The 72,089-nt window shown below is 37.8% G+C and overlaps 2 protein-coding genes across 2 annotated transcripts; one reads left to right on the top strand and one right to left on the bottom strand.

The window, feature by feature from the left end:
* Positions 1-18,076: 18,076 nt before the first annotated feature.
* TDO2 (tryptophan 2,3-dioxygenase) lies at positions 18,077-32,727 on the top strand (the record flags this gene model as incomplete). Its single annotated transcript, XM_084246175.1, has 12 exons — positions 18,077-18,111; positions 18,244-18,349; positions 19,521-19,611; positions 21,433-21,503; positions 22,654-22,781; positions 25,139-25,325; positions 26,463-26,570; positions 27,496-27,607; positions 29,238-29,295; positions 30,369-30,448; positions 31,356-31,446; positions 32,574-32,727. The coding sequence occupies 12 exons, from the start codon at positions 18,077-18,079 to the stop codon at positions 32,725-32,727; spliced, it is 1,221 nt and encodes a 406-aa protein (XP_084102301.1).
* A 4,614-nt stretch (positions 32,728-37,341) lies between these two features.
* Positions 37,342-52,720, bottom strand: CTSO (cathepsin O; the record flags this gene model as incomplete). The annotated part of the gene is made up of 8 exons (XM_084245150.1): positions 52,260-52,720; positions 47,669-47,777; positions 46,935-47,074; positions 44,226-44,393; positions 42,886-43,007; positions 40,004-40,167; positions 39,049-39,141; positions 37,342-37,376 (listed from the first exon to the last, which is right to left on the bottom strand). Exons 1-8 carry the CDS (start codon positions 52,536-52,538, stop codon positions 37,342-37,344), a joined length of 1,110 nt encoding a protein of 369 aa, XP_084101276.1. The 5' UTR covers positions 52,539-52,720.
* Between the last annotated feature and the right edge of the window lie 19,369 nt (positions 52,721-72,089).

Genomic DNA, 72,089 nt, shown 5'->3' with positions numbered 1-72,089 from the left:
AGCACACAGCCCCGGCCGCCCGGTAAGCTTACGCGAAAGCGGCGCTCGGATTGCAGCTGCCCAGGGCCCTGCGCCTGCGACCTAGGCTTGCGGGGAGAGGGTGGAGGCCCTCCCTGAGTGAGCAGGAACAAGGTGCCCAGGCAGGGGAGCGGGATTCAAAAGGCGCCATTCCCGCGCCACTGATCTGGGCTACAGCCCGCGTCCTGGAACTGAGGGCTTTGGAACTGAGACCCGGGGCACGAAATTAGGGGCGTGGGTTCCCCACGACGGTGGGGCACAAGGCAGACACAGCACCCCAAAGCCGTTGAGGTGTACCCTACCATCCCCGCTCTGCTCCCTGTCCCACGGGGTGGAAAATCAGCTCCCCAAGGGCTCTAGGAGAGATCTCTGGCGCCACCTAGCGACTTGACCCCAGCACAGGCTACTGAAGGAGCTAGTGGCCAGCTGGAGAGTTAGCCCACACCGGGCCCCTTCCGAACAAGTAGTCTGAGCCCACAGGGAGAGCGAGCACCCACAGCCGGGGCAGACCAGGCGCGCAGAAGAGTGTGTCTGAGACCAGACACGCAGGGAGTGTGTCCCACATCACCATTTTAGAACAGGGACATTTCTTCAGTAAAGACTACCTGCAGAAGGCTTCCTCAGGAGCCAGAGGTGAGCGGGGGAAGTTCGCCCACGCCAGACCCCCTCTGGCCTGCAGTCCAAGCCCAGAGGGGGAGCAGGAACCCACCGCCGGGGCAGACCAGACGCACAGGGGAGTGTGTCCCCACATCGGCATTTTAGAACAGGGACCTTTATCCAGTAAAGACTGCTTGAAACTGACAGATGACTCCTGGAGGAACCAGAGGGGAGCAGAGAAGCCCACCCAAGATGCCGGCCAGTCCCAACAACACAGTGTCCCAACGCATACGGCAAATTAGAAAACAGACAGTAGGGAGGAGAAGAACCACACGCAACCTAGCAACTCTCCAGAGAAAAAGCACACCACAAAAAGAAAACCAGCCCCCAGATTGCAACGACAATAACTTGGAAGAATTTCTGAGCCTTCCAGAAAAAGAATTTAAAATTGCCGTGATTAAAAAACTGACAGAAGTCATAAAGGAAAACAATGATAAGGGAAAAATAATCAACGATCAGAAGAATGCAATTGAGTCCCTAGAGAGGGAAAACAATGGTCAGAAGAAAGAAATTGAGTCCCTAAAGAGGGAAGTAAAAGAAATGCAGGAGATCAAAGAATTAATGGAAGAACTAAAGAATTCTGGGAAAAGCAATGAAAGCAGAATAGATGAAATGGAAGAACGAATAAGTAATCTTGAAGACACAGAAATAAAAAGAACCAAAACAGAAAAGGAAAGAGAAGTACGAAGGAAAAAGAACGAGGAAAGACTTCGGGAACTATCTGACTCCATGAGGAAAGGAAATATAAGAGTTATAGGAATACCAGAAGGAGAGGAGAGAGATGTAGGAACAGAGAAAATATTCAAAGAGATAATTGAAGAGAACTTCCCAAATGTGAAGAAGGAGCTGAAAATTGATATACAAGAAGCAAGAAGAACACCAAACTTCCACGACGAAAGGAAAAATACAGCAAGACACATAATAGTAAAGCTCCCAAGAATCCAGGACAAGGAAAAAATAATGAAGCTGGCAAGAGGGAAGAAACAGATAACATTCAAAGGAAAACCAATAAGGCTGACATCAGACTTCTCCGAAGAAACACTACGGGCAAGGAGAGAGTGGAGGGACATAGTCAACAGACTCCAAGAAAACAGATGCCAACCAAGAATACTCTATCCCGCAAAGCTCTCCTTCCTCTTTGAAGAAAGAATATGGACCTTCCCAGACAAACAGAAACTCCGGAATTTCATTGCAACTAAACCCCCACTCCAAAAAATACTACAAGGAGTCCTAAAGCCAGAACCTCAGAGGGACGAATAACAATGAAAGAAGGCCAAAAAAAAAAAAAAAGTTATTAAAAGAATAAATAAATAAAATCAAAGGAAAGACAAACACAATGGCAAATACAGATGTTAACATATCAATATTAACTCTAAATGTAAATGGACTAAACTCTTCAATAAAAAGACACAGAGTTGCAGCCTGGATTAAGAAACAAAACCCAACCTTTTGCTGTCTCCAGGAAACACATTTAGCTACAAAAGATAAAAATAGGCTCAAAGTTAAAGGATGGAAAACAATCCTACAAGCAAATGGACCAAAAAAGAAAGCAGGAACAGCTATACTTATATCAGATAAAACAGACTTCAAACTCAAAAAAATAAAAAGAGACCCCAATGGTCACTACATTATGATCAAGGGGACAATACTTCAAGAAGAAATAACACTCATTAACATATACTCACCAAACGAAGGAGCACCAAAATATATCAGACAACTGTTGTCCTCTCTGAAAACAGACATCAGAGAAAACACATACGTAGTGGGAGACTTCAACACACCACTATCAACAATGGATAGATCAACAAGACAAAAAATAAGAAACCAAAGCTCCAAATAAGGACCTAGAGCAATTGGGCTTAACAGACATCTATAGAACACTAAACCCCAAAAAAACGGAGTACACATTTTTCTCAAGCGCACACGGATCATTCTCCAGGATCGATCACATACTGGGGCACAAGACAAACATCAACAGATACACCAAGATTGAAATCATATCAACCATCTTTTCTGACCATGAAGGCATCAAACTAGAAATAAACCATAAAAAGAAGGCAAGGAACTTTCCTACCTCATGGAGATTAAAAGCACACTACTGGAAGACCATTGGACTAATGAGGAGATCAAAGAAGAAATTAAAAAATTTTTTGAATTGAACGACAAGGAGGACACCAATATCCTAAATGTATGGGATGCAGCAAAAGCAGTAATAAGAGGAAAATATATAGCAATAGAAGCTCACATCAAGAAACAAGAAAGAACGCAAAGAAACAACCTAATCTCAAAGCTCAAAGATCTAGAAAAAGAACAACAAAAAAACCCCAAAACCAGTAGAAGAAAAGAAATAATAAAAATCAAAGCAGAAATAAATGAAATTGAAACTAAAAAAACAATCCAAAAGATCAATGAAACCAAGAGCTGGTTCTTTGAAAAAATCAATAAAATAGACAAACCCCTAGCCAGGCTCACAAAGGAAAAAAGGGAGAAAGCACAAATAAACAGGATCATCAATGAAAGAGGAGAAATCACAACGGACACAGCAGAAATCAAAAGAATAATCAGTAACTACTATGAACAGTTATATGGAAACAAGTTTAACAATCTAGAGGAGATGGACAAATTCCTACAACTCTACAATCACCCAAAGCTAGATAAAGAAGAAATAGAACACCTAAACAGACCAATTACAATTAGCGAAATTGAAATGGTAATCAAAAACCTCCCCAAAAACAAAAGCCCAGGACCTGATGGATTTACAAATGAATTCTACCAAACATTCAGAGACGAATTAGTGCCTATCCTTCACAAACTCTTCCAAAAAATTGAGAAGGAAGGGACAATACCAAACACATTTTATGAAGCCAACATTACACTAATACCAAAACCGAACAAGGACAACACAAAAAAGGAAAACTACAGGCCAATCTCCTTAATGAACACTGATGCAAAAATCCTCAATAAAATTTTAGCTATCAGAATCCAACAATGTATCCATAAGATAATTCACCACGACCAAGTAGGAATCATTCCAGGGACACAAGGATGGTTTAACATCCGAAAATCAATCAACCTTATCCAACACATCAACAAAAAGAAATATAAAAACCATATGATAATATCAATAGATGCTGAGAAAGCTTTCGACAAAGTGCAACACCCATTCATGATAAAAGCCCTTGAAATTCTTGGGATACAAGGAACATACCTCAACATCATAAAGGCCATCTATGACAAGCCAACAGCCAGTATCATTCTCAATGGTGAAAAGCTGAAAGCAATTCCATTAAGATCTGGAACAAGACAAGGATGTCCACTCTCACCACTGCTTTTCAATATAATACTGGAAGTCCTAGCCAGGGCAATAAGACAAGAGAAAGACATCCAAGGAATCCAAATAGGAAAAGAAGAAGTTAAACTATCACTATTTGCAGACGATATGATATTATACATAGAGAACCCCAAAAACTCCACAGAAAAGCTAATTCAACTCATCAATCAGTTCAGTAAAGTGGCAGGATACAAAATCAACACGCAAAAGTCAGTAGCCTTCCTATACACAAACAATAAATCTGAAGAAGAAGAAATCAAAAAAAACCATCCCTTTTGTTATTGAAAAAAAAAAAATCAAATATTTGGGAATAAATCTAACAAAAGAGGTAAAGGACCTATACAAAGAAAACTATAAAACACTGTTAAAAGAAATAGAAGAAGACACAAAGAAATGGAGAGACATCCCCTGCTCATGGATTGGAAGAATAAACATTATTAAAATGGCCATCCTTCCAAAAGCAATATACAGATTCTATGCTATTCCAATCAAAATTTCAATGTCATTCTTCAAAGAAATAGAACAATTATTGATGAAATTCATATGGAATCACAAAAATCCCCGAATAGCCAAAGATCTCCTGAAAAAAAAAGAAGGGAATGGAGGCATCACACTCCCAGACTTCAAACTATACTACAAAGCCAGAATCATCAAAACTGCATGGTATTGGAACAAGAACAGACATACAGACCAATGGAATTGAATAGAAAATCCAGAAATAAACCCACAGATTTATGGTCAACTAATCTTTGACAAAGGAGCAAAGAATATGCATTGGAGCAAAGAAAGTTTGTTCAATAAATGGTGCTGGGAAAACTGGGTCGCTACATGCAAAAGAATGAAGCTTGACCACTACCTCACACCATACACAAAAATCAACTCAAAATGGATTAAAGAACTAGACATAAGACCTGAAACCATAAAATATATAGAAGGAAATATAGGCAAAACACTACGTGATTTGCACATCAAAGACATCTTTACAGACACATCACCCAAAGCAGTGATAGTGAAGGCAAAGATAAACAGCTGGGACTACATCAAATTAAAGAGCTTTTGCACAGCAAAAGAGACAATAACAAAAACAAAGAGAAACCCCACCAACTGGGAGAACATTTTTGCACCCAACACTAATGATAAAGGACTGATCACAAAAATCTGCAAAGAGCTGATGAGACTCAACAACAACAAAGAAAATAATCCAGTCAAAAAATGGGCAGAAGAGCTAAAAAGAAACTTCTCTGAAGAGGAAATGCGAATGGCCAACAGGCATATGAAAAAATGTTCAACATCACTTGCAATTAGGGAAATGCAAATCAAAACTACCGTGAGATACCATCTTACACCAGTGAGAATGGCACATATTAAAAAAACTAGCAACAACAAATGTTGGCGAGGGTGTGGAGAAAAAGGAACTCTTCTGCACTGTTGGTGGGAGTGCAAACTGGTCCAACCACTGTGGAAAGCTGTGTGGAGATTTCTGGACCTACTAAACATAGAGCTTCCATATGATCCAGCAATTCCACTCCTAGGTATTTACCCAAAGGACACAGAAACATCAATTCCAAAGAACACCTGCACCCCTATGTTTATAGCAGCACTGTTTACAATAGCTAAGCTTTGGAAACAACCCAAATGCCCAAAAATAGATGACTGGATCAAGAAGATGTGGTACATATATACCATGGAATATTACTCAGCATTCAAAAAAGATAAACACATGCAATTTGCAGCAACATGGATGGCGCTGGAAGGGATCATGCTCAGCGAAATAAGCCAAAAAGAAAAAGAAAAATACCGGATGGTCTCACTCATAGCAGGAATCTAGAAAACTTAAATAAGGGACCAGGAAAATGAATATAAGAAAGTGAAAATCAAAATCAACAAAAAACTATGAACCAGAGACTCTTTTAGGGGGGCGGGGGCGGGAGGGGAGGGACTGGGGTCAGAATGGGGGGTCTGCAATTTTATGGGGAATATAACAATAAAATTTATTAAAAAAATAATGAAGGAAGCGAGAATAAGTCTTGCCCAAATACAAATTATTTTGAAAAAAAATATTTTGAGCTGAAGGCAATTAAAAGTTGTAAGTACAGAATTATTTTGTTGTTCTTTTCTGCAGGAGGCAGGAAATAAACTCTTTTACTGGAGACAGGCTCTAAGCACAGAGGCAACACCAGAAGAATCTGCAAACAAACTTTGTTGAACTAACACTTACCTTCTCAGTTACTTCTTTACCATCTAATTACCATCAACTGCCTTTCTCTGGTCAACTTTTCACAAATTGATTGTTTCTTTATCTAAAAAGTACAGAATACAGCTAAATAAAACTAGGCAGATTGCCTTCATTCTCTTGTGAATGCTCTCGTGAACACGTAAAATTCAATAAAATGTTTACGCTCATCTCCTGTTAATTTGCATTTGCCAATTTAATTTTCAAACATATCCAGCAACCAGAAAAGGGTTGAGAAAAACTTTTTCTTTCTGCTACTATAGCCAGACTAAACATTTGCTGTATACCAAATAAACATCCAGTGCCAGCAAGACAAACATGTTTTTTCAGACCAAGGCAGATGGCAAAATGAAAGTCACAATGTATTGGTAAAAGTGTATTTGCTGAGAAGTTGCTGCTGATGTATGAAATGGATTTAGCAACCAATGAGAGAACAAGGTTCTGTCTTTCCTGTAAAATGAAATCTGTTCCTTGGTTGGTGGCAGGAGTTACAGCTTACAGGCCTGCGGTGTTTTTGTTTTTGTTTTGTTTTTAAAGATTTATTTAGTTATGCAGACCAGAGGTGCTGGGAGTGGGTGGGGGGGTGGGTTAGAGGATTCACCAGAGAGAGTGGGGAGCAGAACTGACAGATCTACCGAAATACAGTGCTGTGTGGAGCAGCAGGTGAGAAAGAAGAGGTCTGCTGCACCATGTAGGTTGCTCCATGGCCAGCGGGGGACCCAACTGGTGCTGCTGCCATGGCTGGCAATAGCGCTGTCTTTAACCCCTGCACAACCAGTGAGGTCCGGAGACCTTAGGATAAAGGAAGAATTTCAACAAATCTTGAAGAACCAGGGCATGTTGGGATATTTTGCATGTTATTTTGCACCGTATGGAGATATCTTTTGAAGTTGGGCTTCTTATCTATGTGGCAAAGGTGGTCACACACAATGAATCAATGAATGCAAATGCACTTTTCACTCTTTGGCTAGTATGAGAGATTCCTACTTCTCTAATGAAAACTCCAGCTCCACTTTTGCCCCATAGATAAAAATTGCAGTACTCAACTAGTAATCACCAACTGCTTAATCACAGTGCTTTTCTTTGCATTTCATTTATTTTATCATATTTAAAACCAGAAAAATTAAATTTTCCCAGTGAGACATAAAGATTCTGATGAGAGGAAGGAGATATTGGACTCTTAGTACACAGGATTGCTCAAATTTTGTTCAATATGAGTTCTTTGATCAATTTCTGTGGATTTTTAAACACAAATCATCTAAATTGGGGATGCACCATGCACTTTGACAGTTTTAAAGGTTTTAAGAGGCCTTGCAATATCTAAGCTTGCTTGTAGTCAGCATTTGATTACATCAAATTTTATTTCTATTGCTCCTATTAAATCAATGAGCGAAGTTCTGACACAGACGCCATCTAAAATGATGAATTAAAACTGCGGGGTATTAATCAAGCAGCTGAGGCAATTTAGACACTGTCTAGGTTCTTACTGTATGCATTATAATAATCTCATTCCTGGCTTAATTAGATTTTCACACAATTCACTTTCCTGTTACTGGTTCTCTTTAACTGCCTAAGACTATTTAGCTGCATTTTTTTCCCATATTCATTGTATGTACATTATAAAATTATAAATTCCCTGAAATTTTTCTTTTCCTCTTTGGAACAAAAAATATATAAACAAGCAATAAATAACTATTTTGCCAAACTAACAGCATGTATTTTGTGTAATCAATGCTGTCTCCTTTTAGTGAAGCAGAGTTAGATAATATTCTGGTAGCCAGAAGACTTTTAGATGGCTTTGTCTTAATTCCATTTCTAACTAGATGTGCACTAAGGCAATATTTTTAAGTTATGTGGCCCTTCATTTCCCCAAATTGTGGTTAGAAATAAACAGTATAGATTAGAGTGCAGGCCAAGCAGTTGTGACTGTGAGGCATAATTAAACCTTTACTGCCAAATGGAGAAAATAGTATAATGAGAAGGGCTATCTGCTCTCAGATGTGGGGTAGAAACCTGGTCCTTCTGGGATGCACGGCAGCTAGAGTTAGTTAACTTGTTGGTGGCCATTTAAATATATGTCTCTTATAGATATTATATTTTGTTATTGCTCGTTTGCTTGGAGGGGGAAATTTTTTTAATTTAATCAAAAATATTCCTAAAAACAGATTCAAACTACAACTCACTTCTAATATCTGAAGTGGAATGGGCAGTTAGAAATAATTCAAAAATGGCATCTTCATTATTCTTCTGAGTAGCATTTCAAAGGGTTGAAAAAAACATTTTGAAAATAAATGATTTATTCCTGTTAAACACAATCTTTTCGTATTATTTAACTTCAGAGTTTTAGGTGGCTGAATTGCACATGTTTATGGCAACAATGTTCAGCTTCGACACAAGCGTGGCTGATGTGGAGTCTTCTGTCCCCGACTTGAGGATACATTTTTATAGGCAGAGGAAAACTCTGGTTGTACTTTCCTGGCATCATGGAGAACCCTGTGTTTGAGTTTATATTCATGTCATCTTTAGGTACTTCTGTAATTGTCTCAGGCAAATGAGACAGGAATATTGGCATGCAAGTAGGCATGGGACTGTTTACACCAAGCAAAGTCCAGATGTTATCTCGGTGTTATGTTGGCATAGATGTTACACAATTGTATGACTAGACAAATGTGTTGGCAGAATTGATGCCTCACATGGCCTGTTGTTGTAGACGAGCAAAATTCAGAACAGTGCTGAAACAAATATACAGTCACCCTCTGTCTTTGAACACACAATTTCAACAGAGTTTTAAAAAAGATTCCTGAATTGACGTTTTTACATAGATGGTTTTGTTTGTATGTTTTTGCAAATTTGCTTTGGAAATAAAATTCTATAGAGGGGACAAGTATTCTTATATCTGATAATCTAGACAGCCAGATCTGGACCTGGCTGACTTCTTGCCACCATTTGACCTTAGGTAGTGACCTGTTCTTAGAGGGGTCTTCCTTGCAAGTTTTCCCATTCCCTATTCTTCCTTTTCTCATTATCCTGCTTTAGTTTATTCATAGCCCTTACTGTGATCTAAAATCATCATCGTTATTTGTTTTCATTTTTGTTATCATTTCCCTCGCATGATGGTTATTAGCTTCATGAAAAAAAAGAATCTTCTTCATCCTGCTAATCATTTAACCATATGGCCTAGAATATTGCTATCATAAGTATTGACATTGTAATGATCCTGACTTCGGGAGAGGTGGGGAAATTAAGATACATTGACATCATTAGAAAAGCAAGCACTTGTTTAAGTATATATTGATAAACAGAGATGCAAAAGGCTGGGGCAGATAAAAACCTGGTTAGGCCGAGAAGTTCAGTCTCCATTAACATTTTCAGGCATGTATTCCTGATGATATGCCTTAGAAAAGTAGTACAAATACAGGCAATACATTTAAGTGAGTGCATATGCTCAACGGATGCCATGCACACCGCCTTGGCGTCTTCTCTGGAGTTTGGCAAGAGCCACAGGGACTGGATCTGAGAGAGGGCAACTCCCCTCCTTGCAGACAGAGGGCTAGTAGTTCTCCAGACCTGGTGTACCCCTCCACATCCCTGGCCTCCTGAGATTTCCTCTTCTCCCCCCTTTTGCTCCAATTGAATTGTATTCATATATTTTGCAAGATGAATTCCCACTCATTAAATGCATACTGTGGTTGTGCCATTTACTTGAGTTGTAAATGAAGGCTTCCTCCTCACAGGGGTGAGTACTCTAAAGATGCCAAACCCTAAAATAACTGCTCAAAGTATTGTTGTCATGCTCAAGATTCTGAATGAATGAATTATTTAGTATACATTTAAAAAAACCTTATAATAAATGTAAATTAAATAAACACTTTTGGTTACTTATATCTTGGTAATACACTATTTTAAAGTATTCTCCTGCTGGATACATGGTGGAACTCATTGACTTTTAACTTCTATAAGTTAAGCTATATTTAAAATATTTAAGATGCCATGAAATAAGGAAAATATTATGTAGAAAGTACTAAGTACTTGCTTTGTGTGTCTTTGGATGTTACTACTGATATTTGATCTTATTCATTTCAAATACATTTCTTATAATTTGACTGTTTAAACAAACCCAAACCTTGGAATAAAGTTAGATGTACTGAGATTTGTTCTTTCTCAAATGCCTGGTTTTCTGAATATGCTAGTAAATTTACAGTACAGGTCAGATTCTGGTTATTGCATTTTGTCATGTAATAAAATAAAAGTTAAAGATTCAAAGTCAAATTAACAACTTATTATTATACAAGTTGCTAAATTGATTCTTTATTGCAAAAAGAAAATTTCAGGGATTCCTAGATTTATAGATTTGCAAAATGTGGGATGTAATCTTTGTTAAAGAGAAGAAGCAGTCAAGGAATCGTAATAAAATCTGACAGTTGAGAATCACAAAGCAGCCTGTGTAGGGGGAAGAACAGGGACCTCAGAATGAGAGAACACATGGTTCACATCCTGGTTGTGTCTGTTGCCAGCAACGACAAACTCAGTCTTCAGAGGACTAACTCCATGAACATCTTCAGAGTCCAACATTCAGCAGGCATTACAAACCACAGTTTTTTCTCCCACTTACTGAATTTTCTCTACCCATTTCACAAATAATTTCACAAATATTGGCCAATTATTTGGGTATCATCAATTTAATCTAGGACTTACTAAAATTTAAAATGTACTTTAGAGAGTTAATTGCACCTGAACATCTTCTGCTGGGAAGGTAGTCAGGAAGTTGTTGGTTTACTGTCCTGTCGGTGTGCAAAGTTTTGGTACAAATATACAATCCATAGTAACTGACACTCCAATATTTTTAGAGCAAAGCTATTGATCTTCATAGGTTATCCATATTTATTCCTTCCCACATTTCTAAATATTATCAATACGCTATTACTTTGCTAGAACCTGAACTTTGATTCACCTAGTAAAGGGTAATACAAAGATGAGATTCACTTTTGCTGAGAAACTTTGCTGCCTGTTTACTTACCTGACTCAATGTTGCATGTAGAAAGTTAAAGACTTGCCCAGAGGAGATATGACTTAATGAACACGTGAGGCATGGCACCAATGATAACAATTAAGTACTAACAAATTAAATACAAAGACTTATTAAATCACTGAGGAGTTAGAAAATTACATTCCATACCAGAGGAAGTATTTCTTTGAAATGTGTTTTAAAAAATGAGTAAGAGTTTAGTAGGTGGAGGGCCAGGGAGGTCTTTCTGAGCATAAAGAATTTATAAGATTCAAGAACTTAGTCTCTAATCCTCTGGATTTACTATGAGGTATTTGTTGAGGAGTAATAAGAAATGAAATCTGAAAATTATATAATATGCTATGAGAGTGTGAAGTCTTGAATTTTGTTGAATATTTAGATGTATAACTTTATACTGCGAGCATCAGAATTTGCTTCCCTCTTTCTTTTCAAAGAACAGTTTTCTCTTTGTACAATTTACTAATTTCCTGGATTTGAAAGACCCATCAAAAACATTTTTATGTTTGTTATAAAATGTCATTTAAAAATATCAGATAAACTGCATGAAATTGTTGATAATCATTCAGATTTTCAAAATTTGCAATTTTATACGATTCAGGTTTTGTATATTATGGCAAAAGAATCTAAGATTTTTCTTCATTTTGTTGGTTTCCTGTGGTTGACTGTAACATAGTGAAACCAGCCTGCAAAAGCTGAAACCCATCCGCAAACTATCCCTGATTCTTTCTCCCTATAGCTTACCTACTAACCAAGGGCTAACTGCTTTCTATTTTCCAGTCTGGTCAGTTAAATCAGTTAATATATGATATCAAGACCAACCTCTTCTTCCTAAGGAATTCTGATCCTGCATGTAACATGTAGTACCTCAGTTTTCACCCTTTGTCCATGAACCGTCCATGCATCACATCCAGCCATACATGGACCCTAATACCACTAACTAGCCCACTAACACCAATGGCCTCAGCCAACTCTGAATTCCTCTGTCCCTCGGTTGGCTTTACCCAATCATCTCTTGCCAAACCTCCATTTTTGTGTCCCTCAGTTACTCCCCAAGTCCCACTTTCTAAAACATGATATAAGTCCACTTTCCCCAGGTACAGCTACCTACTTACGTAGATATGAGTCTTGAGGTTCCTACCTCCTGCTGACCTGGCTCCATATTAATGTTCTTCTCTTTGCCCAGTCCCCTGGATGCATATCTTTGGCATTTATGTGCATTAATTAGATTAACCCCTAAATAATCACATTGGTACCTAATGAGGAGTCTCTCACCTGAAGCACTAGGGCCCTAAACAAGACATTGGCTCTGCTCTGGCCATGGAATGACCACCCAGACAAGTTTGTCTGGAGGCTTGACTGCTGGTTCCTATTACCCACCTTGTCGCATGTAGGACCCACTTGGCATTTTTTGTTTTGTTTTGTTTTGTTTTGGAAAAGAAACAGGTCTGAAAACATGGGTGCTACTCAGTCATGTTGGGTCTTTTACATGTATAATAAAGGTATACATTATATAATTAAGGTTCTTTTTGGATTTGTTTTTCGTTTTTATCAATCTGTCTGATGCTTTTTTGGATATTTGGCAGCCTAGAAGAAAAGAGGGGTACGAAAAATTTCCTTTGCACCCAGACGATTTGAGAGCCAGCAGGAGACCCAACAAATGTCGTGGTTTGTATCCTGAGAGATTCACAGACTCCCATCATGGGAATGAATCAAAATGTTATGGGATTAGCCTCCTCAGAAATGGTTGGATGGACTTTTTTTTCAGGGTGTCCAGAGTGGGTTTTATCCAATATGTGTCACCTTACTATGCAGAATTAAGGACACCCCAGGGCTGGTGGGCCTTGGGATAAGTAACCTTAAAGAATGAAGATTAGCTAGATTAAGGGTCACCTCCAGAAATGACCTTTTTATCAGAGAAACCTGTCTTAAGGCAGAGGAAAGAATTTGTCCTATGACATCATCCTTTCCTTGCTGCCTCTCTCCTTGACATCTCAGGCTCCCATCCCCAGCACAGAATAGAGTCCCCAGATTTGTCCCATTTACTTTAGAATTTACGACCATGTAAATTCTCCATAGATGTTTAATCGAATCTGGCTTTTTCTCTTTCTAATCTGTCTAACAATAATTTCTTTGCTTATCCAGCTGGAGAAGTCAGGACTGGGGGACATTTTCCCAGTGCCCAGCAGCATGAACAAAACAGGAATGAAAAAAACTACTTCATACAACAAATGGTAATTCACCATGTCAACTAACGTTTATTGAACAGTTGCTATGAATACATAAAGGTGTTTTTTTTGGAAAAGAAAAATATTTTAAAATAAAAAGAACTATTTAGTGCCTAAATGAATTGAGTTTCATGATAATTAAGAGATAACTAGTTTGGATTCTCCAAAGCAGAGCCTGAGACAAGGACTGGAGGGTTGGGAACTTACCTGGGAGTTATTCTTTGAAAGAAGTACTAAAAGGGGAGGGAGTGTGAGGCAAGAAAGAAAAAATAAAAAGTCAAAGTGAGTATAGCTTGTTAAAGTTATTGCTCTGAAATACTGGGGATATTCCTTTAGGTATTTGGAGAAGATTGCTATGTGTTTTCAGAATTAAATCCTGAAAAATAGGATGCTGGAGTAATTTATCCAGGAAACGTTCCTCTTGGTTTAGTTTTTAAGTGTCTGTCGCAATCTTCATCTTTTTGTTGCATAAAAATATGAACAATTGGGTTGCAATGTAGGGGTGGGTGGGGCTCAAAGCTTTAAGGGTGATGTAACAGTCCATAATGCATAGCTTGTGGTTCTTTGTTAGAAATTAATACTATGCTGAAGGAACAAAGTAACTTCCTATTCATTTTCTAAATTTAGCCCAACAGTAGTTCCTGCTAATTCTTCTCTTTTTTTATGCATACAAGAATGAGTTCTAGGCCAGAGGTGTGGGTATGAGAGATTCACCAGAGACAGAGTGGGGAGCAGAACAGGCAGATCTACTGAAATACACTGCTGTGGGGAGCAGCAGCAGGCAAGACTGGAGAGGTCAATTGTGCCATGTGGGTCAGCTCCCTGGGGGGGATGGAACTGGTGCCACAGTTGCTGGCAATAGCTTGATAGCACTGAGACTTTAACCCCTGTGCCACCAGGGAGGTCCTCTGCTCTTTGCTTTATTTCACGGACAGTTCTTGCACTTGAAACTTGGCAGTCACAAGGAAAGAACCAGAAACAAAGGTTTTGGTTTTAATAGTCTGCTAGTTTTCTTTATTACTTTAATATTACTTTTGTAATATTGCATATGACTAACCTGAGATAAAGGGTTAATTTTGTCTCTCCTATTTTCAGGATTTTTCACTTTCAAAGCAGATTAGATTGATTTCCATGGTTTCTTTTTGGCCTGGAACTAGTCATGTCTTCTAAGCATGTTCATCAGCCAGCCTTTCTTGGGGTGAGAGATATAATTGACCTCTAACATTACATTGCTTTCAGATATACAAAATAATAATTGATAGTTTTATATATTGAGAAATGAGTACAATAAATAAATCTAATTATGTATTTAGCCATACACAATTACAAATATTTTTTATTGTGATGAGAACTTCAAAAAACTCTTTTATCAACTTCAAATGAGCCATACAGTATTATTGCCAGGCTGTGCATTACGTCCCCATGACATTTATTTCATAACTGGGATTTGACCCTTGACCACCTTCACCCATTTCACCTCTCTCTGACCTTTCAACCTTATCCTTTGCAGACACCAATGTGTTCTCTGTATCTGTTAGCTTGATTGTCTTTTTGTTTTATTTTACATCCCATGTGTCGGTGAAGTCATGTCCTACTTGTCTTGTTTTGTCTGACTTTTTTCACTTGACATAATACCTTCAAGATCTATCCATGTTGTTACAAATGACAGGGCTTCCTTCTTTTTTATTATGTTGAATGACATTGCATGGCATCTATCCATCCATCCATCTATCTATCTATCTATATCACTATACATATACATATATATATATACTAAATATACATATAAATGTGTATATATATCAATAAATACATATACCAAAATTTATCCATTATCCCTATAATAACATAAATATAAACAATGCCTATAGTAAATAATGATGCAAGAATATGGGGGTACCTTTATGTTTTTGAGGTAGTATTTTCATTTTCTTTGGATAATGAATGACTCAAAGAATTGCTGGATCACATGGTGGTTCTATTTTTAATTTTTCAGTACTTTCCTTACTGTTTTCCTTGGTGGCTGCCAATTTGCATTCCCACCAATAATGTACAAACATTCCCTTTTCTCTATACACTCGCCAACATTTGTTATTGTTTGACTGCTTTTCTTCCCAATATTGGTTATGCTAACAGGTATGAGGTGAAAGCTCGTTGTGGTTTCGATTTGAATTTTCCTGGATTTTCTGTGATATTGAACATATTTTCCTGTAACTGTTTGTCAGCTGTATGTTTTCTTTGAAAAAAAAAAGTCTTTTGAGATACTGTGCCCATTTTTGCATTATATTTATTTTTGTTATTGAGTTGTATGTGTTCTTTATATATGTTGAATATTAGCTCCTTATCAATATATAATGTGCAGATATTTTCTCCCATTCAGTAGGTAGCCTTTTCATTTTGTTGATGATTTCATTTGCTGTACAGATTTATCAGCCAAATTTCCTTTAAATATATTCCTTCTGTAAACCCTATGTACACAGTTATTTACACATACACTTGTAATGTATTTAGAAAGCTACCACAAATTGCTGACTATACCCACATATTCTGCTTTTTTGATTTATAATACCTGAACTGCTCACTGTTAGATATTATTTAAATTCAAGCATATTTCTAGACTGTCCATATAAAACATCAAATACATAAAATATATTGGGAGCGGTAAATACTGTATTAGTTATGGAAATTTTCAATATAATCATGAAAATAAAGTCTCAATGTGAGGCAAACATCAGATTGACAAATTTGTTTTCACACAGCAAAATTAAGTATTGCCAACATATTGACCAGAGTACAAGCAGTGATAAATTTTGTAATACTTTCTATTGCAAACTTAAAAAAAAAACTGGTGATATATGTATTTGAGGGGTTGCCATTGTAGATGCTGTCTTGGTTAAAGGAAACAAGATTTTCTTAGATTAGTTTACAGTTTTTTGGATGTACTAAATTCAGAACTTTGAATAATTAGGTTATTATGTAGTAAGGCAGACTACAAGTTGACACTACTTAGAGGATCCAAGTGGAGTGCTAATTTTTAAAAAAGAAAACTATTTGCTTCTAAAATATCTAATTGTTCTTATTTGTGATGAAAAAATATTTTCTTCATTTTTTTCATTAGTATGTTGACTAGTAAGTGAAGAACATGCTTCAGCACAAAAGCTTACCAGCAGAGAATGAATAATTTTGCTGTATTCTTTGTAAACACAAACTTTGTGGAACAGCCCAGTGAATTAAGAGTGTGCTACTAATCATTCTTTGGTGCAAGTTTACCAAGGCAGTCAGGGATTCTTCTTCTCCTACAGATACTCCCCTTACCCAGTGTGTAAACAATGACCAGACTCAGCCATAAAAATCCCAGGGAGAGTGAATTGTATAAAATGTGGTTTTATTGATTTCTCAGTGCTCTTATAACCTTTTCATATTATTTATCTTCCCACAAAACTGTATTAAACATTATAATTGATTATAAAGTAATAAAACAGATTTTAGTGTGGATCAGGAACTTCAAAATTACAATTTTGAACACCTTCATTTCTTTGAGAATGGAAGTTGAGATATTCAGAAGTTAAATCAATTTTTCCCCTGTCACCTAATTAGCCAGTGGCAGATTCAGGACTATAAATGATATTCTGATTTCTAATTACTTCCATAAATTATTAAAATTCACCACTGTAGGGAGCGAAATGAAAGGAAATGTCGTTTCAATGCATAATTCCTAGTTAGCAGCTGTAGCAGGCTAAGGACAGGGTGACAGAACTTCTGCCCTGGCTCCATAGTCCTCGGTGCAACTGTTTAGAACTTAAACCAATAAATAATATTTTCTAGAAAGAATAATTTATCACTGATATTGTTTGGAATTGTGGGTTCATGATTCATACTGCTTTTAAATTCTCTGCACACAGAATACTTGCTGTGAACGATTCTCACTGCCCTGAGCTTGCTATATCACCGGGGAATAGTAAATACTTATATCCATTTAAGTCCCAGTACAGTGTTGGTAGCTTAATGGCTGCTAATTAGTAGATGAGTTTGTAACTAGAAGAGATGCGAAGACAGGATGGACTTGGGGGTCAAATATGTATTTTGCCTCAGTGATAAAATGAATTTCTATCCTAGAGATATATGAGTTAAATTTTTGATTTAGGAGTTGCAAGACAATCCAAATCTGAGAGTGAGAACACACACACATGTAGGTAAGCTTATCATACTTTGTATCCTAACTCTATGCCAAATGTGTTCTTGGCATAGAATAGTTAAATGTCATTAAAAAGAAAAACTTGGCCTCTATTGACTATTTAACATTTTTAATGTAAAAGCAGAACTTGGCAAGTTAGCTGTTGTAGTTTGGCAGGAGGCTCACTTTTAGTAAACACACTATTCCCAACATAGATCACTCTAGAGTGTACAGAGGTTCAGTTTCTGAACCAGTTGAAATAAAAGCCAAGCTCAGAGTGCACAGGGGTGACTGATTGGCTGGTGCTGGGCAAGCAAGACCCATAAAAGGCAGCTGGGGAACCTCTGAGCAGATTCACGAAATCAACCAAGAAGCCTCAAACCTCAGTGCTTCTCAGATAGTTCTTTCCATCATGAGTGGGTGCCCATTTTTGGGAAATAATTTAGGGTGAGTATTTATTCACTTGTTTAATAATCTCTTCTTAAGAAAATTAGCAGTAAGATAATTTATCATTTATATTATTAGGGAACTGTGTGTTCTCAAGATCTATATCTTTCTCCTCAATTATTTAATCTGCAGATATGCTTTTAAAAAAGTATCTACAGAAGGAAGTGAAGAGGACAATGCACAAACCGGAGTGAACAAAGCCAGCAAAGGAGGACTTATCTATGGGAACTATCTGCATGTAAGTGGCAGGGTCTTATGGTGTTTAAATTCCCTGGTTAGGTGCTAAATTTTGCTGAGTGATATTTGCATGCTTTTGCTTCTTTCTTTCTTTCTTTCTTTTTTTTCTGTCACCAAATAGTTTTCTAGGTTTAAGGACATTGTTATTTATGCAAATGTGTATTTTTTAGAATTTTGTTAGAAAAACTTGAGACTCCTGTGAAAAATCACCTCTGGCAGAGGGACAATAGAAGCAGAGTCTAGAACGTAGGCAGAAGAGTGGAGATGGTAAGACAAAGTGTAGATAATTGGACAGCATTGCACAACTTATATAAATAAGAATAGTCAATAAATCCCAGCTAGATGATGCAAGGGGAGTCAGGAAAATGGCTTTTAAATTTTTTGTTATGAAGTAGAAATGTTGAAGGCACATGCTGCTATGAAGTCATCAGCAAATAAAAGTTGGATATTAAAAATGAAGTAGCTAGAGATTATTCTGGGGTGAGGTTCAGCCTGTTTGTCTTCTATATTTCTTAAGCAGTGAAATGATGGCTTCATCAATGTGTTCCTGATGTGTTCAAATCAAAGATGAGCTGCTTAAAATCTTATTAGAATGGGCTTTGGGGGAGAAAAAAAGAACAAAAGATATACAGTTGAGCAGATAATCAAGTTTGTATCTACTCATTTCAAGAGATGGAGGGTTATGACTTTTCAAAGAGTACAATAACATTCATTATGATAGAAATCTACCAAACATAATTTCTTCTTAAAAGAACAAATATCATAAATTCAACTTACTCTTTATGACAAGTCTCATTAATTGTTTAAAAGAAAATTGAGAATTTGGGGATTTGCAGGACTTTTTTAGTACTGTATCCTACTTATTAAAGTTCAAAAAAAAAACCAAGTATTGTAATCTCTAATCAAGTCTTTTTTTTTTAGATCTTTGTAGTTTCATTGAGATGGACTTGACATAGAACGCATATATTATAAATAAATTGATTACCATGATAACATTGGCTAATAACTTTATCATATCACTTAATCACTATCTTTCTTCTTTGTGTGATAAAAAATAAACTTTGCTTTTAAGCAGCTATTAACTATAATACTGTTCATTAGATTCCCATAACTTATTCACCTTTTAACTAGAAGTTTACACAAAAATCATGCTTTTTATTTTTTGTTTAAAGTTGGAAAAAGTTTTGAATGCACAGGAACTTCAAAGTGAAATAAAAGGAAATAAAATCCATGATGAACATCTTTTTATTATAACTCATCAAGGTAAGCTGCATAAAAGTTTGTATGATAACTATTCCATAGATGTATCCCATCAATAATGAGGAAAGCTGAAATTCCTTTAACTATAAGAAAGTGAAAGATAAAACATTTCTTTGCTAGAAATGTTGAGAGTATCTTGCTGCCAGATAAATTCTCACAGGAACTCCCTCTGGGATTTTTAACAATCTCATTTTGTTACTTCACTGCTAATTGCATCAAATAGGACTTTTCTTTGTCCTAGGTCCAAGAAAGAATTCCATAGCTAGGAATTCACAAAGAATTTGCAAACTAAGCTGTGATAATTTTTCAATTTGGAACATTAAAGAACTATGACTTTACATAATCCTATGCAAATGTGATACTAACAGAGATGTAATTTTTTTCTGAAAAATATTTCCTTTTCAGACTTTGAACATCTGGAAAGTGGTTTTTAACACAGAGGTCCATAAATTTAGGAGTTTAAAAGGTCTCTGAGTTCTGAAATTTTATGCAAAATCTCATGAATCTTTATGAGGCCCGTGACCCCCAAATATAAGGAAGATTTACTGTTAAGATTGTTAGTGTCATAATATTGTTCTCTAAAGCCTAGTTACTCCTGCTAGTCAGTGCCCCGTTTCTAGATGTTTCTTTCCCAATCAGTACAAATGCTTACTTGTTTCACTGGCTAAAATGATACTAACTACCTTTTGAGGAAAAAAAAAAATTGAAGATGGAAAACAATGATTTCAATGTGCTGCTTCTCCTGTTATTATGTTTATAGGTTTTATTGCTGGTTTACACCAATACATGATCAATAAGGGAAGAAGCATGGCAGGGTAGCACAGATTCTGAATTTAGAAAATTACTTAGAATCTCATTTCTACCATTATAAACTGATTGACCTTGGTAAAGTTTCTTGACCAGTAATTTTATCCATTTCTCTGTAAAGTGGAGATACTTTTTGTATCTTTCCTTTCATGGAGTTCTTATGAAGATGGAAATAAGAGAATGTGCATTAAGCTCTTAGCTCATAATAAGCACACAGCATGGCAGCTGGCATGATTTGATAGGAAGACTTTTCTTCAATCCTGCAGTTATAACGTGTAGTCAATGTTGTGGGAGTAGCCATTCAAGTTAAACACAAAAATCAGATACATAAACTGGTCAAGAAATATTTGGTTTGCTCTTTATTTGAATATAAAAATTAGAACCTTATATATATTGGTTATAATTTTAATCCCTTAATTAGTAAGAAATGGAGCCTTTACCTACATCATAGCACCAAGTACAATACACTGGAAATCCCTAAGATTATTGATTTTCGGTCATCATCTAATGGTGACCCAATCTACTTAATTAATTTATTCATAAAATAATCGTCAGTGTTTATCTTGTGCCAAATGCTGTGCAAAAGTACTGAGGGAAATAGATGCATATGACAAAGCTTCAGATTATGCATGCTATTCTAAGCCCCTAAAAATCAAAGCTTTGTTATATTCATTAGGTGGGTGAGTACTGATTTCTTAATTGACATATAAAGCTGAGTGTCACTTTCAGGTCTGCATACCTCCAGCTTCCATATGGGAAGGTAAAATTTGGTTATGTGCAATATCCTTAAAGATATAAACATACATTTGTTGAGAGAAATCAATGTAATAATAATAATAATGAACATATTGCATACAGATAACATGCTAGGGACATTAAAACATTTAACAAGCTATTATAACATTTTTTTATTTTAAGATAACAGATTTCTATTTTAATGTGTTAACTTTGTTTACCCTATAATTATGATTAAAGAGTCTTAAAATTTTCCAATTGATAATGTTTTTCTCATTACAGCTTATGAACTGTGGTTTAAGCAAATCCTCTGGGAATTAGATTCTGTTCGAGAGATCTTTCAGAATGGACATGTGAGTTTTTATGTCACAATATTGGTCTCCTATTTTGGAGGAGAGAATGTAGAACATATTATTAATGAATAGTGATATCACTTAATGAAAAAAAAATATTGATATCACTTAATGAAAAAAAAAAATCCTTCCTTAGTGAAAAAGTTTAGTCATATTTTCCCAGTGCCATTGCCACTGAAAACTACAACTGCTTTATGGTTCCTTTCAAATTTTATTTTCAAACCCCCTGCTTAGAACTCAGAGATTTTTCTTTTGTCTTTAAAAATGTTGTCCATGATGGTAATTGTCAGGGCAGCTATTCTAGATCCTTCAATTAATAAGCAACAGAATTGTGTTTCTACTATATATTTGCTACAGGAGAATGGAAAAAAATAATGAGGAAAGTGAAATAGGAAGAGGAGGAAGGAAAAATAGTCAGCAGGAGAAAGGAAGAGAGAAAAGAGACAAGGGGGAGGAGGCTAGGGAGAAAAGGACAAAGATGATAGAGTAGAAGCAGCAAAGCTTCAGGTGAGGACAGAATCTGCAATGCACAACCCCACCTCTCACGCATCTTCAGGACATAGGACCCCACCTTAGAGCCACCACCTCTGTGCCCCTGCTCCATGCGAGGCTGGGGAGGAGGGATCCAGTACATGGTCTTCTTGCTGCACAGGTGGATACAATCCCATTGGCATCTTCAGTCCTCAGTAAAGAGCAGAAACCCCCATGTTTCCTTGACCTTCAGTCCTTGAAACAAAACAGAGACACTTGCTTTAAAATTTGTGGGTAGTGAGTTCCAAAATGTATCCCTAACTTGCTTCCTTATATTTTTTTTATTTTTTCCACTTTATTGAGATATAATTGACATATAACATTGAGCTAGCTTAAGGTGTACACATAATGACTTGCTATTTGTATATATATATATCAAAATTATTATCACACTAAGTTTGATTTACATCCACCATCTCATAGTTATAAGTTTTTTCACCATGATGACTTTTAAGATCTATAATCTCAGCAAATTTCAAAAATACAATACAATACAGTTAATTATAATCACTAAGCTGAGTGTTATAACCCCTGAACTGATTTATCATATAGCTGGAAGTTGGAAGTCTTGGTCCTGAACCAGAATTGATTGCTCAGTGTTTCATTTCTTGTTCTTCAGGTCAGGGATGAAAGGAATATGCTTAAGGTTGTTACGCGGATGCACCGAGTATCAGTGATTCTTAAGTTACTGGTTCAGCAGTTTACTGTTCTGGAAACAATGACACCCCTGGACTTCAATGACTTCAGGTGTGCATCTGTACCTTTGTAATAATGCAGTGAACTTTGTCTTCTCCTTTTGGTGGGTAAAAGAAGATGTGTGTTTGTGACACTGATGTTGGATTAGTGGTGTTACAGGGCGGGGAGAGGGGCACCCCAGAACTACCAAACCTGCCCCTTTTAAATAGGTTCTGCCATCCGCCGCATCAAGACAAAGCATACTCCAGTGCATAAGGCCTTCAATGGAAAGAACTTTAAAACAATTAGTGTGCAATACAAAAAAGGGGAAGAATAAAATTTCCAAATCAAGAACTTGAAGTTACCCATTTCCTCATGGGTAAATTCCCAGCCTAACAAAGTTGGCCCAAAGTTGGCCCACTGAGGTCTGAAGGCCTGCCAGAAGCCTAAGGCACCTTCTGGTGGGGGCCCATAAGAAAGGGGCAGAAGTGGCCCAGTGCATCTGGGATGGAAGGAGCAAATCAAGATAAAAGCTACCATTGTTATCCTCCCCATGGTCTCTCACCCACGTCTGTTTTAACCTGTCCAGGACGAAGGAGCAAGTGCAGCTTGTTCACATGTCTCTGCTCCATGTGCCTTCTCTGAGCCTCCTTCTAGCTCCCACCCTGCTTCCTTCTTCTGTCTCCTCCCAGCTTCTCCCCCCTGCTCAGCTCCACTCTTCCTCTGGTGGGACAGGGAACCAGGAACCTCTCCTTTCCCTGGGGACCACCCAGTTACAATGGGAAGGAAGTACTTTGGGTTCCTTCAAGAATAAACTCAACAAAAGCACTTTAATTGGCAATGCAAGTTCATTAAGAAAGAGGAGACACTTGCATAGATACAAGTCGACAAAGCCTGTGTTTTTAAAAGGGCAGGGTGGTCCTTTGTGGGATATCTTTGTGGAATTCCTTTCATTGGGGTGAGGTTGGTTTGCTGTAATGGCTGTTAGTCCTCTCTCTTCCCCCCTCCACAAATTCAGTTGCTGGTCTTGTGAAATTTGCATAACCAGTTTTAAGAACTACCTTAATCATTCTTCTCCACCTCCGGCTACTCCAGGAGGCTGGCATTCTAGGCCACAGAAGTTTAGGTGTTTGCTTTTCTTTTCAGGACATTCTCTTAGCAATCTGACATTCATGACTGCCACTATCTACTCCATAGGGACATAGAAAATGTTATTAAGTTTGTAACAAAATCAATTTTTCAAGTTCTCAGAATGCAGTGCACAGGAGGCACTTAGTGGTTAATCATGAGAAGCGAGTACAATCTGGTGGTTAGAGTTTCTTAATACATTTTTATTCTGGGGAAGTTTTATGTTGCAAAATGGATGGGATCCGACTGTACCATGAAGAGCCTGTCCTACCGATACTATCACTATAAACACTCAGGAGTCTTAATCACGAACATTTGATGTTATTAAACACATTTTATTCATCACTTTTACATGATAATATGCCAGTTGATTTCAATTCATCACTATGTGACTTGTTATTCCAAAAAACATTTTCAACAACTTTACAAAATGGCTAAAATGCCTGATACAACGCATGTAACAAATAAAAATTAAGAAAGAGGCGTAATAGTAAAAGAAACATGCAGCAAAAGTATCAGTATAAGTTATAGATTCAGTGATAAATTTTAGTTCTCCATTTTCAGGCAGCCAAACTCACATAATCTTCAGTAGAAACTTCTTTTCAAATCAAATATTGAGAAGAAATTTTCTTAGAACGATAGAAGCATTTAATATGTAACGGGCAGAGTTTGACAATCAAAAAAGGTAGAGCTCTTGTTTTGGATTTAAACATTGGAGTCTGAGGAAAAATTAGATGAAAGAAATTTATGAGGATACGAGAGAGTTTGGTGGTTGTGTGGGATGGGAGTAAAAGCATTTGCTGATCATGCTTTGTACAAGGCAGCATTCCATTCTATTTGATTTGTGGTGTCATTGGTGCTCATAAAATAAAAATAGTGAGATTAATAATAATATACAAGAATATAATTTTTAGGGGGAATTAAATAATAAAGACTCTTTCAGCACTATTGAATAAAAATACTGGTTAGTATCCATCTGTCTTTAATTTAGGAAAAAACTTAATACTCATGTGTACACACATGCATATCCATATGTATGCACAGATAGCTGCAAACAAATATAGATACACACATGGATGACATCCCACATGTTACACAGACACCCATCTATAAATTAATTGACCAACAGGGACAAAAATGCTTATTATTTTGGTCCAAATTCTAAGTTCAATGCTAGGCAGCTGTGTGCCTGTGTTCTTATCTCAGAGAGCAAAAACTGAGAAACTCTTGCAACAGTGATTTACAATGACAACCTAATTCTTCCTTTCTTTTCTCTCTCTCTCCCCCATTGACTCTCACAGAGATTACTTATCACCAGCATCAGGCTTCCAGAGTTTGCAGTTTCGACTCCTGGAAAACAAGATAGGTGTTCTTCAGAGTTTGAGAGTCCCTTACAACAGAAGACATTATCGTGATAACTTCAAAGGAGAAGATAATGAACTGCTTCTTAAATCTGAGCAGGAAAAAACACTTCTGCAACTGGTGGAGGTACTTGCTCAAGTGTCTTCCTAAAGTCTAATTCCTAGCAGTACATGCTGTTGGATTAGCTGGTGCTAGATCTGAGTTGAAAAGTTCCTATCAATGTTGGGTCTCTGTTGTAAATAAGAACAGATAGGATTTATAAAAATACTTCAACTTGTAAATTCAGCTAATTAAATAATTGAAGATATTAAGATCTCTTGAGAACTTCAGAAATACTTATATAATCAATAATTTGTTAATATTTAATAGCCTTTTTATCTTATTAAAACAATCCCTTTAAACATCCTAACTAAGCAACATTTAATTAGCTGATTTTAAACTGAGTGTAGTTAATTATTCATTGAGCTTTATATCTTTAAAACATTCCATAATTGGAAAGTTCCTCATTTAAGAATGTTTTCTCTTCATAGCTTAATTTCCTATGGGTTTAGACATAGCCACAAGGAATTATTCATTTATTTCTTCCTAACTAAATTATTAAATAAAGATTGTATAGTTTCAATTCCTTTGCAGAGGTTTTTCCTTTGAAAATTAAGCTTTCTTTAGAAAGAATGCTCTGCTTGTTACTGCCCTGGGTATTGTAACTGTGGATTTTGGTCAATATATCAATGCTATATAACATTTTATAAAAATAAAGAAACAGAGCTAATTTCAAAACCAAAAATAGGCTACACAAGAGCCCACATAGATGCATGAATTTGATTTTATTTCTAGATTTAAAAGTCTTGTAGGTTCTTAAAATAATTGGATAGTTAAATTCGAAGTTTTTAAGTGTACACTGTTTTTGCATTTAGAAGGGTTCATATCTTATGTGTCATTATTTCTTCAGTTCCTAAAACTTATTTTGAGAATAAATAAAAAGTCATTATTAAAACAATGTATGGATAGTTTCATAGATTTCTAGAACAAAAATGAAGAGAAAAATATTATAATAATATTGCCAAAGATGAAGAAAATGAAATATAACATCATTATTTTATAAATGAAGAAACTGAAGGAAAAGAAAATTTACACACAAAAAAAATATGGTATATGTTTGTCAAAATCATGAAAGTTTCTCATTGTAAGTCATAGTGTTAGTTACAAAGTATGTTATATACTTTAAATTTTATGCTATAGTCACCTAAAAAATATTCATTTAAGGCATGGCTGGAAAGAACCCCTGGGTTGGAGCCACAAGGATTTAACTTCTGGGGAAAGTTTGAAAAAAATATTGTCAAAGGCCTGGAAGAGGAATTCACAAGGATTGAGGTATTTATGATACCATGAAATAAAAGTTCATTGTAGAAGTATTGGGAATTTTAAGAATTCTCTATTTTTCCCTTTTCTTTTTTCTTACATTCTTTTTTCTTCATCAATGCATCTGTTTGGCAAGACAATTTATTTAATTTTATTTGAAAATTTCTTTCCATACAATCTTGTGCAACACAACCTCCACATTGAAGTGTTTCTCCTATAAGTTGAATTGTGGACTCTTAAAATAATTGGATAATTAGTTGAATTCAAAGTTGCTAGGTATACAACGTGAAGTCAGACACATACAATTGATCCTGGGCAGCTCACTGTTCTTCAAACAAGCTATCACCAAATCCTGTCAAGTTTGCCTTCTAAATGGCTCCAGGATATCTCTCTTCAATCAACCACCATCAACTAATTAATTGAGTCGTAAATAGAGCATACATTGGAGGCAGAAATTTAAGACATTCCTTAAATGAATGAATAGATAGCAAATGCATCAAAATATAAGGGTGGAGACTATTTAAGACATTATAATTATATAATATAAACTGAATATAAAATTAGAATATAAACTGAATATAGAATATAAACTGAATATTTTACTTACTGTATTAAACAATTGTCAAAAAATAGGTCCTTATTTGTTACTTGTAGTTTACCTCCTGTTTACTTCTGAGTATATTTCTCATGATATTTTTGATGAGAACAATTTGAGATGAGCAAATAATTTAAACTTAAATGAGAAGATAGAACCAGCGAGTGTGGAGAAGATCCCTTCTCATATGACATAATTTTCAAATGTAATGCTAGATGATCTGGTAAAAAAAAATTCCAAATACACTCTTTCTGCTCCTGGGGAGTCTCTCACAAGCAGTGTTTTCTGAAATAAGGGTCTGATCTCTCTCTCAGCAATATTAATGCAGTATTTTCTCTAAAGGCTAAAGAAGATTCAGAGGAAAAAGAGGAACAGATGGCTGAATTTCAGAAACAAAAAGAAGTGTTACTCTCCTTGTTTGATGAGAAACGCCATGAGCACCTCCTTAGTAAGGGTATGTACTTTATTGTAAAAATCCTATCTTTGCAACGAATAATGGGAGATATCAAGCCCTACCAGGGGAAAATAAAATTGAAATTCCATTCATAGAAACAGGAACTGAGTTCAGATGATCAACGATAAACCAATATTAACATTCAACACCTAGTTAATCTCAGAAACTTTCATAATAACAAACAAGGAATACCAAGATCAACTGAGAATGGTTTGTCACATAGTTCACAATTTAACAGGGAGAGAAATGGAGACAATCCATGTAGTGGTGAGTGCTGCAGCAGTGGTGGAGAGGGAGAATTTGCTGTTATGAGGTTAGGGTGTGAGGCAGCAGAGAAATTTCCCAAGCAGACCAGGGAAAGCACAAGCTTACATGTCTGGTGTAATTGATATTGAACAGTATAACCAATACATATGTCACTTTTTTCTTTATCATCTGAAATTGTTGTGTTCATTTTTATTTAGAAGTTTATAAATACTTATTTGTCATTTAGAAATAAACAGAAATAAAAGTTAATTTTATAAGCACAAGACATACAGTATATTCAATTAGTATTCAATTCTGTAAGTTTAAAGGCTGTAAGCTTGAGTTTTCTATCAAACCTCAGTAAAGAAGAGCAAAACCTGATTTTCTGCATCTGATAGAATAAAACTGTTCACTAGAGCACATATCTGATATCAGTTATAGAGATGGTGCTCCTTGCAGCCAAGTGATGTTAAGCAATTTAAATAATTTTAAGTGAATTAGAAAAAACTACTACTACATAAAGTGGAATGAATTTAATATTTTGAAAAGTAATCATGGGGCCTTCCTGGTGGCGCAGGGGTTTAAGTCTCAGCACTATGAAGCTATCACCAGCCACTGCAGTCAGAGTTCGATTCCCCAGCCAGGGAGCTAATCCACATGGCACAGCAGACCTCTCCTGTCTGGTCTGCTGCACCCCTCAGCAGTGTGTTTCAGTCAGTCTGCCTGTTCTGCTCCCCACTCTGTCTCTGGTGAAGCCTCTCATTCCCCACATCTCTGGCCTGCACCCCAGTTCTTGTATGAATAAATAAAATAAATATTTTTTTAAGATTTATTTATTTATTTATACAAGCTGTGGGTACAGTCAGAGGTGTGGGAGGGTGAGAGAATTGACCAGAGCCAGAGTGGGGAAGAGAACAGGCAAACTGACGAAGTACACTGCTGTGGGGAGCAGCGGGCATGGCAGGAGAGGTCTGCATGACATGTGGGACCCTTGCTCGGTGGCCAGGGATCCAACCGGCGCAGCAGAGGCTGCAGGCAGCTTCTCAGCCCAGTGCTCAACTGCTGCGCCACCAGGGGAGGCCCTAAATAAAATAAATCTTTAAGAAAAAAATTGAAAAGCAATCATACTATTTTATTTGAAATGTTTTATCATGCATATTTTTTCTAAATCAGTTTTTCCTAATTTGACCTTTAAAGGTTTTGAGAATTTAAATATACATACATGTGTAATTTGTCTTTACATATAGTTTGCATATATTTCATTTACCTTTTAAAATCCAATACTAAACTATTATAAGATTGTTTTCTATTGTGTAACAATATTTAATGTGATGCAAATTAATGAGCACCTAAATTACTTATTAAACTTGCTATATATTTGCAGGTGAAAGACGATTGTCATACAGAGCACTTCAGGGGGCCTTGATGATATATTTTTACAGGTAAAAGTAAATCAAAAGCAGAGAGGCTGAACATAATATTGAAGAGTGTATATAGATAATATAATAGAATAAAACTTATGAATTATAGTCATAGTTTAAAAAAGTCATTTTTTTTTGCAAGGAAACTAAGAAAATAATTGTGTTTCATGCAGTTTTTTTTTTTTTACTTTTTAATAGTAAAATCATCTCTGGGTGGGTGAAAAAATATATAAGCACAAACCAATATCCTTTTTAGTAAATTCTATAAGGTAAAATCTATCTTGGAAACTCACTCTTGGAATGTGTCTGTCATTGACTGAGGTGGTAGAATCATTCCTGTTTTATAAAAAGAAAAAAATAATAAAATAAAAACATATTGTAATCTACTTTTCTATTTATTTTGCAATTTCAAGTAAAATTATTTTCACTATCTCAAGCATCTGAGGTGTCCCTTAAGTTCATACTCTTTTGCTCAAGGTGTTCGTGAATTAGCTGTATCAGAACAGTGGGTATAGCATATCAGAAAAGAGTAAAAACACAAAAAACAAAGACTGTCTTCTGTATGTATTATTTGGACTTATTTAATTTTAAATCCTCTCTCATCTGTTTCTTGAGAATGGCAACACAAAAAATCTGACTTCCCCCCTAAACTATACTACTGTATGCCACTCAAGCAGACAATGTATTGAAGGTACTGAAGGATTAGATTTTTTTTAAGAGAAATAATACAGGGAGAAAATCAGTGATAGTCTTTGTTTTGTGTTTTAAAATCTATGCCTAGAAGCTTCTGACTATTAGCTGGGAAATCTGAGGTGGTGTATAAGTCTGCCTTTTAATGAGACTCTGTTAGGTAGACCGTGGCCTGTTAATTCATGTGCATTTCATGAAATATTCTAGATTCTGCAAATGCTGCGAGTGGTAGTATCCCCATTTTTTGAGATTAAGAAACTAAGCCTGAGGGAGTAATCCAGATTTGCCACAGTTTGTAAGAGAAGTTTATATTTGTTTCCAGGGCCAGCAGATTATAAAATTTATGTTCTGCCTAACACACTGGATTTGCATGAAAAGGTTTCTTCTTTTCATTTGTCCCTTAGGGAAGAGCCTAGATTCCAGGTCCCGTTTCAGTTGCTGACATCTCTCATGGACATCGACACCCTCATGACCAAATGGAGATGTAAGTCTTCCTGGCTCCCCACTCCTCTCCCCCGATTTGTCTCTTCACCCTTTTCTCCTTTTGTCCTCCTCCTCCCTCTCTTCCCCTTCTTTGTATGTGGGTGAGTTGCTTCTATAAAAATCAGCTTGACAATGACTTTCCCAGGACTGACTTATCCAGTAAACACCACAGGCCCAGTGCCTTGGCCTTTAAGAGGCCAAGAAAATGTTCTACTGGATAACCAGAAGGAAAAAAAAAAATGATATTATTAGGTCAAAGAAAATATTTTAAGATACACTAGTAACTTACTCACTTGGTGCTGATATAATTTTAAGATTTAATTTTGATAAATTTTTTTTAAAGATTTATTTATTTATACAAGCACTGGGTATAGTCAGAAGCATGGGAGGGTAAGAGGATTCACCAGAGCCAGAGCGGGGAACAGAACAGGTAGACTGACTAAGTACACTGCTGAGGGGAGCAGTGGGCAGCAGGAGAGGTCTGCGCACCATGTGGGACCCTCGCCCAGTGGCCGGGGATTGAACCAGCGCTGCAGAGGCTGCGGGCAGCTTCGCAACCCAGCACTCAACCGCTGTGCCACCGGGGAGAACCCCAATTTTTTTTTTAATGGAGGAAAAGGCCAAGTGTCCAGGGCTGGTGTAAATCCATGTGGCTCTGCTCCCCACTCTTGTGTTCAAGGCTAATTGTAATGATGGATGGATTCAAGTGCATGTAGCCTGAACCAAGTGTGGTGCCAGGCAACCTACTGGTCTCATGTGGCTCTTGCACATGCACCTTCCATATGGCCAAGTGATAAGGTGTGAGCCTTTTCTCAGAAGCAATAATCATTACCAATCTCTTGTATTTAGACCACTGTGGAAATAATGCCAGAAAAATATCCATGGAGTTAATTTGTGTGTTTGCTTAGATAACCACGTGTGCATGGTGCACAGAATGCTGGGCAGCAAGTCTGGCACCGGTGGGTCCTCAGGCTATCAGTACCTGCGCTCAACAGTGAGGTAAGATGGGAGAAGTTCACCAATGCCTTTGTTTCTCATTTATATGTACACTACCTAGAAAAAGTCATTTATACTTTGATCTACTGACAACACATTTGTAGTCAGATTATGATATAACTATTGTAAGCATTAGAGGTTAATATAAAAAAAAAATCCTTAGTTTTGGAAGTTTAGGCTTCTGGTCCTGTGATGAGAAGGTGGGGAGACCAATGGCTACATGACCTATGGGGACTCAAAAAGGTAAATCCATATAGAAACATTTCAACTGATTCTGGCTCAATTTTGGACTAGATTAGAACTGTTATTAATGACTAATGACTAGATGAATGACAAACTAAAAAAGTTTCTAGTTTCTTGATATAACTTTACCGCATACAACTACTCCCATCTTCTTCAGAGTACTTTTTTCATAGTGTTTACAGGAAAAAATGTCAACATTTATTAACACTTAAAATATGCCAGAGATTTTTCTAGGACATTGGTGTTCTTGTTTTATTTCATATGAACATCCACCAGCAAATGTCCACCCAGAACTACTCAGGGCCTCTCCCTCTCTGGTAAACAATATTTTATTGTCAGAGTCTAAGGGTTTGTTTTTGCTTGTTTGCTTTTTTTTTAACTTTATATTCTACAAATGAGTAAAATCATATGGTACTTGTCTTTCTCTTTCTAAATCACTTGGTATAATCCCTTCAAGGTCTATCTATGTTACTACAAATGGCGAAATCTCACCATTTTATGGTTGAGTGGTATTCCACTGTGTGTGTGTATGTGGCACATCTACTTTATTCACTCATCTGCCCTCTGTCTTTGAGCAATTGGGTTGTAGTGGGTAGCTAGCATAACAACATGGACTCTAGGTTTTAATCTGAACCAGCCTGGTAAAGATCAATGAAACACATAATGCTGTTTGTGGGCATAAAGTTTGGATATGAAATAAAAATTAGACAATCTTAATACCAATTCTACTTAATATAATATATAAAATAAGTACCACATTTGATATAACATGGAGTACTAATTATTAAGGCAAAATACTTTTGTCTGAGAAATGACACTTATTGATAGAAAATTTTAAATAATTCATGTCAATAAACCTGAAACATCTATATGTATTTTTTTTCCAGTGACCGGTACAAGGTATTTGTAGACTTATTTAATCTTTCAACATACCTGGTTCCCCGACATTGGATACCGAAGATGAACCCAATTATCCATAAGTTCCTTTATACAGCTGAATATTGTGACAGCTCTTACTTCAGTAGTGATGAATCAGATTAAAATCATGAAGAACATCAATTTTTCAATCTGTAGTTTTTGTAAATTTTCATGAATGCACAGTGTAATATATGTATATACATAGCTAAGCACCCAAGTGGTCTGATTGGATTCTGGAAATAATTTCACTAGCTCATTATTGTGATGACATAAAATAAAACATGACAATGAGAAATTAATTCAATGAAATGGTAGCATTGTATAGTGTTTTTCTATTAAAAACTCAAAGTTCTCTGGTACTTACCTTATTGTAACCATTTAACCTAATCATTATCTCATTGTTTCATACTTTGTAAACTATTTCAAAATGTTATGCAATAAAATGTATCTTTCTTTAGAAAGCCATATTCAATCAAAATTTTTAAGAATAATAAAAATTAGTCTTTTGTCATATATTGTTTTAGAAACATTGCTTGCGTTTATTTGAATTCTTTTTTTAAAAGATTTATTTATTTATGCATACAAGAGCTGGGGTTCAGGCCAGAGTTGTGGGGTTAAGAAGATTCACCAGAGACAGAGTGGGCAATAGCACAGGCAGACTGACCGAAGTACACTGCTGAGGGGAGCAGTGGGTGAGTCAGGAGAGGTTTGTTGTGCCATGTGGGTTGCTCCCTGGTCTACTGGGGATGGAACTTGTGCTGCAGAGGCTCTGGACAGCTTTGCAGGTGGCATCTTAACCCTTTGGACCTTTTTTTTTTTTTTTAATGCATTTCATTCATTCAAAGAATGGTTTATTAGGAAAATGGGGAAAAGAGAGGCTCCTGTGTAGTCACAGGCAGGGAGGAGAGCTGCCTCATTACAATTCTTGATGACTAATGCAAAAATCTCTCTGAAGCTGGCCTAGAGGGAATTTACCCTAGAAGTTCTCCATTAGTTCAGATAACTAAGAAAAGCTTTGGGAGCTCTGAGGCCCCAGAGGCGATCCAGTTCCTGGATTCTGTATTCCTGGCACAGCTTGAGGATTTGTGCCTTGTCTTTTACATAAGCTCTGGCTTTCTTCCTTTTTGTAGACCAGCTCCTTTCCTGGACTGAGTCTCTGCTTTCAGCACTTCTGGATTTGCAGAAGGCAAAAGTGCTCTTCCCCCAGCTCGAGGGCTTGTGGTCTGGGAGGGAGAGTCAATTTCAATGCTTAGCAGAATTAAGGCAGGAACAAGCAATAGTTCCCTCAAGGGAAAAATGTTCTTTCCAAAAGAAAGAAGATGTAAACTGCTTAAACAATTACCCAGTTCATTTTTAATAAAAGTAATTAAATTAAGAGTTCAGATCAGACAATGTTTTCTTCTTTTTCTAGCTCACCCTGGATATTGGTAATGCAGCTAAATTTTTGTTATAGTGGGAGGGAGGGTGAGCTCAAAATATTATCAAAGGAATCTAAAACATACATCAACTTTGACATAAAGTATCTTTACCAAGTGGCAAGTTAAGGAATTGAGCTATTCTTTGATCTTGATGTCAAGGGTTTTTTTTTTTGTTATTATAAGGCTCACTAAACTGTATATAATTAAACTGTATATAATTACTCACTAAACTGTATATAATTACTTTTGTCTATGTGGATTTTTTATTTGTGTGTATTTGTGTGCGTGTATGTATATGTATGCATGCTACCCAATGGTTAAGTTGAAAAAATACAGACAAGTAGCATCTAGTTAAAGGCAAAAAGTTTGAAATTAGCAAACTTGGGAACAAATTTTGGCTCTATTTTTGAACTATGTATACTGGTACAAACACCAGTTTAAGTCCCAATTTCATATGTATATAATAGAGAAAAAAATACTTATTTTGTTATAGAGCAACCACGATATTAAACGGGTTCCTGGCTGTGGGTCCTCACCCGCGTGCTTTAAAGGGACTTATGAATACTATAGACACACACAAAAAGGTTAATAAAAAGTTTATTTACAAGAGGAAAGGAAATAAGGAAAATGTACAACTCAGGGAGAAAATAGGGAAATAAAGTCTTTAATGCGTCCTACCTGATCCGACGACCTGGAAACCCAAAGTCACTCTCAGAGCTGGCCAGACGCTGCGAGCTGGTGGAGAGCCAAAATGGGGTCCCCCAAAGCCCAGGTGTCTTCCTTTTATATCCACCTGGCTGCTTAACCCCACCCTCAGGTCCCAGCCACCTTCCCTTTGGTGGTGATAGGATTTGGAGTTCCCAGTGTCATTGGCTTTGACCTGGGGTGGGGGTGGAGTCCACAAAGCCTATATGGAATTTGCTTTGGGACATCCTTTTCCCCCTAACAATTTCATAATCTTTGCTTTTTCTTACAAAGCAGTGAAGTTAATAGAAGTTCAGTACCCACGAAGTCTTAGAATCTTGGAATAAGTTCTATGTTTCAGGTTTTATCATTTTTTTTAATTGATTGATTTGATTTAGATCTTTTTAGGTGTATTTCTTGGTGTGATTAAACTATAAAGTTGTAGGAGTTCCCCACGCCCAAAAGAAATAGCATTATTTCTTAATGTAAATGACAAAAAAAAATTATCCAGTTTCTGTCCTTGTTTCTATTCAAACTTGCTTCTTGTGCCGATGATCCACTTCAAATTATAATTCTTAAATGGATCAAAAAGTCACTGTCAGGTAGACAGGATTCAATTTGAGATATATGTGAAATTACATCCAGGAACATTTTTATTATTTTCAATATGACTCTTAATTATGGATGATTTTATGGCTTTCCTCTTACCCTCATGGTGTACTACTCAGGTGTAGCTGACCTAATGAAATATCTAGCATTTCCCTCAATTGTATGGATTAACTGATTACAGAATGTTGATGCTGTTAACCAAGGTGAGACTCTAGGAAGTGAAGGAGATTTTCAATTTTTTTTTCTGAGGAGTTGGGGAAGAGAGGATGATGAATGAAACCTTGGAGACACTGAGGTTAAGGTGTCTGCAGAAGAACCAAGCATTCGATACATGGATTTGTAGATGAGACAACTGTATGAAAATAGAGTATATTAATTCTGTGTTGACAAAGGAAAGTCATACACTTATGAACAAATTCTTCTCAACCCTAAGTCAAAAATAGGTTATTTTATTATAAAATGGCATCAAAAGAGCAGAGACATATTAATCACTTTGAAATTAAAAAAAATTCTTTAACATTTGAAAATGAGTATCATGAGGCATTTATATCACACAAAAATAAGTAAACAAACACAACTAGAATACCCAGGGCATAGATCCTTTTGGCATACTTGGATAATTAGAATATTTATCAATTTTAATATAAATACTTGTCTTTCTGGGACATTTCTAAACCTGAGTCAACAGTTTTTTAAAATTTTATTTTTCTAATAAAGGAGATGGATGAAGGGCATGGGTGTGAGGAAAAATAGAAGTCCTCAATTTTGTTTAGTGGTTGCTGGTATATTTAAATTTTTGTTTTTGTTAAGACAGTCTACATTAGAAAGCCATCGTGAATTTTAGAAAATATTTACATATCTAGTGTTTGATATGATTTTCTTCCATTAACTTATCAATATGGTTGTATTACTTCCATTCAGCAGAAGATCAGCTCTTCGACCCTACGATTCTCACACTGTCTTATATCATGACTTATGAAAACAGGAACATGGGCATAAAGAAGCAGAAGCCAGAGAAAAGTCAAAGGGAAACACAAAAAACTAGGCAGGAGGGGAGTCTGGGAAAAATGAACAGAAAACTGGAAAAACAGGAAACTCATCTTTTGGCTGATACATCAGATTAATGAAATTGGACTTTGAAAGAAGTGGTGTGAATAAATGACTGGAGGGAGAAAAATGTGAGTTCCTGATATTGATAGAGGCTAAGAGACAAAGGAGCAAATAGATGGTTATAAAATAGAAATGTAAAGTAAAGAATGGAATTTGCTTCTTTAGCCTGGGTATCCAAGCCACAAGGAAAAAAGGAATTTTTAGTAAAGAGTAAAAGAAAGACAGTAGGAGAACATGGGATTCACTCTTCTCTAAGGCAGGGAGAACAAAGCAAGAAATACACTCTATTGGATCCCATTAACCAGGAAAATTTCCAAACAATAACTTGCTTCTCTGGCAACACCGCTTGAGTTTTTCTTATCACACATTTACCATATTGGTCATATAATTTCAATCAGGTGAACTTTCTGCTAAAAAGTGATTTCTTTCTACATGGCCTTTGTACAGTTCAAGGCTGGGCACCATCTGTTGATGGAAAGCAAGTGGTATTTCAAAATCCTTATGCTTTTCCCATGCAGAGGAGGCTAATATAATTGTGAGAGGTACACATAATTTTTGGTTGACGATTCTTGTATATAGGGGAAAACGAGGCCTGGTGATTATATCCCACAATGGGAAATACATTTTTATTACTTCTTTAATTCTACAGGAAGTAAATAATTAAAAAATAAACAAAAGCAAGAAGCAAACAAGACCAAGTAATAGCCTCTTTAAGAGACCTAAACTATCTCCTAACCTGACCTTACTCTGGTGTGAGAACTGCTCTAAAGGTTTTATGCCTCACGTAGGTGCTGGTGTTCTTCCCACTGACTTTGGCTGTCCATCCCTCTATAAGGAACATTCTGCATTTTAGTTTAAATACTCTAGGCCAAAGAATTTTTGTGGGTTGTAGTTGTCTCTTGATTGGCTTATTCTTTCACACAAATACAAAAGAAACTGAATCTGCAATACCTAAAAAAAAAAAAAAAAAAAAGGGAAAAAAAGAAAAGGGAAATTTTAGTAATAATCCATTTCCTCTTTAAATGCCTTTAAATAGCAAATGAAAATAATATTCATTTGCATTCAGAAAGAGTTAATATCTACTAAAAGATAAATCACAAGTGTGCAGTACTTTCTTAGCACAGAAAAACACAGATCTCAATATTATGGCAAAAGCAATAAAGAACCTACTTGAAGATTGGATTTCATTGTAATTAGCTATGTCTTTTCAATCTCTTGGGGCCATGGAATGCCATCCCCCTGGCACTGCTGTTCATGAGAGTAATGTGATCATCATCAAGTATGTAATTCAGGAAATACTTTCAAGAAGGATTTGGATTGCTGTATAATTACTAGCCAGGTAGGTCTTTGGAAACTCAAATTGGGAAGCAGGTAGGGAAGAGAAATTATCCCAACGTACACTTAGTAGCTAGGAGTGGGGAAAAACTGGTAGTGGCGGATGCAGAGTCATAATTGGGGCAATTATGAATCAAAGTCTAAATTATATTCTTGCAGTTTTCCAGCCAGCACTTGGAAAACAGCCACTCCTCAGCCCAGATCCAGACACTATCACTTTGACAAATAATTTAATATTAGTCACAGAGGCTCTCAGTGTAAGTTCCAACAATGTAAGAGCCTCCAACGATGCTAGAAAGCAGAACCTAATTGAGTTGTCAGTGTTCTGGCTAAAAGATTTCTGCAATGATCATTCACATCAATAAATAATTTGTGAAAAATATTTTATGAGGTGATAGGACACACCATTTATTAACTCTCAGGGATACTGCTTTATGGAATGATTGGATAGTAATCACAAGATCGAGCCAAAACATAAGTTCTCATATTTTCAAAGATTTTTTTCCATTTCTCTATTCATTTTTAAAACATTGTACCTATGTTAGATATAATTTTAATAAGATATTAAATGATTGTTCTCAATGCCATATAGTTTTATGTTCAACAGAGAATTATGTTGATTTTCTAGATCCAGTTTTAGAATATAGATTAGAATATAGGTTTTAGAATACAAAAAAAAAACTAGATTTTAAAATTTGGTTGGGGATTAATTAACAAAAAAATTCTATCAAAGAGCTTGCTTAATATTTACTTAAGCTTCAATTTCAATGTTTTTTTTTTTTTTTTTGCTAGAATTCTGTAGGTGACAAGGGACCTATAAAATCAGAAACAACCCTAAGGCTTAGATTTTCATGTATTTTCAGTTGATGAAAAAGTGATTCCTGACAATCCTTTAGCAGATATTATAACATCCAAATTAAGATAATTCACATAGTTATAAAAAACTGAAAGTAGGAGATATATTTGGAGAAGTTCAGATTTCTAAGTTGAATGTTTATTTGGCTCTTGAAGTAGTTAACTCTGGTAACTTATTACTTTTATCTATAAAGTTGTCTTTTACTTGTTTTTCCTAAAATTCCCCTTTTTAAAAAAACATGATTATATGCAATAGTATCTCTTTTTAAAACAGTGTCTTTATCAATCAGTTAAAGGATTAACATTATTATTGTATAAAAAAATCTGAGTACATTGGAAGCATACCATGGCCTCGACATTTCTACAGTTTTTATATATTCAGGCTCTCTTCCTTGACATTGACCTGCATTTTAAGTGTGAATGTATGACTCACCACAGATATTACCGCCCATTTTGACATGGGCATAGCCATCCACTCCCCACGAGCTTCCCCAGGAGTTGCGCACAATCCAATATGGCGTACTTCCTACAAGACACAGAATATTGACAAACCCTGAAGAACTCAACACTTGTTGTGAACGCATGTCTATATAAAGTTTACTTCTTTTTTTAAATTTTTTTAAAGTTTATTATTTTATACAAGAACTGGGGTACAGACCAGATGTGCGGGATGGTGAGAGGATTCACCAGACAGTGGGGAGCAGAACAGTCAGACTGACGAAATACACTGCTGAGGGGAGCAGCGGGCAAGACAGGAGAGGTCTGCCCACCATGTGGGACCCTCGCCGGCTGGCCAGGATTGAACCAGCGCTGCAGAGGCTGAGGACAGCTTCGCAGCGCGGCACTCAACCATCTGCGCTACCAGGGGAGGCCCTAAAGTTTACTTCTTGATAAGTATAGTAGTGCGAAGAAAAGGATTAAAAATAAAATATTAATTTAAACTAGCTAAGCAAACTTGAGTTGTATTGTCATATTCCATTCAATGGAAACATGTTTCAATTCATTTTAATGGACGTAGGAACTGCATAAACTGAAAACACACACACATTTCCAGGGAATTAAGAAAAAGAAAAAAATGTTATATATGTATATTAAAATAATAAGCACTTCTCTTCTTTCAAAAATCATTTTAAATTTTCCTTTTTAAATTTAAATGATGCATGCTATTTAAATCAAGAATTATCATAATTTAAAGAAAATTTCTATCAAAATTGATGCTTTATTTAAACAAAAACACTGAGAGGGTATTTATACTTGGAAGTCTACTGAAAAGTTGTAAAGGTTATGATGACTAAGACATGGTAAGACCAAATTTCAATATTTTAAAGGATGGTGATTTGTCAGAGTTCAAGATAGAAAGCAATATATTGAGTTCTATCAGCACTTACCTGTTTTATCAAACCCAGTGATGAGAACTGCATGGTTGGCTTCCCCACTAGAACAATGATGCTGTATTATGCCTCCCAGATAATCCTGCCAGCTTACTGCATCTACTATTGCTATCAAGGGACCAAAGGAGAGAAGTGCTTTTGCCATTCCATCTTCTTGGCCACTACCAAAAGAGGACACATTTGGTTAAGGAGTTTAATTTTTAAGGTAATTATATTTTATAAAAATGATCTATTCACACTGTGTTTGATTATAGGTTTGATTGCAGTTACAGACGAGCCAAACAATGGAGGTGACAAGAAGTCCGGGAGTGGCAGTCCTGGGTTGTTATGGGACCCCAGGTTTCAGGAACTCAGGTTCCTTCTGTATTGCTGTTCTCTTATGTGATTTCCCCATCCTTAAGGTCAATAAATGGTCCAAGATGGCTGCTCGAGCTCCAGCCATTTAATACGTATTTCAGATCGCAAGAAGCAGAAAGAATTCTTTATCTCTGTTGAGAATACTTTCCATTCTGCACTTACCTCTGTGATCTAATTGGCTAGAACTCAGTCTAGCTTTAGAAAAAATGGGAAGTGCAGTTTTGGAGTTGGCTAACCAAACACCCAGCTAAATAAGAAGAATCCTATTAAGGAACAAGGGATCACTAGGTATATGAAGTTATCTCTGCCACATCATGTGAGAATTAAGAAACTTGCCAACTTAATATTAGTGAATGACAAATACAGAAATTATAAGAAAGAATCACCAAAAAGTAGTAACTATAGTTCTATGATACTCAGTATAATTATATTATAAAAGAAATATTAAGATGCCAGGAGAAGTCATCCCAGATCGTGAAGACTACAAAAGATACATTTATGACTTTCAACATGAACATAGATTGATAGCCTTTTCTGCACAAGTGAGGCCATCAATCTTAAAAGTATTTGATTAAACCATTATTTACATTTGTAAAGGTCAGCATTGTGGGTGAAGGACACTGAAACCAAGTTGCTGGTATTTCAGGTCATTAAGATAGCATTTGGTAATTTATTGCTACAGCAAGCCATGGTAGATGAGTGGTTTGAAAGAGTAAATAATCCCTCATCAGGTCCATCTGGAGATTGTTTCTATCTAGGGGGATATTTTGTCCAACATGGATGAAAAGAGAGTCTATTACGTTTTGTGAAATAAACTAAAGAAAACCATTCATATGTGATTTATAGAGAAAACAAACAGATGAACTAAATAAAACAGAAATAAGTTTAACTAAATAAATAAATATGCCAGGCATGTTTCTGACTCAAAGCCTTTGAACTTACTGTTATCTCTGCTTGGAATAAAGACTTAAGTTCCCACACTCCTTCAAGTCTTTATTCAAATGTCCTTGGCTCAGCTGTTGACATCTCCCTGACAGCTATTTTTGAAGACTGTCTACACCTCACGCTTCTCCTCATGGTTCCTCTTTCTCCCATGGTTATATCTGGTTCTCTTCAGAAATTATTAAATCAAATATGCTGTACATATTTTGATTTCCTTTGTCTGTAGCCTGTCTCTATCATTAAATTAAAATCCTGAGGGCAGAGATTTTATCTGTTTTGTTCACTGCTGAATTCCTAGACCCTAAAACTGTTCAACAAATATTTGAATGAAGAAAAACCAGTCTTCTTGCGGAGTCTGACATGACTGGCTCAGCAATATATTATCAGAATTTTATCAGGACCTCTTCCTTCTTAATCCAAGGGTTGGTTTAATAATGTTTCATGCCCAGTACGATTGTATCTTCTCTCTCTCTCTCTCTCTCTCTCTCTCTCTCTCTCTCTCTCTCTCTCTCTCTGTCTCTCTCAGACTAGTACCTGTTATTCTTTGTTTTCTTCCCAAATTTTTGAATTTGCTACTCATGACAAGGGATACCCTGAATCCTTTTTCAGTTTTGAACATTTACTTCCTTCTTGTGCACATTCTCCTTATACTCCAAGAAACTGTTAGCTTTAGAAGTATACTTCCTCATTTTAAAAAGTATGCTATCTTTATCCTCAAAGGAGATGTTGCCCAATGTACTCAGTGCCCTGCACTTTTTATTATAGATTCCACGTCACTTGCTGTCCTTGACAATGAGGCGCTCTTGTACCTACAGCCACTCCAAGAGCCTTTGTTGCAGATGGGAGCTGTGCTGACAACCACCAGCCCTCTGACGTTCTTACGCTTATTTCAAGTGGCTCCATTTTGTGCAGAGATGCAATTTCACCCTTGATTTCCTTTTGATCCCATGGGTAGATACCATCTGGAGCAAGGGATTCTTTGATATTCAGTATCAGAGAGTTGTAAGGCAGTCTGTCACCACATGAATTTAACTTCTCTTTCTATAGATACTGTGCAAAATTAATATACTACATAATATACCTCCAGGAATACACCCATCCCCACCTGCTTCTAATGCAAAAGCTTCAGTTTATGCTGTTACTATAGGAAATCCCATGAAAATGCAAGGAACATAGAGGATATTCAATTAAAAGAGATTTTTGACAAGAAGACTGCTTGAGACTGGTTGGATAGTCCATACAAAGCAGTTTTGATTGATTCAACAGTAAGACTGAAATTCTAATGTTAATAATGACACCTAAGATTGGTAAAGGAAAGTTAGTAAATATAAGTTATACCTTAAACTGGATTTAAATATGTTCATTTAAGCTAGTTATTTCTTTTATAATGACACATGGGGAAATAAGTAGAAATAACATCCATAGTATTCCATGGTGATTGTCAATTAGCCTCTCTAATAAAAAATAGGTTTCATACAATTACTAGTATACAGTGATGCCTTCAATTGAGTTATTCATTCTGAAAAGTCAACAGGTCATACCTAAAAAGAATAAAGAGAGCAAATACAATACCATATTACCTGTATTCATATGCAGAATAATCTTTGATTGAAAATCCAGCAAATGAATCAGAAAAGTAATGGCACAGGCCGTTTTGTGCTTTAAATGGATATTCTGATTCTTTCACCAGTTTTACTTTCATCTAAAAGAAAATAATCATCAAAAATATTCTGTTATGCAATTGTTTCAAAAATCAGCAGAATCTGCTATAATGTGTCAAATTAAGATTCACCTTCACTGCATCTCCATCATGTGGGTATTCTTTGGGTTATTAAGATCTGAAATTAAACCTTTAGGTGTTTACGCTAAACATCCTAAGCAACTAGAGTCAATACATTTCTTTCTCTTTTATTCTGTTTTTCCTGCATCTGCCTTCCCTATAACCCCCATTGATCTGAAAATAAGCTCAGGTCAGCTTCCTCATAAGAGTACAATGTGGGAACCCACTTTCCTTCCAGGCCTTCTGGTTCTATGTTACCAACACTCAGCACAGTGGTCCAGGCACAGCCAGTGGTCAGGCCAAGCACTCTGTCCACCCACTTCTCTCTGGGTCAATCAGCTGGCACATGTACCTATTTTATAGTTGCCTACACAGAATCCCCCTCTCTGGATGCAGGGCTTGTGGAAGGTAAAGGACACACAATTCACTGTGGCTCATAATGTGTGTGCAGCAACTTTGGATGTACAGTGACAAAACAGAGCAAATGAACAAAGGAGAGATATTGAGGTTCGGGGTTAACTATCCATAGCTTGTTAACCCTTTACACAGCACAACAGCATCCTCGTTGGCTTATTTCATATCACTGAATCTGTGCCTTGGACAAGGTCAGAGTGTTCTAAGGACCCTGAGGGCTACTGTGCTATATTGAGTAAAGTCCTCCAGGGGGAGGAGGAAGATTTAAGGTTCAGTTCTGGTTCAGCTACTAATTTGGCAACGTGCCCTTACCTGTTAAGTCCCATTTCACCATCTACCTAGAGAAAAACTCAAGTAGCTTATTTCTAATGTCCTCTTTAACCTAAACATCAGAAATTCTACATGAAGTTATAATCATACATGCTTATCTTTCTGGGACAGGTGGTACGTATCTGAGGAGAAAAAACATACTTTATTATGAAATATTAAAAATAAGCATAAATGAATTTCTACAAACAGATCTCAAGTAAAATTTGTTACTCATTGATTTCTAGATGACTGACTTGCATGGAAGCAATCAGAAAAATCTGATTTATTCAAGATTTGGTCATCTGTATTTCCAAACTTGAAAACATTATCTAGTACATGAAAATAAAATGTCTGAAATCTCCCCACATTATAGAAGCACAATAAACAAAGAGTTCAAAAGGCTGACAGAATAGTTACCTTCTTTAACCAGTTCAGTGCATTGAGGGGAGACCCTCCGTTGCAGCCGTAGTTGTCATAGGAACAGTCGATGACCTGCTGGACACTAAGGTCTTCCAGGGGCTCCCCTTTAATTGCAAAGGCAGATTCCACTGCACCCACCACACTGAAGGCCCAGCACCCACCACACTGTTTAAAAACAGAAGTAGGATAGCATTATTATAAAAAAATTCAAATCAAGTTTACCAATTTCGACCATAAACAAGAGCAATAAATCATTCCAACAGTGAACAGAGTTTATCTGGCAACAAAACAATAGAAGAGAGGGCAGGTTAGAATGTGAGTTCTGGTGAAACCCACAGGATTTCCAAAACCCAAGACTGACAACCCCTGAAATGACCTCTGGAGTGTCTCTCCCTCTGTTCTGCTGAAAGGGAAACAGTATCTTTTCTTTTGGAAGGTGAAGAGCCTGTTGGGTCCCACAGTCTCCCTCTTCAGCATGCATGAAGCCACTCATTTAAATAGAATTCTGAATATTGATGTTCACACCATTGTCTTTAAATATCACAATTTGTCAAAATAAATAAAGTGAGTAGAATTTTTAGGTGTTGCCAAAAAAAGTTCAGTCTTTATTTTCAAATTAAAAAGAGAAAAAACTCCAAAATTCCCTTTTAAGCATTAAAATCAAATTGGTTATTAAAGGTAAATTATTAGCATCACTATTGTAAATGAGGCAATCCAGGAAATAAAATTAAATGTTAGCAAATTGAGAAAGTTGAGTATTGAAAATTGAGAGACTAAGAAGATACTTGTGTTTTGTTTGTGAAGAATCCACAAGGGTTGGTCCTGAAATAGAAGGAGGAAATATAGGCGATGGGATCAAGGATGGCACACAAGGAAGAGGGACCCACTGAAAGGGGAGAGAAGACAACAGGATTTGAAAATGGGGAGGGGGGGATCTGGGTTAGTCCTGGGACCTGTGCTGTAAAATCAGGCAAAGAAAAAAAAAACAAAAAAAAAAACAAACCGTTGCTGGCATTTGTGCAATGAAGTTATAAGCAACTTTATAGCTTTAAATGGCCTTCTGTCTCCAGATCCCAAGGCTTAGGAACACAGTCATTAAGGGACACTGCCCCAGGGGAGGTGCCCCTGGAGAAAGGGAAGGCAGGCTGCTGATATCACCTTCATAGCCAGCTTAGTTAACATATCTCTGACAGCCCACAAGCACATTTCTGGCAGTATATTCTTTAAAGATTCTTTTTTTTTTTTAAAGATTTATTTATTTATACGAGAACTGGGCTACAGGTCAGATGTGCGGGAGGGTGAGAGTATTCACCAGAGACAGAGCGGGGAAACAGAACAGGCAGAATGACGAAATACACTCCTGAGGGGAGCAGAGGGCGAGACAGGAGAGGTCTGCTGTGCCATGTGGGTAGCTCCCTGGCTGGCCGAGATCGAACCCACGCTGCAGAGGCTGCGGACAGCTTCACAGTGCAGTGCTCAACCACCTATGCCACCAGGGAGGCCCATAATTAAAGATTCTTAATTAAAAACGCCCCTTTAATACAATGTGCACACTTCCTTAAAGGACAAAGTTTCGGACTGATTCTCACTTCATTACGAACCCAATAGTCAAACCAAGGATATGGTGGTAAAATTTAATTCAAAACAATGAGCATAGCATCTGATTGGGGAAAAGGATGATCTTAACTAGATTAGGACATTGCTGGGTCTGACTTATAAAAGGGAGGCTGAATCATCTGTTGAGGTTTCTACTGCAGGCAGCTTGTGGTTAGGGGACCAACTCTCCCTATGCCAACGTGGATCAGCACACACCCACTCAAAACATCACCCTCGAGATCTGTTCATGCCGTGCTCTACTCACACTCACCCCCATTTACTGTTAACATTTCCTTCCAATTTCAGATACTCCTCCCACCACTTTGCTGACACTCATGAGCTGTAGCCCTTCAGAGGCTACACTTAGGATCTTGCCCAAGGTCCACTGCTGTGTTTTTTGAAGTACTTAATACATTTCTTAACTATCTAACCCCTGTGAGACTGTGCTGCTATGTTGATTACTTTCTGATTTTTCTTTAACGTGTCACTAAGTTTTGAGCGCTGTGCCCTAACCTCATTTCTCCCATAATCCCTTTGGTTTTTATGACATGATTTTGCAGAGATGGTGATTTAGGAGATTTTAGGTGTCACATTATAGTAAAACTGACTGCATTTTTGAGGAGCACAGATAGAAACCATATATAGGGGGTAGGAAGGGAGGTTCTGTGGTGGTGCTGAAAGGATGATGCCAGAGAACACAAGAGAATAGGACACACTGTTGGGGAATATATCTGGTTTTATGCTCCTTTTTCACTGTAGTTTTTCTTTGAAACTAATTAAGCCTCTAGTTGTCAGGTTTACGTCTTCAGTCTTCCACTTGCTATTGCAGAGAAGGCTTGGTGACTGTCACCACCTTTGGGTGACACCCCTGGGCTAGTGTGCTTGTTGCAATGGCAATTACTGAGAACACACCAAGGAAGGTTTATGTTCAGAATAAAAGTAGGATTTGGACATCTGCCCCTCATCCCCTAGTCTCCTTTCATTACCAGTTTTGGATGACTGGCTTGTGATTTTACCTGTGGAAATGATGGTTCCATTGCAAGTCTGATGGACCAACTTCGAAGGGGACTTCAGGCTAAGTTGACTCAAGGAAAAAGACCTACCACTTACCGTCTGCTGGTTTCTCACTTGTGTCACAACATGCTTGTCCCTCCAGTCAAATCTTAACGGCAAAGACACGTTGGAGATGGATTTCTGTGCTTCTGCTGGGTATGTGGGGAATCTGGAGGATGTGCTTCTTAAATAAATAGCTGAGTGGAAGCATGAAATGGAAAGACAACCGATATTATGATATTATGAGATGGGGAGAGGATTATCTATGAAAGAACTTTTCAAACAGAAACAGTAGCTTTCCAGTGGAGACTATCTTTTGTGGTTTTCCTGTGTGCTTCTATAACATAAAACACATTCAGCTGAAAGCTACAAAAGATAAGGATTCCTACAATAGTGCTAGGGCTGGCACATAAAAGTCTGTTTGATAGAACCATGTCAATAATAAAAATGAATATAACTGACATCATTTGTTTTATCATAACCCAAGGAACCATAGGTGTCATGTATAGAAAAAGCAATAGAAAAAAAATGGAAACAAAAGGTGAAGGATTGTCCTTTATAAGTGCATGGAAATGTCTGTAATTATATTTAGTTCTAAAGCAATAAATAGAAGACATTCACCATGACTTTATTTTCTTTCAGCACCTGGTAATGCTTGATACTTAATAATTATCAACTATATGTTAATTATGACTCAGTTTACTACACTTACAATTAAACAGTGCCTCCAAAATTAAAGGAACAAGTTAAAACCAAGAAACAAATCAGCTAACAGCGGCATCACGACATACCTTTAAACTCTTCAGGAAACAAATGAGAAAATTGATTTGTCCCATAGATGGCAGTGGAGTTTTCACCAGGAAATAAAGAATTTAAGTATCTATGTCTATTCAGACTTTCCTAAAAAGAAAAAAAAAATTATCTCACTTACGTTAAATTTCCCAGGTAATTTATTTTATTTTTAATTCTTTATTGAGGTACTGTTAGTTTATATGCTTAGGAAGTACAGAAATCCATGCCCCCCTCACCCCGTACCATAGTCACCATCAAAGCACCCACAGTCCCCCACCATAGTTTACTGTGGTCTCTTCACACCCTGTTCTTGCTCCTCCTCTCTCCTTTCTCCCTCTGAATGCCTCAGATCCATGGTCAGCTTTTAAAGGGTTGATTTTAACTAACCTGGGCATATTTTTCAATCAAAGTCAAACTTTTATTTTCTGTAAATCATAATGAAAAGCTTTATAAGATAATCAGATCATATTTATAAATCTTTTGTATTAAAACTACTACGTGATTCCAGGAATATTTTTGATGCTGCAAAGGTGGGTTTTATTCATTTATATTCCCCACTAAGCATGCTGAGAACACTGAATGTATATTTGCTTAATGTAGTGAAAAGGGATTTGCAAATAAACTCTAATATTAGTGAATAACTGTCACCATAAACACTTATGTGATTAAACAATTATGAATTTGAAGGGCATCTTTGTATTTTCCAGCACCAAGTTAGGAAACATGAAAAGAGGAATGAGTCAATTATGAATAGCTAAATCTGATTATATTTGAGTTTTATAGATATCTCTGTCTCATTTAGGGTAAAAGCACTTTGTGAAGAGATGCAATCCTGGGAAAATTCTAGGAAGACAGATGAGCTTGTCTACCTGGGGGACAGCACAGAGGACCATTATTTACAGATGCCTCAGCTGTGAATTTTGGAATCATTTATCTTAGGCTTGTCTTTTATGTGAAGGTGTCTTGATTTCCTAATACTAACCACTTGTAGGAGAAATAAAACATCAGGGGAGCACCACTTGATAAGTTTCCAATTCTAGCTCTTCTATATTTGTCAATGCTCTTAGGTCTCTGTTTTGTTTTTGTCTTATAAACCTAATGAGCCGACATTCTGTCTGTCCCATTCACCACTCTGTTCCCCACACCAAGCACATGCCTGCCTCACAGCAGATGCTTAATTAAATACTGTTGTTGGGTGAATACATAAATGACATTTTATATAAGTTGTTTCCTTAATTTAATAGCTTTAAGCTGTTTATTTTTTAGCAAATTTTCACTAATTTATCACAATCTTATTTTTGCCTTATTGAGCATGCCTGGAAAGATTGTTAAGCATGAACTAATAAAGTTATTGAGTTTTACACATTTAAAAATAATCTTGATAAAGCAGGCTTTGAATATAGCTTGGAGAGGAGATGCAGAATTATAAAAATAAAATTGGAAAACAAGCAAGCAAGCATATGTCATGCGACAAACATAAGTCAGAGTGTGCCCAGGAATTCAGAGACTTCATTAATCCTCACGTAGTGATTCTTCGTGAGCCTGAGAACCAAGGACTGAGTTGAGAATGCAGAACATTAAGAATGCGCAGGAAAGCACAAGGCAGTTAGGAGAAAGGGTTGCACAGACCTCCACATGTAGAGCTTCATTGCTGCATGCTGAATTCCCAGGATCCCACAGGGGAAGCCCAGCTTCCCACAGCTATACCTAGACACTGACTGCACACGAGTGCTTGCCTATTTTGAAACTGGTTTTTGATTAATGAGTCTCTGATAGACCCTTCCGTGGAGTAAACTGCGGCCTAGGATACTGTTCCCAAGCTTTCTTCTCTCTTGCTGATGGGCCCTTTCTCCATTTTCTCTTGCCATCACAAAGAAAAAGAAAGAACAAAGGAAAGTAAAGATGCATGCTATGACCATCAGGAATGAGAGAAAGGCCAGCACTACTGAGACTTCAGACATTAGAAGAAAAATACTTTGACAACTTTGTGGCAGTACGTTTGACCATCTGTATGAAATGGCCATGTTTCCTTGAAAGATACAAATTACCAGAGTAAAATGTATTAGAAACAGAAAACTGAACAACCCTTTATCAACTAAAAGCAGTCAATTCAGAACTGGAGGTGAATGCATAAAGAAAATTCTAGGCCTAGATGGCTTCATGGATGAATGTTCTACAACTGAAAAAGAAATAAGACCAATCTCACACACATTCTTTGAGAAAATAAAGGAAAAGAAAACAATTTACAAATCATTTTGTAAGTCCAGTACTACCCTGGCTTCTAAACCAGACAGGGACATACATCCCCTGAAAAGCTTGATACCAATAGTCCTCATGAGTATAGAGGCAAAATTCTTAACCAAATACTAACAGAACAAATGCAACAATACACAAGTAGGACAACACACCATGACCAAACAAGTTTATTCAACTTCCTATCATGATAAAAATTCTCAGCCAACAGTGAAAGGAAACTTCTTCAAACTGACTGGGGGGACCTATGAAATACCCATATCGACCAGAAGTCAACCTCTGTAAAAGAATCCCACTTGTGAATTTGTCTGTCATTTTAACGTGATGACTCCGGCCCCACCATGGCAATCCACAACCCATGGGAGAACTGGTAGATGTTTATAATGTGACTATTTGCCAAAAGTAAATAATCTGAACCCTGAAGTACTCAGCTTTGCCCTCTGCCACCACTAATCCCTACCCCTTTCTTTTGACTCTGTAAGAGCACTCATAATTTTAAAAGTACTTCTCTAGAGAATTCTTAACAAAGCATATGGTTCAAGACAGGGATAGAATACAGGCTACAAAGCTTTGTTCTCAAGCAACTGCACCAATACTTCTGGTTTTGAAAACTAGAATTGAATTCAAAGCAGCAAAGTGGAGATAAAAACACACATTTTAGGGGCCTCCCTGGTGGCACAAGGGGTTAAGCACCCCACTATGAAGCTCCTCCAGCTTGGGAGCTACCCAATGACACAGCAGATCTCACCTGTCTCTCCCGCTGCTCCCCTCATTAGTGTATTGCAGTCACTCTATCTGTTCTGTTCCCCACTCTGTCTCTGGTGAATCCTCTCACACCCCCACCCGCAACTCTGGCCTGTACCCCAGCTCTTGATGCATAAATACATAATCTTTTAAAACACACACACACACACATACACACACACATTTTGGTTTGGGAGAGAGGTAAGAGTAAAGAGAATTACCAAGGCTGGAACTTACCACACACTGCAGCTTTCTAAGGGGACAGAAGGAGAAAAGTCCTAAGGAACAAAGCTACAGGATCCCACAAGAAAATAGGAAAACAAGACATACATTTCTAATCTGCAGCATTACTGACCTCAACCTTATGTCTGATTCAGAGTGAAGGTTCTATAATAATAAATCATAATTATATCTAAAAGGATTTAAAAAATCGTTAAATAATATCAGACATATATTGATAAAACACAGGGAAGCAAAATCAAAATCTGTATTTGTTGCAGTTTCCTTGGCTTCAGGAAAAACCTTATTTTCACTCAGTGACCTGGTCTGCTTCAGTATTCAAATAGTAGGGTAAAATCCAAGCATGATTATAACAAGCAGGAAAATGCATGACAAAAATGATTACTAGCTCAAAATACACTGATAAGAAAATGAAATCCTTTCCCTTCCTCTCAATCCGTTTCCACCAAGTCAGGAAGAAGTTTTAAGGCGCTGACCTAGCATCAGGGGCCTCAGTTTAAAAAAGAAACAAACCCAAATCATAAACGAGTAGTATTCTCTGAATTTGCTAAATGCAGGTTCTTTGTGTATAAACTTCTCATCACCGAGGTAGGGTACCAGCGCCCCCCTCCGGAAGAAAAACGACAGGCGTCTGTCTTCCTCTTATTTCTGGTTTCTCACTCATATGGAGTCTTCTAGAAGGCAACTAGAACTTCCACGGGGGACTGTTAAAAAGGGTGGGTGACCCTTTCAATCAAGGGTCACCCACCCTTGAATAGTTTGTATAGGGCCTCCCTGGTGGCGCAAGGGTTAAGATGCAATCTATGAAGCAATCAGCAGCCTCTGCAGCACGAGTTCAATCCCCGGCCAGGGAGCTACCCACATGGCGCAGCAGACCTCTCCTGTCTCACCCACTACTCCCTTCAGCAGTGTGTTTCAGTCAGTCTGCTGGTTCTGTTCCCCACTCTGTCTCTGGTGAATCCTCTCACCCCCCAACCCCTCTGGCCTGTACCCCAGCTCCTGTATGCACAAACAAACAAATCTTTAAAAAAAAACACAAGCACTTTGCACGTATGCATCGATTACTTTGGGGTCTCTTATAAACCCACACCTCTAACTCTTTGCTAGGAAATGAAATCCTGTGGCTGGCTACAGCCAGGCAGGGCGCGACATCCCGGCACAGGGGCGCCCCAAGGGGAATTTCTTTGGGCACACCCAGCTCAACACCCCCATTTGCAGCACAGCACCGCGGGCCAGGTGACCGCGGGGGGTGCCAGCCCCAGTGCCCCCCTCCCGCCCGCCCCAGCCCAGACCCCGACAGGAAAGGGCGAGAAGGAAACAGGCGGGGGGGAGGGTTGGGGGGGCGCTCGGTACCCGGAAGGCGGCTGCGGGGCCCCCGCGGCGCGGCGGCCCGAGGCGGGGGCGAGCGGCGCCCGGGCGCGCGCCGTGGCCGCAGCAGCAGAGCAGCCCGAGCAGCCAGAGCCCCCGCGGCGCGCGCGGCTCCATGCCCGCGGGACGGGGCTCCAGGGCCGCCACGCCGGGGTTTTCTCTTTCGGTTCCTTGGCTCCGCCCCTTCAGGGGCCCGGGGGGCGGGTCCTGGGAGTGGGGTGCCCGTCCTGGAGACGTGACGCTGTAAACCCACACCGCCCCCATAGCTCTGCACCGGGGATCCGGTGAGCTGGAGATGCTGGGGGTCCCCGCTTCACGTCCATGTGCTTTCTGATTTTTTTTTTAATTTAAATATTTTATTTTATATAATTCGTACATCTTTTTTCATCTTTGCACAATGATGCATTTTCATTTTGGTTATAGTCCCCATACAATTGCACCCCCCCTTATTTTGACTCTAGTCCTTCCTTTCCCTGTACCCCCACTCCCCCAGTGTGTCTCTGGTTTATCGTTGCTTGTTGATTTTGATTTTTACTTTGTATTGATTAGTCTTTTTCCTGGTCTCTTATTTAGGTTTTCTTAATTCCTGCTATGAGTGAGACCATCCGGTTGCTTTCTGATTTTTAAGAAAGATTTATTTATTTATGCATACAAGAGCTGGGGTACAGGCCAGACATGTGGGGGGTGAGAGGATCCACCAGAGGCAGATTGGGGCACAGAAACAGGCAGACTGAAATACACTGCTGAGGGGAGTAGCAGGCGAGACATGGGTGCTTTGTTCTAAGTGTGAGTGGTAGCATACATCTGAAGTATGAATCTATACTTCTAAATCATGTACGGTGTTATAAAGCAACCTTACTTCAAATTAAAAACTGCAATATAAAAGGAAAAAAATGTAAATTCCAAAAAAATACCATTTTGAGAGCATCCAACAAGTGTAAATACTTAGGTATAAATCTAACAAAAATATGTATAGAATCTATATATGAAAAGCTAGAAATATTGTTAAAAAAGTCAAAGCAGACCTAGAAACATAATATTCTGTGATCATGAATTTGAAGCCTCAGTGTTATTATGATGTCACATCTTCACAATTTGACTAAAAGAAATAAACTGGTATCTCATTAGATGCCAAAGAAGCATTTGATAAAGTTTATCAACTATATATATATATATATATATATTTAAGATTTATTTATTTATGCATACAAGAGCTGGGGTACAGGCCAGAGGTGTGTGTGGGAGGGGTGAGAGGATTCACCAGAGACAGAGCAGGGAACAGAACAGGCAAACTGACGAAATACACTGCTGAGGGGAGCAGCGGGCACGACAGGAGAGGTCTGCCACACTTGTGCTGCAGAGGCTGGGGACAGCTTCATAGGTTGAGTCTTAACCCATTGCACCACCTGGGAGGCTTTCTGATTTTATCACCTTCATTTAGAGAAAAGCCTGGGAGCCATTCTTTATACAGTGAAGTGAAAATGCAAACCACTCAGTTGTGTGACCTGCATTTCCAGAATCCAGCCCTTTAATTTTCTTCTTTTTAACTGCCATGGGTAGAATTAGGCAGCAGTTGAATTAAACTTGATCTTAATCCTTTGTTCCTTTTCATATAGTCCCTAAATATTCAGGAACCAAGTCTGAAATAACTGTGAATTTATAGGGAGGAAGTATACTGCAGATGTTTGTAGTCAAATTTTACAGTTGTGAAAATAAAAACCAGTTTCTTGATTTATTATATTGCTACCCCTTCAAAACCTTGCAGGCCTATTTCTCCATTTTCACAGGAAAATAGAGACAACACCAATGTCTTAGGTTTGTGGTGGAATTTTTGAAACACTTTATAAGATGAGAACACTTTATAAGATGCCTGGCACATTTTAAGTGTTCTGTGTTAGCTATTTATTTTTAAAATAGCTTCTTCACTCCTTTTATCTACTTGCCTTCCAATGGCTCTGCTCAGTTGACAATAACCCATTCTTCATGCTTTCTTCTTGATTTTGTTTTCTATACTTAATTTTAACCCAATCCTAGAGGTTGTTCCGCAGAAGGAACATGCTCATTTGAATTGACATTCCAATCTGGAGCCTCTCAGGTAAGGCTTTTTTGGGAAAGAGGGAAAAAAAAAATCCCTTGTAAGGGAACTGGGCAATTTGAAATGTTCTGGATGACTCTTGGAAGGCACGGTTCTGTTTCTCAAATTAAGAACAAAGGAAATGCTAATCAGCTAGGCGTGAGGTGGTCTTGATTCTGCTTTTCCAGAGAGCTCCCAGGGGCTTCTCAGCCACATCCTGAGCAGCAAATCCTGCCGGTTACTGCTGTTTCTCCAGTTCTGCCCACGTGGGGGAAATGGAAGAGGACTGGGCTGCCTGTCCCAGAGAAAATCCTATGTGCTTCTCTGATCCTTCCATTGCTAGGTATTTCCTCGGGCATGACTAGTACTGATACTGTCTTCTCTGAGTCTTGGGACCTGCACATCATTTGCAGGGCTCAGTATAAAATGAAAATAAAGGATCTGTTACATGAAGTATTAAGAAGTTTAAGTTAACACCAGCAGAACATTAGAACCAGCGATGGGTCCTTCTCAGCACAGGTGCTCTGCTGTAGGCTACACTTCATGCAGGCAGCTCCACAGGGCCTGAGTGTTACCTCTTTTCATAAGAAGGCTTCCAGAAATTCTTGAGATGGATGAAATGACCCACTTAGACCTTTTAGAAACCACCACTTAATTTACCTTTAGTTTTAAACTAGGTGCAGGGAGTCATATTATTCCATTCTTTGATACAATTTGGTAATGAAAATAATCAGCATCTGTGCATCTGTGCTGATTGGTAAGAGCAAAGACATGAACATCTCGCCTACATACATATATGATGAGATCTATTGCTCTTGTGTTGTTCAGTGATAGAGATTTCATTAGATCCTAAGTTCACAGATCAATTTTCATGTCAGCTTCATTAGTTCTTTCATGCCTTGTCCTTTTTTTTAAGATTTATTTTTATTTATGCACACAAGAAATGGGGTGTAGGCCAGAGGTGTGGGGGTGAGAGAATTCACCAGAGACAGAGTGGGGAGCAGAACAGGCAGATTGACTGAAATACACTGCTGAGGGGAGCAGCAGGCGAGACAGGAGAGGTCTGCTATGCCATGTAGGTTAGCTCCCTGGCTGGGGATCAAACTCATGCAGCAGTGGCTGCCCATAGCTTGAGAGTGTTGAGACTTTAATCCCTGCGCCACCAGGGGGACCCATGCCTTGCCCTTCTAAGTCACTCAAGCTAATGCTTTTTATTTTTAAATGAAGGTTTGCTTTCAGATCATAGTTGTTATTTATTGACAACCCACTGAGTAGGAAAATTTAAATATAGGCAGCCATCCCTACCCCAGAATAATCGCTACTGTAAAAATAAGCAATTTGAATAAACTAAATTCATCTCCTAAGCTCACATCAACAAGTGTAGCATATATTGAACACTGACTAAGAGTCAGGCATTGTTCTAGGTAATGAGGACATTTCAGTGCACAAGTGACTGAAGAGACAAAAGGCCTGGGCTTCAGGAGTTTGTTCCGGTGAGGAGAGATACACAATAGAATTAGTTGAGTGTGTGTGACAGGGCATAAAATGGGATAAGGAGAGTCAGGTGTGTGAGGGGTGTGGCTGAGATTTTAAATCAATTGTTTTCGGTCCCTGGAGGAGGAGATAATTGAAAACAAGAGTGGAGGAAGTGAGATTGAGAAATTCAGATATTTATCAGATGGGATAGTCATGCTAGTGACTGGAGGTGGAAACATGGCTGGCATATTCCAGAAATACAAAACAAGATGTCGGCATGGGTGGAGGGAAGAGATAAAGGGGATTGCAGACAAATAAGATGCACAAGGATCGATCATATAGAATAGATCTTTGCCAGTTAAAGGGGAGTCAAGATGACATACCAAATAGTTTAAAACAGACATGCTTGATAGACTAATATTTTGAAACGTGAAGGTCACAATTTTCTGCTAATTTTTAGAATGAACACTATAAATTGCACCTTATGGGAAGTGTAATTCTGTTTTATTAAATTTACAACTAATACAGAGGGCTTACTCTGCATTAGGTGTCTATAACTGTATAGATTAGGGAATGTAGCTTTAAAGTAAATTTAATTTCTGCCTTAATTGAAAAGGGATAAGATTAGGTCTTCTTGGGAGAAGCCTTTCTAGAGAGAAATTCACATGTAAATATCAAAAGCAACTTCATTCCATCTTCTGAATCCCTGTCATGAAATAAACCATTTGACAAATTTCAGAGTGGCAGTTTTTTGTTCAGCTTCACTAACACTGATTATCTCAATTTCTATTGACCAGGAATATGAGAAGGACTTGGCTGGGTGATTCTGTCACACTGTCTCTCTTAAGAGATGGCAGACAAGCTGAAGAAAGTGACTGCAACAGTCAGAACGACGATTTTCTTTCAAGCTCATATGGCTGTTGGCAGGAGACTTGCTACTTCTTAAGTCCTTGGCTTTTGGAAAAAGGGTTAAGCTCTGAACAATCTGGCTCTCTAGAGGCTGTTTGTAGCCAATTAGCTCCCTTCAAAGTAAAGTGATTAGGGATGTCACAGAATGCATTTCAGTGAAGGGGGGAATAGTGTCACAGACATGGAGAGGGCGCCATTTTCCACATCCCCACTTACATGTAGCCATCTTAAAATACAGTTCCCAGAACACTGTGCTGGATGGGGGCGGGAGGGAGAGCAGCTGGGAAGGCATGAGGTGGATATATATTGGGGGTAGAATAAAGAGGAGTGAAGAGACATAGAGGACAGAGACATGTGGGTAAGAGACACGTGGAGAAGCTGCTCCTGGAACTTCAGTATTTTGGCAGAGACAGTGGCAGCCATGTTTTGAATTTTGGTTCTTTCCTTCTGTCCCATGTCTCTGGGAACTACCTAGCCCCTTTCTTGTGATTCTTCATCAGAAGTTGCCTTAGACTTGTGGCAAACTTTCTGACCTCAGCACCTTTATTTTGAGCCAAGCCTGTTTAACTGGGCATTTACCCATGAGAGGATGGGTAATTGGGGGAATAATGTTAGGAATATCCTTTCTCTCTCTCTCTCTCTCTCTCTCTCTCTCTCTCTCCCCACACACACACACACACACACACATGCAAATTAAAGATCTTTCACACCAAGAGTGTGCTTTCTTTGCCTTTTAGAGAGTGACCCCCCTAAACGTTTAGGGTCCCTGGGTACCATTTGGTTAGTCGCTTACAGAGAGATTGAGAGAATGGGCAGGGGGGTGACTAAGAGGAAAGCAGCAGTGTCTAACCTAACCTTGAAAGCTGCATACCATCCCTTCCGCTCTTGGTTACACAGACCAAGCCTGGTATCACTTCCATTTAATAGATGGAAAAACTGAGGAACAGAAAAGTTAAGGTACTTGTTCCAAGTTATTGATCTAGTAACTCATACAATCACAGAGTGTGGCACTAATCTATGCTATGCCTCTGTCCAGTTCACTTTTTATGCTTCATGAAATCCTGTACCTTCCAAATATATACATTATCAATTCATTATTGTTATAAATGAGCATTGTAATTGCATGAGATACTGGAAACCCAAATAATCAACTAAAGAATATCAAATAACTTGAGACAGAAGCTGAGAACCTTGCTAATGTTGCACTAGGGAAAAATGTTTGAATGGATATTAATTTTATGAGATTAGCTTTTTTTGTGATTGCTTTCAAGATTGGGGAATTTTGTATCCCAGAGCTACCTGGACTGCAGGGTTTCAGATAATGAATATACTGATAAACTTATCCAATACCTCTAATTCTTACAACCCTGCAAGGTAGGAATTAACATCCTCATTTTACACATGAAGAAGTTGACTTGTATAGCAATTAAGGAATATATTCAAGTTCCTAAGTAGTTAAGTGTCCACTATGAGATATAAATTGAGTTGTCAGATTTCAGCACCTATACATGCTTTATCACCTATGCCAAGTTGTCCTCTGTCAGATTTCAGCACCTATACATGCTTTATCACCTATGCCAAGTTGTCCTCAGCTACTCCGAGGCATGTCTTGTGGGTGGTTTCCTATTATTATTTTTATTTTGCGTTGGCTTTATTAATCATGCCTTCTGTAGTCCACTATGAGTTTTGTATGTTCTAATATAACTGACATGTGAGCCCTTGTTTCTGGCCTTGAAAAAACATATTCAAAATTTTTATTTTAATTTTAAAATTTTTCTCTCTATACTTGGGAAGGGATCTCATTCCTCCAGGGAATCAATTTGCTAGGGTTTGGATTGAAAGATTTGACTATCTTTAGCCTTGGATTTTTACACTGAAAATTGGAATAATACCATGAAATCTCAGCCCTTCATCTTTTGTGACTTTGTTGCTGTTGCCTGGGGTCATATAGTCCTCCTGCTTGTCCTTAAGTTCTTATATTCGCAACGTTTTGCTGGAGACTGTAGGATTCTGCATGAGAAAATGCACAGCATAAATTTCTAGGTAGGAAAATTTGAAATTTCCTTTCTGGTCCAAGCGAAGAAATGCTGTCTGAACAGTCACCTCTAATGGGCAGGATTTGTCAGCCTTTGGAAGGAGCTCATTCCACTTTCTCAGTGGGAGGAGAAAGGCTGTAACAGGGGTTGCCAAAAATGCAATAAAACAAAAAGAGAACATGGTAACTCCCCGGTCAGCTTCTAATAAGAAAGGAAAATGCTACTGATGAAAACCTATAATGTATACCTTCGTTCTCCAAACATTAAATGGAATAAAATGTCCCAGAACACCTGAAACTCCCAGTGGTTTCTATGGAAACCTTAATCTGTTTCTATTCTGCTGACATTTGAAGGAAGTGAATAGAGGAGAGCTGTATCCCTGCTGCATCACATCTTCCATGGAGACAGAGCTAATGGGTTTCTCTTAGAACCATTATTAACTCCTCCTAGCAAAATAATGTCAGTTCTGTTCCTGTAGACCTAGACTATTCCATAGTCTTAAGCACTTGAGAAACATCTGGGATTTGTAGGTAAAATCAGTACACTTTACATGACTGTCATATTTTGCAGGAGCCTAATGCTTTCTTATTCTCTCCTGTAATTATTTTAAACAGAAACTTGTCATATTTGTGTTCTAAGAAAATCTTTCTGGTATTCTTATTTGGAGTAGGTCATTAATACTGAGGCCCACTCTATTTTAACAGCTCTCCATTCTCTTTTGACTTCTATTGCCCATGCAAAAGCCATATTATTCCAAAGGTCAGATGTAAGGAAAGAGGGTAGAATCAGAGAGGAGACAGGCATATAGAAAAGCCAGTCTTTATGTGGAATTTATAGGAGGGTGACTCCTGATTATCAATCTAGCCTTACATTTAACAATTATAGAAATCTCTGTTGCACCAGTAGTATCAAAAAAAGAGAGCCACTAACAGACCAACCATAGAGAGAATTAGCTGCAGAAGGAGTTCATTTCATTTGTTTGAAGGTTAGCTTGGTTTAAATGATTTTTAACTGATCAACATTCAATAAGTAATAAACTTTATTTTTACATAGAACAATTTTAGGTTTGAAGCTAAACTGAGCAAAAAGTTGAGATCATATGATCCCAGAAAAATGTGGCCTCCTGGATTGTGAGCATTCTCCCCCAGAACAACTCACGTGTTGCCACCTGTGGCCTAGTTGACACACCATTTTCCCTCAAAGTCTGTCATTTACATTAAGGTTGAATCATGTAGAATGTTCTATGGATTTTGATGAATGTATAATGATCTTTATGCACCATCATGACAGAATAGTTTTACCACTCTAAAAATCCTCTTTGCTTTTAGTCATCCTTCCTGTCCCCCATCCCTGGTCATCACCAATATTTTCCATAGTTTTGTCCTTTCCAGAATGTCTTATCATTGTAATCATATAGTATGTAGCATTCTTTGTTATCTATTATCAGAGTCTTGTAGTTTTCCTTATCTAAATATTGTACATATTTTGTTAGGTTTAATCCTAAGTATTTCATTTTGGGAGGATGCTAATGTAAATGATACTGTGTTTACAATTTCAGATTCCACTTTTCATATAGGAAAGAAATTGATTTGTATCTTAACTTTATGTCTTGCACCCATGTTATCATCACTTAGTAAGACCAGTTTTGGGGTTGATCCATATTTTCTACATAGATGAATCTGTCTTCTATAAACATAGTTCACTTCTCCCCCTGCACCATTCTATGTAGTTTTATTCCTTTCCTGATTGCATTAGCTAGAACTTGAAGTAAAATTTTAAAAAGTAATGTTGAGAAGGCACATCCTTGCCTTGTTCCTGAAGGCTACATTTTTAATAGCATACTTATGCGCCGCAAAGTTTTTCAAGTAATCATTTGGCTAAGACCCTAGGTACTGTCAAAGTGGATGTGATGCAAAATAGTGGATAAAACAGTTTTGGATTTGGATAAATAAGGGTTCTTATTTGTCTGTTTTTTGTCTTGACATTAAAATAATCATCCTCTTGAGTCTCACTTTCATCATATATAAATTGGAAATAACATCTAAGTCTGGTGCAGCTTTGAGGATTAGAAGTAATGGCTTAATGGGCCTCCCCAGTGGCACAGTGGTTGAGCGCTGGGTTGCGAAGCTGCCAGCAGCCTCTGCAATGCCTGTTGGATCCCCGGCTGCTGGGTGAGGGACCCACATGGCGAGTAGACCTCTCCTGCCGCCCGCTGCTCCCCTCAGCAGTGTACTTCATCAGTTTGCCTGTTCTGCTCCCCACTCTGGCTCTGGTGAATTCTCGCACCCTCCTGCGCTTCTGACTGTATCCAGTGCTTGTATAAATAAATAAATAAATAAATAAATCTTTAAAAAAATTAAAAAAAAATAAAAGAAGAATGGCTTAAGAGTGTTTAGTTCATAAGGGTTGATTCATAGCATTGCTATGGTTATCTGGCTATAAGTTTCCCTTCAGGACAAGATTCAGAATCAGCTTTTGTAGACTTGTCTCTTAACTGTTAAGTCCTTGAAAAAATATAATCTTATTTTGAAGATTATAGTGCTTCCCATCTTTTCTGCTTCTTAATGATTGTTTTCCCTAAGTCACCTATATATTAGTTGTCATATAGGAATTAGCCATCATTATTAAGAGGGAAATATGGTAATTTCCTAATGACTCTAATTTGTTTAGCTTTTATACATACATATCTAATTTCTTCTTAGATATTATCCCTGACCCAGAAAATTCAGAGAAAATTTTGCTTCAGGTTATATTTTTATAGTTAGTTTTTTTTTTTTAAAGATTCATTTATTTATGCATACAAGAACTGGGTACAGTTAAAGATTTTTAAGTAAATAGAGTTTTTGGAATTTGGACTCGAGAGATAGATAACATGAATACCAGAGTATCAGACCAGAGTCTGATCTCTGCATAATATCTAGGAAGAGAGACTGTTACTGAGTTTAGCTCTCCGTCTGTGTGATACACTAAAAGGACCTGGTAGCATGTTCTGTCATTAAATGATTATGGCAGAGATAAGACCATTAACTTCAAGTCTGAGGCAGATGGTTGAAAAATAGCTAAGTAGATTAAATAAAACTTCACCCAACACAAATCCTCTGACCAAGGGGTTTTTTGAAACTTAACACAGTTAGTTAAGGAGTGACTTTGCGTTATTAAACAGTGGCCCAAAATGAAGGTGGATCCATACCCAAGACTTTTTAGAATCATTAGGATAATGGTGTGCAGAAGCTAGCAGCACATATACAAACCCTGGAGTCCAGTCTCTTTAAATTGTACATGATAAATTTCCTAATGTAATGAAGAGCACATACGTCACAGAAGGCTCCTAGATTAACAAGTTTCCTAATCTCTTAATTCTAATATCTTATGCTGCACCTTGAAGGAAACTTGTCCTCTCACTTTGAAAACTAAAAATGAGTTTTCTTTTTTGCAACTGAAAACAGACCTATCACTGATTTGCGTTTTGAAGTCATCCATTATATCTATATACCCAGGGGGAAATAAAAAACTTATATTACAAAATTTCTAACAAATCATTCATACTTACCAACAATAATGTTTGAACTGTTAAGAAATGGTTACTCATTGGTTGGTATACAATATTGAATGTCTGTTGATTCATATCATGATTGATCATTAAATAAAGCAGTATTGGATTTCTAATTCAAAAATAAGTAACCCCCTTTGATCTGCTATTTTCACACTAGGTATTACATTTGTGTGGCTTTTTTACATATTATCACACTATCAATAATTATTTGCCCTTTTCCATGTGAATGTCTCCTGAAACAAAGGAATTTCAAAAATAAGCTCTCAGAACTATAAAATGATTGAGTGAGATTTTTGGTGGTGAAAGTTTGGGCTATGAAGTCAGACAACTTGGACTGATATTTATTTATTGTGATTCTCTAGCATATTTCCACCTTTGTTTCTAAAAAGTGATAATTTTTTTTTAAAGAATTGTCTTTGCAGAGTCAAATGAGATGCGATGTGTAAAATACAGCATCTAACACATAAATTGTGCTCCCTGCGGTTAACTAACAGTAGATGTTTTAATATTATTCTATATGGAAATTTTGCGTCGCTATGAATGTGTAAAATGTTGTCATTTTTAGTGCATGAGTGATTCAAATTGATTTTGTTACTAATCCAGTAATTCTAACATCAAGCAGAAGCATTTCACTGGCCAGTTTCAATGATCGTGTATTATCTCAAGTCTGACCACATGAGGGCAGCATGTACCTGTTAAGGGGGGGACCTGATCTGGTTTAGGGGGAGGGTGAGGCGGAATCCATTATTAAAGCTATAGAAATCATAAATACAACATTAAAACTAGAAGACTCCAGAATGATTTTCTCAGCCAAACTTTCATTTTACAATGGAAGGAACTGATTTCCAAAGAGACCAATTAACAAGCCCTGTCACAATTGATATCTATTGACGTAGAGAGAAGAACCGTCCCACGGCGTTAATAGCAGCAACAATAATTGCATTATCGTAGCACCTAGTTACTCTAAGAAACCTTTTCTTATGCGCTAATATTGTGTGGGACAATATTTTAGAGGAAATTGAATATTTCTGATAATGAATTGGCCACAGGAATGTTCCTTTCTGGAGAAAATAGAAAAATAAAAGAGAGAACATCTCATTTCTGGAAGACTCAGTGAATACTTGAAAGCAGAAGATTGAACTGTGTGACTTCTCAAGGTTGTCATTAATATTTTGCTCACAACCATGTGTTTGTGAGTTGCATTGAAACGGCAGCACTGTCTCCAAGACGCAGGAGCTAGCCAAGGAAGAGAGCACACCAGTCTTGCCTCGCAAGTTTCCCTGTGTGTGCGCTTTTTAAGCTCTTTTTCCTCAGCAGCTCAAACGTTACTGCACATGTACAGCCACAGACATGGCCAGAGTCAGCTCTTGGGAGACATAATTCAACTTTGCCCCCAACATTTTTATTTGCACCCCTTATCCAAACTTTGCATATGAACAAAATCTGGGTAACAGAATATGCTTACCCTCTTCCTTCCCCTCCACCTCTTTAATATTTTTTAAATCTTCTTCTTGCCCGCCATCCTTATCACTTGTCTCCTGCGCTCCATCAGTCATGAAAACTGGACACTGTGATAATGAATTTTATGTGTCAACAGAGTGACCAGTTATTTGGTCATATTTTGATTATTTTCTTGAGAATATTTTTGAATGAGATTAACATTTCAGCGGGCACGGGGTAAATAGAGGATTGTCCTTTATAATGTGGATGGGTCTTGTCCAATCAGTTGAAGGTTGAAGAAAAGACTAGTATGAAATTGCTAATCCTTCCAAGTAAGGGACACTTCTTCCTGTGGACTGCCTTCAGAATGGGGCAGTGGCTTTGTTCTAACCTTCACACTCCAGTTAAAACATTGACCATTTCTGGTCTTGAGCCTGCACCTTCAGGCTGGAACTGCACCATCAATTTGCCTTGTGCTCAAACCTTGAACTTTGAACTGTGGATTATACTTCATCTCCAAATTGCTGACTCACCTTGCAGATCTTGGGACTTTCCAGTTTCCATAGTTGCATGAGTCAATTCCTTAGAGCAAATCTTTTTATATATAAATCTTATTGGCTCTGTTTCTCTTGAGAACAATTAACAAAGTCTTTTCAATATATATTCAACTTAAATCAGAGTATCATTTGTACAATAATATAATGAGGATTATTCATTAATTTAATGAATGATCTATTAAATATTAAGTCCCTGCCTTAAGTTGGACACTCACCTCAAGTCCTCAGTGATCATCTTGGTGTTTGGCATTTAATGGGTAGCTAACAAACATGTGTTGCTGAATTAATATGAAAATTTTTCTAGTTATATAGTGAAAGAATTTTTATTTCTATCAAAGCTCTGCTATTTTTCCTTCCATCTATGAACATATTAAGGCTATTAGCTTAGTGCAAAGAAAGTGCTCATTTTTTTGTTGCTAGGATACTAGCCACAAAGCTATGCATAATATCATTTCAGAACAAAATAGACAAAGTAGATGTCCCAATATGATTAAGACAAAATAAAGAGGCCTACTGTAATAGTGTCAGTTGTCAGTCAATTAGTCATTCAGTTAGATCATTAGCTTTTTGTTTAATTTAATTTGTTAAAGTCTATTAATAGTACTTGAAAAATAGAGTTCTATATTTTACAAAGAAGAAAAACAAAATTCCTATGAGTGGTTCAGTTGATCTAGTTTGCATGGTTAGTGAGTGGGAGAGTGATAGTTACCAGGTCCTCAAATACCCAGTCCTTGTTCCTTCATACCCACATTAATTCTCTTTGTGGGCCCGCCTGCCCCACCCCTTGCAAACACTATCATCTTTATCAAAACTCCCTTAGTGGTCGGGCCCTGCCCATCACACTGAACTTAAGTTACCACACTTGCCCTCGTCTTCTGGGTACCAGCGTCTTGCCTTGATTTCTCATGTCTCCTGGACACTGGGGGTTCATTCACACATGAGGGCTTTTCCCATTTTCTTCTAAACTAGAGATCTCTTTCCCCAGATCTTCTCATTGCCAGAGACCACACTACTTATCTCTTTGTTCCTCTAGATTTCAGCTCAGATACCGTTCTCACCTCCTTTATTAAAGTAGCAACTTACTGGGAGGCATTGCTCTGCTTATTTTCTTCATAAAACACTAGGCTATCTAAAAATACATTTTCTTTTTTTAATTTGTTTTTCTCTTTCTTATCAGTATCTTTGGCAGTTAATAACTGTAAACTATAATCTCCATGGTAACGGAAGCCCGTCTATACCTCTTAACTTTAATTTTGTAGAGTGATCAATTATGCCTGAATGTCTGAAGGGACTGATTCTGATTCAATAAGCAAATAATAACATGAAAATGCCGTTCATGAGAATAAGACTTCTATCTGTGTCAGAAGCTCATCTGCATATATGGTTCAAGACCAAATAATAATAGTTTGTGTCATCTAAGTCAGCAATTACATTATTTAAATGCATTTGTTCAATGTGTAGATTCCTAGGAGTGGAATTACTGGATCATAGGCAGATCCATTTGTAATCATAAACTCTCTTCTTGGTCACGAGAAATGCTAGAGCTTCTATTTACTTTGTTTTAACAAACACATATAAAATCTAATAACAATTTTTCTTTAAGTGCTATTGATTAAATGGACTGACTTTCAATTATCATATTTTGAGAATAGACACTCTCCATAAGAGGCTGGATGATTCACAGGTGAGACACACAGTCAGGAGTCACACTTGTCAGGCCAATGCTACTGCTTGGGTGGTAGGAAAGGCAGACCCATGTTGAGTGAATAAAAAAGTAGCATTTGATGAGAATGAGAATCAGAGGTGGAGGCCAGAGGGGAACCCAGAAGAAGAGGTATTATTTAGAAAAATCACTGCTGAAATACAAGACCAATTGAAGGTGAAGGGGGTGCTATGGAACCGAGTCAGGAAAGAGCCACTTCATGCCTTGAGAGAATGAGTGAACAGGTATGGGGCTGCTTTATGGGTCTGTGCTTGACTCATCCTCACCAAGGTTAAATTGCTACCTCCCAGACAGTTGCCCTGCCCACCTGGGACTATGAAGGTGCCTCTCTCTTCCTTTTTCTAATATCCCTGTCCTTTTGAAAATGTAAAGTACATGCATACATGCATGCATACATACATACATACATACATAAATTGCCACCTCCTCACCTTTTTTTTTTTTTTTTGCAATTGTGATTTTCTTTGAATGGTGTTCACAAGTCATCTCCAGACACTATGTTGAATTATTCATCTGTTTAGTCAACTGCAGGAGTCCATTGTATTCTTTCTCTCTCTCCTGCTGTGTTATCATTTCTGTGCTGTAGGGGGAGTTTATTTTCTTAGCTCCTCAATGTTGGCTTGGCCAACTGACACCTGCTTTGGCTGACAAAATATTGAGAAGAAACAATCATCTGTTTGTTCTAAAATGGTGCTTCTGTGGCCGGGTTCAGCCAGCACTCTTGGAACATTTGCTCTTTGTCAGAAAAAGTAGCTTCTTTCAGGAAGATCACTTTTCTTCAGCCTAGATTCTGACAGGGAAGGTCCAAATCAATCTGGAGTGCGTTGTCCTGCACACTTGGGGAAGAGGTGACCAGCCGTAGTGACACTGGCCATTGGCACATCTCCCACCAACATGTGAACGCAGAAAAACGAGTGTGTCTGAGAACCATGGAAATTTGGTGTATGCTTGTTATACAGCATGCTTACAGCAGAACCTGACTAATTCACTCACTGATCAAGCATATTTAACGCTGGAGCACATTTACAAAGAGAAGGTGAAAAGACTAAGGGAAAAATGCTCAGAAGAATTGAAAATCAATTGACAAAAGCAAATTCATTATTATTTCAAAAAACTGGCGACAACTTTTGAGGATGATTTTGATAATTTATTCGATTTTGATAATTTATTTATGCTGATATTGACATCCCACCCAGGTTGGGCAGGGCGACTGTAGCCTATCACTTTCCTTGCTCAGAAAGCAATCCTAGGATAAGATCCTATTATGGGGAAGGACACGCACTGACCAGCTGTCTACACATTTTCAGGACTGGATTTTCCCAGGGATTCCTTCAAAGGGTACCTTATCAGTTAGTCTAAACCATGTCTTCCATGGACAAATTAGGGAATGAACTGCCGCTTCCTCTAACGAGTAAAGCCTGCAGCTAGTGTTCTGTTTTATAATAAAATGATCCCATCTTAGGCTGTGCCCTTCTCTTTTCTTAGATAATCTCTATTGTAAACAAGTAAACAATCATCAATAGTCTCATCTCCAGAGACAAGTGTGCTACAAAAAAAAGCTATTTCTGCTGCATTTTTTTGTTGTTAAATTACCTCATATTTTTTCATGTGTCTAGATGCCCTTTTCAGATTTTCCTATTTAAGTTTCAACACTGTGAAGATAGAGACTGTTGCTTTTTTTCACGTTATCCACAAGACATACTAGAAAGGTCTATGAAAAGTGAGCATTCAGTAATTGCTGCTAATTGCCTCTGTTCTCCACTTCACGTTGCTACTACCGACCTGGCCAGAGTCTCTTTGTCTGAATGAATCCCACCTTTGTTAGAGCTCATAATTATCCTTTTGGAGGAAGTGAACATTGCTATTCAGACAAGCAGTAAATATGCAGCTCACAGGGAAGGAGCAGCGCTCCAGAGAGCACTTGAATTAAAAAAAAATGCAAATTAAAGGTTAAATTACCTTATTACTCTGAAATTCAGAAAATCCAGACTTTGAACCTGAGACTGGCTTTATGTGACTGGCTTAACATATCATCAATTCACACTTTAGTAACTGATGGTTTTATTTTTTAAATCATAGCAAAATGATTCAAAACCTGGGAAATTTTAGAAAATTAAAAATAAAACCATTAAATTAACACAAAGCTTTTTTTTTTTGTCACGGATAGGTTAGAGCATAAATACTTTTGAAATCTACTCTAGCTGCAAATGTGAAATGCTAGTTCTGAAGTTTTTGAAAGTTGTAAACCATAGGATTTGCATGGCATTATCCATTAAAGAGGCTTAGCATAAGGGCACTAGTTTTCAAATAATTTTTTTTATGTAAAATAGAATATCTTGAGAAACAAAACAACTTTCTGTTCAAGTGTGCTATTTCCTACATGTTAAATATAAATACAATTATATTTTTTCAACTGTCAAATTAAAGCCCATGCATTTGAAAAATCTAAACGATGCCCTTGTATCTTTTCCAAAAAGGAACAAACTTTTGTAAATTTCACAGGCATGCTTATTATCTGTAGTGATCAGGATTCCCCCTAGATTTCACTTTTCTTCTCTGTGCCATAGATTTCTCTCACATGTACCTAGGGGAAGTTTCTTCACACAAAACAACGGTGACTTAATTTCCAGCTTTATAGTTGTTGAAAACTTTTTTCCCCCATTATTTCTGTATCATTGATGAGGGCGGTACCATCATAGTAATACAGTGTGGTAAGTTTTTCATTGTATCACATTAAAGCAACAAATAATGTCCAAAATTTCTTCTAGAAATTACCAAGTAAATAAGGTGTTTTTTTTTTTTTTCTTTTTAAGATTTATTTATTTATTTATTTATTTATTTATTTATACAAGCACTGGGTACAGTCAGAAGCGCGGGAGGGTGAGAGAATTCACCAGAGCCAGAGCGGGGAGCAGAGCAGGCAGAAGGACCGAAGTACACTGCTGAGGGGAGCAGCGGGCGGCAGGAGAGGTCTGCGCGCCATGTGGGACCCTCCTCTGGTGGCCGGGGAGCAGCCGGGGATCGAACCGGCACTGCAGAGGCCGCAGGCAGCTTCGCAACCCAGCGCTCAACCACTGCGCCACCAGGGAGGCCCAGGGTGGTTTCTTTTCTTCTGTGATTTACATTGGAGGAGATGGTCATTCTGAAAAATTTCCAGTGACCTAAGTGTTTGGTAGTTCAGTCTCTTAGTCCAGTGGTTATTAGAAAATTCCAGAGAAAACTTTGGAAGAAGGTACAGTAACAGACAATAGATAGAAAAATCACAGTATAGTTTTAAAATCATCCTGCAAAGGACAGAGGAGCCAGAAGATGAGATGGAGGGCCTTCCCTGGTGGCGCAGCAGTTGAGCGCTGTGCTACAAAGCTGCCCGCAGCATCTGTAGCCCCGGTTCAATCCCCAGCCACCGGCGAGGGTCCCACGTGGCGCACAGACCTCTCCCGCAGTGCCCGCTGCTCCCCTCAGCAGTGTACTTCATCAGTCTGCCTGTTCTGTTCCCCGCTCTGGCTCTGGTGAATCCTCTCACCCTCCCACACTTCTGACTGTACCCAGTGCTTGTATAAATAAATAAATAAATAAATAAATCTTAAAAAAAAAAGAAGATGATGTTGGACATAAACGACTCATTGGAATCCTACTTGGCTCCCACATGGCATAGTTGCTGAGCTGAGGGCCAGGGGGGCCTGTCACTGCATCCACCAAGACACTGGTGAGATGAACGTGCCTCACAAGCCAGTGTACACAAGCCAGTGTACCCAGTAGAGAACGTGGGTGTCTTGGGCTGCACCAATGAAGCAGAGGCCGAGCCTGACCTTAACTGAGATGAGCACCATCTCCAGTTAGTCAGCTGCTGGTTCAGTTAGAGAAGCTAATTAGCACACCAGAGAAGGAACCACACTAGTTGCTCCTGGGAAATACCTGTCTGGCCACTCTAAAGCTAGGACTGGCATGGACCTCAGGGATAGTCAGTCAGACTGAGAACTCAGTCCCTGTGCTGCTCCCTTAGGGTCCCATGACTAACACATCACTGTCTTAGAGAGGAACGCAAGGACTTCTGGGGAGCAGAAATAAAAGGCTGAATCCTTCCTACTCCCTTGTGAGAGCTTCTGATGATGACTCACCATCTATAAAGTAGCTCTAGGAGGTATGTGACAAAACTACAGAGAGAGACAACTGTGCACACTGAATAAATATTTGTGTTTCCCACTATTTATTCAATTTCATTATTTCTCATACATTTCTTTGCCGTTTACACTTTTGTGAGATCAGAATCCAGCATTAACACATTTGCCTGTGTTTCAAAGTCCATGACTTGAATCTAGCAGCTAAAACTAACAATGGCACTTACCCTGCATTTAAGAGAGACCCACCAGCAACTGCAGCCAGGCGCCAGCCAAATCAGTCCCATCAAAATGAGAACCCCCAAATCTCCAAGACTATATGGAAGGATGCTTGAGGGGGAGGGGAAGGAAAAGTCATCAGCCTTCTGGGAAGCCTAGTGTTGGTGAGTGCCCCGTGCCTCCAGTTCCCAAGCTGGTTGATGGAAGGGAGGGTTAATGGCAAGGGTATGAAAGACGGAGGGTGGCTGTGAAAACAGAAAACAAGGGGAGTGGGCAGTCTAGCCTGCAGCTGGACACAAACTCGGGTAACACTCCCCCTTCTCAATCTGATGCCCTAGTGAGCAGGGAAATGTGCTTGGGAGAGAAAGGACAGGCCAGGAGGAGAGAAGAGGCACCAAGCCATCTGTGCCCACCATTTTGTCATGGTAAGAATGCTTGTTTCTCACATGTTAAGTGGAAACTTCCAGAGGTTGCTGGGCTCAGCTGTCTTTCCAGTATGTTGACTACATAAGGGAACCCCAGTACGGTGGTCCTGGGTAGGCTCCCCTGGGCTGGAGTTGGAGGCTGCTGTAGACTGAAGACTGAATCAGCCAAAGCTTCTGACTTCAGGGAACTAAACACTAGGCTCTGGAGGGTCTTCCAGGGACCCCACACAGGTGCCCCAGGTTGGGATCAGCCCCGGGTTGTGTGCCTCACAGAAAGCACTGCCGTCCAGTCAGCACTGGCTAGAAGAGCAACAAGCCACATGGGAGGATGCAGCTGATCCCTGTTAAGATGAAGTAACATCTTCCCTGCCCCCCCAGTCCACCCTCCCGGTCACCACGATCCAGGGCTTAACATTTACAAGGCCCTGGGGGAGGTAGTGAGAGCACTGACCATGTCTTTTTTTCTAGACCATTTCATAAGCAGAGTCAGGGATGACAGAAGGGAAAACATGAATGAGATATGAGACTGGAATTTTAACTTGGGCTGGATCAAATTCTAATAAGGAAAAAATATTCAGAACTTGCGAAATCTGCTGGAGATGACTTTCAGGGATGGAAAAGGAGATTCAAATGAGTATGGCTGGGAAGTGATTGGAAAAAAAGATAAAGCCTTTTCACATTTATAGCCTCAATAAACTGCTTTTCTAATGAATGAGCAATTTCAAATTTAGATCAAAGTAACAGAAACAATTTTATGAGGAAAGCAGAAAGAAAAAAAAAACATTTATTGAGTAGCCATTAACAGGTAGATGGTTTGCTAAGAGTCTATATCTGTTATCTTATTTAGTCTTACAATGGGTTGCATAAAATTCTCCTCATTTAAGCAGTGAAACCAAGACTAAGACAAGTTAAGTATGTTACCCCAAACACAAGGCTAATGATGAATCTGGAATTAATTTAGGTAGCTATGCTGTCAAAACCAGTACTTATTCTACTTATCCACTGCCACCAACTGAGATGGACTGTTAGACATACTTGGTATCATGCAATTTGCGGCAACATGGATGGCTCTGGAAGGGATCATACTCAGCGAAATAAGCCAGAAAGAAAAAGAAAAATACCGGATGGTCTCACTCATAGCAGGAATCTAGAAAACTTAAATAAGGGACCAGGAAAATGAATAACTATAAGAAAGTGAAAATCAAAATCAACAAAAAACTATGAACCAGAGACACTTTTTGGGGGGTGGGGGGTGGGGGGGGGAGGGATTGGGGTCAAAATAAGG

This window comes from Talpa europaea (genome assembly GCF_964194135.1).
Source record: "Talpa europaea genome assembly, chromosome: 10".
Classification (NCBI taxonomy): domain Eukaryota; kingdom Metazoa; phylum Chordata; class Mammalia; order Eulipotyphla; family Talpidae; genus Talpa; species Talpa europaea.
Note: the sequence above shows the minus strand (reverse complement) of the source record. Positions and strands in the feature narration are given on the sequence as shown.